This window comes from Solea senegalensis, linkage group LG10, assembly GCF_019176455.1.
Source record: "Solea senegalensis isolate Sse05_10M linkage group LG10, IFAPA_SoseM_1, whole genome shotgun sequence".
NCBI lineage: Eukaryota > Metazoa > Chordata > Actinopteri > Pleuronectiformes > Soleidae > Solea > Solea senegalensis.
The window spans coordinates 1-72,089 of NC_058030.1; the positions used below are offsets into that span (position 1 = coordinate 1).

General features: G+C 43.9%; 2 protein-coding genes, 1 non-coding gene and 1 pseudogene across 3 annotated transcripts; 1 reads left to right on the top strand and 3 right to left on the bottom strand.

Moving 5' to 3' along the window:
* Positions 1-12,324: 12,324 nt before the first annotated feature.
* LOC122776519 lies at positions 12,325-18,788 on the bottom strand. Its single transcript, XM_044037117.1, has 2 exons — positions 17,838-18,788; positions 12,325-14,811 (listed from the first exon to the last, which is right to left on the bottom strand). The coding sequence occupies exon 2, from the start codon at positions 14,241-14,243 to the stop codon at positions 12,606-12,608; it is 1,638 nt and encodes a 545-aa protein (XP_043893052.1). The 5' UTR covers positions 14,244-14,811; positions 17,838-18,788; the 3' UTR covers positions 12,325-12,605.
* LOC122775835 lies at positions 14,530-27,928 on the bottom strand. Its single transcript, XM_044036033.1, has 5 exons — positions 27,583-27,928; positions 27,262-27,405; positions 18,791-19,728; positions 15,119-17,837; positions 14,530-14,897 (listed from the first exon to the last, which is right to left on the bottom strand). Exons 1-5 carry the CDS (start codon positions 27,926-27,928, stop codon positions 14,530-14,532), a joined length of 4,515 nt encoding a protein of 1,504 aa, XP_043891968.1.
* LOC122776555 lies at positions 21,967-22,130 on the bottom strand. The gene has a single exon (XR_006361237.1). It is a non-coding gene; the product is annotated as a U1 spliceosomal RNA (small nuclear RNA).
* On the top strand, positions 22,532-22,640 carry LOC122776548 (annotated as a pseudogene).
* Positions 27,929-72,089: the final 44,161 nt, after the last annotated feature.

The following is a 72,089-nucleotide window of genomic DNA, read 5'->3' on the forward strand; positions in this document are numbered from 1 at the left end:
ATTTGTGGTTAAATATGCAATTGGTTAAAGTATTTGCTCAATGTCACCATCAGAAAAAAAAAAAAATAATTTTTTTTCTGATTTGGTTCTCCACAGTGCACTGAAAATTTTAGTCATTCCTAAATTTGTATACATACCAAATATACATAATGACACAACAATAATATATACAGAATACAGATGGTTGAGGCTGAGGGGTCCAGTATTCTTTGAGGTCCATATAACACACATACATTTATAATTTAATAATATTATTACACAGTAGTTTGTAGCTGCTGTTGATTGAAACAATGTATGAAATTGACTGAGAAGCACTACAATGGCCAATCAAATAAAAGGGATTAGGGTTTCTGTGAGCTTTGGTCATGCTTCCAAGAGACATTTTTTTAATTGAAATTATGTTCTCAGATGTGTTCAGGGAAGTTCCCTTGTCTTACATATCAAGTTTTGTGCAGATCGGACAATGTAAGACTTTACTTCCTGTTTCAAGCGTTCCAATTCCTATAGGGAGGTGACCTTTACGGACATGCTCAGGACAGGTCCCTGGTGTCATATATAAGGTTTTGTGCAGATCGGACAACGTACGGCAAAGTTAGAAGGCACTTCCTGTGTAAAATGTCCGACTTCCTGTTTGGTCAACGGCGTCTCCGTAAACATATTCAGGGAAGGTCCCGTAACTCACATATAAGGTTTTGTGCAAATCAGACAATGTACTGCAAAGTTAGAGAGGACTTTCTGTTTAAAATGGCCAACTTCCTGTTCATCTCCGGAAACATGTTCAGGGAAGGTCCCGTAACTCACATATCTAGTTTCGTGTCAATCGGACAATGTAAGAATTTACTTCCTGTTTCGGGCGTTCCACTTCCTGTAGGCAGGTGACCTTTTACGGACATGTTGAGGAAGGGTCTGGGGTCCCACATACTAAGTTTCAAGTGGATTCAACAATCCCTGTTGGAGCAGCATCAAAAACTATAAATGTAATTATGTCTGCTGTCACTAGGTGGCGCTGTATTTGAAATTGAATATTTTCATATAGACGTGTTCAGGGCCGGACTATCATCAATCCCAGCAACTTTGGTTCAGATCGGAGCAGGATTGGCAAAGTTGTAACAGTTTTTTTTTTTAGAATTTTCTACCACCACCAGGAGGCGCTGTTTTCAAAATGTATCGTTTCAGCAACACAGTCGTCTTCAGGAACTAACCATCATCAACTATAGCAAGTTTGGTTGGGATCAGACCTTCCATCGCAAAGTTATAAGAGTTTCATTGTCTGTTGTGAAAAATTATTATTATCTCCAATTTTGGCGCCCCCAACTCGTACGCCATACAATATTTTAAAAAGCTTTTGATAACTTTTGATGCTCAATTCGTCTTTTGATGCTCAAGCCTCACGCTCTCACCCGTTCATTCACCGCGCGCGGTACTAGATATTTTCAGTACTAGTTATTTTCATTACTAGTTATTTTCAGCGGCGTCCCCGCACATGTCGATCCAAATTTCGGGGGGGATCGGCAACGTATGGCAAAGTTATAGGGAACTTCCTGTTTAAAATGGCCGACTTCCTGTTCAGTCAAATGCGCGTCCGTAAACGTGTTCAGGGAAGTTCCCTTGTCTTACATATCAAGTTTTGTGCAGATCGGACAATGTAAGACTTTACTTCCTGTTACGGGCATTCCACTTCCTGTTGGGAGGTCGTCTTTTGCAGACATGCTCAGGACAGGTCCCTGGTGTGACATATAAGGTTTTGTGCAAATTGGACAACGTACTGCAAAGTTAGCGGGCACTTCCTGTTTAAAATGGCCAACTTCCTGTTCGGTCAACGGCGTCTCCGTAAACATGTTCAGGGAAGGTCCCGTAACTCACATATAAGGTTTCGTGCAAATTGGACAACGTACGGCAAAGTTAGAGGGCACTTCCTGTTTAAAATGGCCGACTTCCTGTTCGTCTCCGGAAACATGTTCAGGGAAGGTCCCTTAACTCACATATCTAGTTTTGTGTCAATCGGACAATGTAAGACTTTACTTCCTGTTTCCGGCGTTCCACTTCCTGTAGGGAGGTGACCTTTTACGGACATGTTGAGGAAGGGTCTGTGGTCCCACATACTTCAAGTGGATACAACAATCCTGTTGGAGCAGCATCAAAAACTATAAATGTAATTCTGTCTGCTGTCACCAGGGGGCGCTGTATTTGAAAATTAATATTTTCATATAGACATGTTCAGGACCGGACTGTCATCAATCCTTGCAAGTTTGGTTCAGATCGGACCAGGATTGGCAAAGTTGTAACAGTTTGTTTTTTTAGAATTTTCTACTACCACCAGGAGGTGCTGTTTTCAAAATGTACCGTTTCAGCAACACAGTCGTCTTCAGCAACTAACCATCATCAACTATAGCAAGTTTGGTTGGGATCAGATCTTCCATCGCGAAGTTATAAGAGTTTCATTGTCTGTTGTGAAAAATTATTATTATCTCCAATTTTGGCACCCCCTATCTCCTACGCCATACAATATTTTAAAAAGCTTTTGATAACTTTTGATGCTCAACTCGTCCACATTGATCTCACCAAGTTTGAAGGTGATCGCACAAAAGCTCTAGGAGGAGATAATTGAAATACCAGCTGTCATATTGTCTGCTGTCACCAGGGGGCGCTGTTTTCGAAATTGAATATTTTCATATAGACGTCTTTAGGGCCGGACTATCATCAATCCTAGCAAGTTTGGTTCAGATCGGACCAGGATTTGCGAAGTTGTAGCAGTTTGATTTTTTGTCCCAAAAATACGACTGTGCGTCGTTGCCATGGCAACACCGTTAAACAATTTGACGTCATATTGATCATGCATCATCTACCATGTGTTTTGACTGTTGTCACCAATTTTGAGTGCGGTACGATTATCTGTGTAAAAGTTATTCCTGAAATAATAAAAAAACTTTTTTTTGGTGTATTTTCTTTCACCACAAGGAGGCGCTGTTTTCAAACTTCACCGTTTTTTCATAGACGTCTTCAGCCATGGCCCATCATCAATGGTAGCAAGTTTGGTTTGGATCGGACCTTCCATCGCAAAGTTATAAGAGTTTTGTTTTTCTGATGCGAAAACATCAGAATCATCGCCCCCTATCTCGTGCGCCATGCGACATTTGAAAAAACTTTTGATACTGTAAGCTCCTCAACTGGTCCACAGGGACCTCACCAAGTTTGAAGGTGATCGCACGAAAAGTCTAGGAGGAGTTAGTTCAAATACCATTGCTGCGAATTCGCCAAAATCGCCAAAAAATGGCCAATCAACCCAAGATGGCGGACTTCCTGTTGGGTTTGGATCATGGTCATAATGTAATTTTTTCTTCATCCCGACCTTCTACACATGTGTACCGATTTTCGTGCATGTGCGATAATTGTGTTGTTCATGGTGAATTTTGACAGGTCGCTTCGCACGTTTTGGCCCCTCCCACATTAAATTTTTGACGCACATTCCCCAAACCTTTTTCTGTGAGTTTTGGGGTATGGGAAAGGCCTCAAAAAGGCAATTCATTTGGGGGAATAATAAGAATAATAATAATAATCTTTCCAGTTTCAAGAGGGTTCTTGCAACCTTGTTGCTCGAACCCTAATAATGATAATCGAAATGTTTTTTTTGTGTTTAGTTATGTTTGTTTGGTGCGCATTGGGTGTTTTTTTTAATGTGTTTAGTGGGTTTTTCGTCAAGTTTTGTCGAGGTGCCATAAAGACGCGTCAATTAAGTGCTTGTTAAGTGTCATGCTCTGTTCATGCGCTGTTCATGTGATGGCCAGGGAACACGCAGATAGTAACTGGTGATACCTTAATAATAACAATAATAATAATAAACTAATACAAATAATAATAATAATAATAATAATAATAATAATAATTATAATAATAAAAATGTAATAAAAAAAAATAATTAAACAATGATGATAGTAATAATAATAATTTAAACACTCGAAATGTGTTTATTGTGTTTAGTTATGTTTGTTTGGTGTGCATTGGGTGTTTTTTTAATGTGTTTAGTGGGTTTTTCATCGAGTTTTGTCGAGGTGCCATAAAGACGCGTCAATTAAGTGCATGTTTTTTTTTCTTTTTCATCCTTTACTTTTTCAGATGACAAAGCCTAAGAAGCAGGGCGAGTGCCCTATTTGTGGGAAGGTTGATCCCCCCACCCCCCCTCCTCCTTCCTCCCTTCTACCAATTCACTTTTGCAATTACTTCACAAAAAAGGTAGATGACATTCGCTCTTCTTTCTCAACCCCACCTCCTGATCTCACCACTCTACCAACCACACATTCAGCTCCTTCTCTATCCTCTTTCTCCCCTCTATCTCAGGATCAAGTTCTTTCCCTAATAACCTCTGCCCGCCCCACCTCCTGCCCCCTTGACCCTATACCCTCTCACCTTCTTCAGTCAATTGCTTCTGATCTTCTTCCTTTCCTCACCCACCTCATTAACACATCTCTGTCATCTGGTTGCTTTCCGGACTCTCTTAAAGAGGCCAGAGTGACCCCCCTCCTTAAAAAACCCACCCTTGACCCGTCTGAAGTAAATAACTACAGACCTGTCTCTCTTCTTCCTTTTCTCTCCAAAACTCTGGAGTGCGCTATCTTTAATCAACTCTCCTCCTACCTTCACCGGAACAACCTTCTTGATCCTCTTCAGTCTGGTTTTAAAGCAGGTCACTCGACCGAAACTGCACTTCTTGCTGTCACTGAGCAACTCCCCACTGCCAGGGCTGCCTCTCTCTCCTCTGTGCTCATCCTCTTGGACCTTTCTGCAGCGTTTGACACAGTTAACCACCAGATCCTGACTTCCTCCCTTCAAGAACTAGGTGTCTCAGGCTCTGCACTTACCCTACTCTCGTCCTATCTTCAAAACCGAACATACAGAGTAACCTGGAGAGGATCCGTGTCGGAACCCTGTCCTCTAGCTACTGGGGTCCCTCAGGGTTCTGTCTTGGGCCCTCTCCTCTTCTCTCTATACCCCAACTCTCTTGGTTCGGTTATTCGCTCTCATGGTTTTTCCTATCACAGCTACGCCGATGACACCCAACTCATTCTCTCTTTTCCCAGCTCCGACACACAGGTAGCAGAACGGATCACCGCTTGTCTGACTGACATCTCTCAGTGGATGTCTGACCATCACCTGAAACTCAATCTCGCCAAGACTGAATTTCTTTTTCTCCCAGGAAAGGGCTCTCCCACCACAGATCTAACCATCACCCTCGACAACTCTGTGGTAACTCCTTCTCACACCGCAAGGAACCTGGGTGTGACACGACCATCTCTACCTCACTGCCAACATTGCTGCAACAGCTAGATCTTGCAGATACATGTTGCACAACATCCGAAGGACACTCCCACACTACACCGCTCCACCGCTCCCTTCACTGGCTTCCTGTAGCTGCTCGCATCCGCTTCAAGACTCTAGTGCTTGCGTTCCATGCTACAAATGGATCCGGTCCAGCCTACATCCAGGACATGATCAAAACCTACACCCCAGCCCGCCCACTCCGCTCTGCATCGACAAACCGGCTTGCTGCCCCCTCACTGAGAGGATCGCAGAGGCACTCGCAGAACTCGAGACTGTTCACTGTCCTCGCTCCCAAATGGTGGAACGATCTCCCCATCGACATCCGGACAGCTGAAAGCCTCCACATCTTCCGACGCCGACTAAAAACACATTTCTTCCGACTCTACCTCGACTAAGACGACAAAAAAAAAACTTGTACATCGCACTTATGACTAGCACTTCATAGTTTGTTCTACTTGAAGCGCTTACTTACTTCTAGCTCTTATATGTACCCAAATGTTTAAATGCACTTTTGTAAGTCGCTTTGGATAAAAGCGTCTGCTAAATGACATGTAATGTAATGTAAAAAGGTTCTCGTGTCGGTGGCCAAGCACCTACGGCTCAGCCACAATTTGGTTAACCCAAAGGAGAGGGCCATCATTAACAACCTGGCAACAGGGAGGACCCGAGTGCCACCGGGGCCCTGCCCTGTCCCTCTGTGTGCGCCTTACATGTTGAATCTGGAAAAGCACATCAGGGCCCACAAGGACCTAACTGCTGGCCGGATTCAGGCGGAACTTCAGTCGATTAAGCGGAGCACGGCCCTTAAATTGCTGGCCGATTTGAGGGCCAGTAATCCCAGACCTCCGATGGTGTCCTTACTGGACATCTCGGATGCAGAAGAGGACCCAGAGGAGGGGGTGTCTGGCCTTTGCAGGAATCGAACGTGCATGAATGCAAGGGCAAGGAGGCTGGACGAGGCGACACGTCTCAATGCTGACCTCACTGTGAGTGAATGAAAAAAACATAGCAATTATAGATTCTATCCATGTTTAATTTCTTTGAATAATGCAATCATTGCGTTGTCAATAATTGTGGTCCTGTTTTCTTTTGCTGTTTGTTTTTCCCTCTTCAGAGACAGCTGAGAGCATTCCAAAAAGCAGCTCCGCGTCGCCAGCGCCCCAGCCTTCAGCAGCTGCTTGCGCAGCCCCCTGCCCAGCCAGCAGTTAGCTCCTCCTCCTCATCTGGGAGTGAGGAGGAGGAAGAGGAGGAGCAGCAACCACCGCAGCAGCAGCGGCGGCGGTCCTCTGCCCTGCTCCAAACGCAGACAGACTCCTCCTCTGGGACTGAGGAGGAGGAGGAAGAGGAGGAGGAGGAGGAAGATGAGCCGCCGCCGCAGCCACCGCCGCCGCCGAAGAAGAAGAGGGCGGCAAAGCAGCGACACCTTTCCTCTCCCCCTCAGGTGAGAAGATAATAGTGTAGTGTAATTCATTGTCATTATCATTTTGCCCAAGTCCAAAGTACTTACCTTTCTTCAACTCCTGTCAGAAGAAGAAGAGGGAGGAGGAGGAAGAGGAAGAGGAGGCGGACACAGCCAATGAGGAGGTTAGTGTAGAATCATTGAGCACATGTGGTCATGTGGTAGAGGTGTTATTGATGTTTTGTTTTGCTTTTCCAGCAGTCACGTTGGACACGTGACCAACGTAAACTCTTCCGTGCTGTGCGGCCCTACTTCTCTGGCCGAAGCAGGGGCTCGTTTATTCGGGCCATTGAGTTTGGCACCTCCATGAGTAAGACTTAACACATTGTGTATGTGTGCAGGTGTGTGTTGAGTGTTTTCTCGCTACATTCATCGTCATGTGTGTTTCATCTTTTCAGATGCATACATGGAGGAATATGCCGAGTATACCTACTGTCCCGAGGGAACTACAAAAATGAAAGAGAATGCACAGACGAAGGTCAGCCGGGCCAAGGTCTTCATAAAGTATCTTTGCCTCGGCTGCCCTTCTCTGGCACTCTGGGACTGGACATTTTTGTTCAACATCCCCCTCCTGAAGTTGTAAGTAGTGAATGCACGGAGGATAAGCATGTTCCTTCTTTGCAAGTCTTTTGCTTAGGTTTTGATGATGATGATGATGAAGTATTGGAAAGATGTGACTGAAACTAAATCCAGACTGGTCTTCTTTCTACAGTTACCCTGCTCTCCTGCGCAATGTTGGCCTGGCCCCAACGACAGTTGCGCTGTATGTGGGCCAGGCCATCTCGTTCCTGGAACACCTGAGGGACACGCCGCCCAAGCACTGCCGCCTTAAAACCTCCCAGGTCAATGTCCTCGTGAGGGAATTGAGAAAGGTGTACAGAGACCTTGGGAGGAAACTCCTTGGACACCAGTCGCTTGTTAAACAGGACAAGCAGCAGCGGCTGGTGTCCAAGGAGGACCTGGCCCAGTGACCTGGCCCATTTTCGCCCTGGCCCAGTGCCAGGGCGAAAATGCCTGAATTGCTTGGTGAGTCTGTATTGCCTCTCTCTCTCTTTCTCTCTCACACACTTTTTGTCAGAGCCTAAAACCTTTAAGTGTGCATGTCTAAGGGTTCTCTTCTGTCTCTTACTCTAATTACAGAGGACATGAGAAAGGCGCCAGCCAGAGACCCCAGGACCCGCTACAGGTTCTTCGGGTACCTGGCGGCCTACCTCTCCTGTATATATGGCCACAGGTCAGGCGTCCTGACTAAAATGAAGGTCAAAGAGGTAAAGGACGCCGTGGGAGATGAGAAGGCGGGCTACCTGGTCAATGTAAGTATCAGTTTAATCTCATTCCCAAACTTTTCCCAACACTTAGACGTCAATTTTTGTTCATGCACCACACTTACAAATTGGCGGTGTCATACTTTGTCTCCTGCAGGTAATGGAGCACAAGACCGTTCGCAAATTTGGTGTGGCGCAGATTTACCTGACAAGCGAAGAGTATGGGTGGTGCAGCGAGTGGCTCCGCCTCCGACAGCGGGCGGTCCCCACCAACCCCTACTTTTTCTCCGCCCTTGGCCGCGGCAAGGCCAAGGATCTGGTTAAATATTTCCGGAAGGCCTGGAAAGAGATGGGCTTGAGGGGATCGCCCACGCTCATGGACGTCAGGTCGGCGGTGGCGACCTATGTAGGTGTCAAAAAAACATGATGAGGATTTGCTCAATTTGTGGCCTGTCAGTTGTGTTCGTCACACTGAAACTTGTTCATTAATGCCTCATTTTCTTTTCTCTAGAATTTTGAGTCCAATGATTCAGAAGTGCGGCAGCATGTGGCGACCTTCATGTGCCATGACGTTCGGACGCAGGAGCGTTTCTACTCCCTTCACAACACCTTGACACGAGCGAAGCAGATGAGGGAGCTCTTTGTCTGCATGTCACTCAGAAGAGGAACACATGCTCCCTCATCTGCTTCCGCTCTGTCCTCCACCTCTGCGCCCTCCACCTCCACGCACGACACTGCTGAGGAGGAGAGGGATCCAAAGGTAAGTTAAAATAAAACCTTGCAATTGCTATCACACCACAGTCCAAGTTCACTAAGCTCATGTGTACCTTTTCTTTGTTTTGAAGCTTACCCCACGGAAGTATGGGCCCTCTCCCTCACAGCTGCTGGTTAAAAAGATAAAAGTGAGGGTTGGCTTCAGCCCGAAAAAAAAGTTTCCGTCCAGGGCCAGGAGGACATGAGTGTCTGTCTGTCTATGTGTGTGAGAGTGTGTTCAAAAAAACAAAAACAAAAAAAAACAAACAAACAAAAAACAAAAAACAAAAAAAAAAGGTTCTGTGTGTCTATTTTTTATTTTTGTTGTATTTTTCTTGTTTCTGTTCTAGTTTTTATTTTGTTGTATTTTTTGGCTTTGTTTCTTGTATTTATTTTTGTTGTATTTTTCTTGTTTCTGTTCTAGTTTTTATTTTGTTTTATTTTTTTGTTTGGTTTCTTGTTTTTATTTTTGTTGTATTTTAATTGTTTCTGTTCTAGTTTTTATTTTGTTTTATTTTGGTTCCATTTTTTATTTTATTTTATTTTTTTTACCTCCACATGGGCACTGCCGTGACGTGGCGTGGAGGCTTACAGCCTGTGTGATATCACAGCCTCTGGATTTTCTCAGAGGCTCTAAGATCACACAGGCTAACCAAAATGCCCTGAAAACACAACTTCCCTCATTTCCTTGTTTCCAGGTGTATGTGCACATTATTTGATAACCAAAGCGTCAGACGACAAGTCTTCATCTGAAAAGGTTGGTAAGACCCACCAAGACCACCCCCAGTGCCCGCATAACCTCACCCTGAGGAGCTTAGTATCACTTGTGTAAATCCTTGAGATTCGGGGGCCTTGGGTCAATTTATGATGCCCAGAGTAGTCGGTGACACTTGGGTAAATCCTTGAGATTAGGGGGTCTTGGGTCAATTCATGATGCCCAGTGTGGGTGGTGACACTTGGGTAAATCCTTGAGATTCGGGGGCCTTGGGTCAATTTATGATGAAACTCTCAGGCATTCTCCTAAGTGCCTCGGGCTTGGCATCCCCAGTTTACCCAAGGCTCTCGAAATTCCTTCATCCCCTGAGTGCCTCGGGCTTGATATCCCCGGTGTGCCCAAGGCCCCCAAACTCTCAGGCATTCTCCAGAGTGCCTCGGGCTTGATATCCCCAGTTTAACCAAGGCCCCCAAACTCTCAGGCATTCTCTTGAGTGCCTCTGGCTTGATATCCCCAATGTGCCCAAGGCCCCCGGATCTCCAGGAATTCACCAGAGTGCCTGTGGCATGACTAAGAACGATACTAAGCACCTCAGGGTGAGGTTGCCTCGCCTACTGCACTCTGGTAAGTGCTGGAGATTCGGGGGCAATTGGGTCAATTTATGATGCCCAGAGTAGTCGGTGACACTTTGGTAAATCTTTGAGATTGGGGGGTCTTGGGTCAATTCATGATGCCCAGAGTAGTCAGTGACAATTGGGTAAATCCTTGAGATTCGGGAGCCTTGGGTCAATTTAGGATGGCCAAAGTATTTGGTTGCACTTGGGCAAATCCTTGAGATTCGGGGTCCTTGGGCAGACTCTGGATACCTCCCCCGCGGCACTCTGGCGATTGCCTGAAATTCGGGGGCCTTGGGCACACCGGGGATATCAGACCCGGGGCACTCTGGCAGATGAAGGAAGTTCGGGGGCCTTGGGCACACCGGGGATATCAAGCCCGGGGCACTCTGGGCGACGAATGAAGTTCGGGGGGCTTGGGCACACCGGGGATATCAAGCCCGGGGCACTCTGGGGGACGAATGAAGTTCGGGGGGCTTGGGCACACGGGGGATATCAAGCCACTGATATCCCCGGTGTGAGAAATGGGGTGCCCGGGTCGATCGGGGATAGCCTCCCCCCAGCACTCTCTCCCCGTCCTTTGCCACCTGCTGGCCGGCCCGGGTGCGGCACCCCGAATCGACCGGAGCGGCAGCTTTCCCTATCTGTCCTGATGCCAGGAGCAACTCACCATTTCAGAAGCCCGGATGAGGTGGGAAATGGCCCGGCAGTTTGTACTGCTCAGTGTGACACGGAGCTGCTTTGCTCATGCACTCACGTCTACCACTAAATGTTGGAGGTGTGCCAGTGAGCGAGGAATGTGCCACAGCCTCAGCGACTGATAGAAAACTGCAGCACACAACCGACAGTAGGAAAGCGCTTCCAAACATGCAGTCAAATCTGGGCGGTTTATTGGCCGACTAAGCAAAAACGTTGAAGGAAGTGAAGACAGTATTTTCCCTCTGATATGACTTACATATTAATTGAAGACAGTATTTTTTCCTCTGACATGACTTACATATTATGTTTACCAGATGTACCAGTCTCATATCTTGTTTTCACTCCCTTAAACGACTTTAACTACACTTTAGCTGCACTACACTGGTGCCACAAGATTTGCATAACACCACATGATTAACTACCACATCAGCCCTAACAGACAAACGACTCCTCATAAGGACATGACTCACATGACTCAGACGACCCCCTACCACAGCTATAAGATACACGGAATTCCACACTGGACCCAGACTCCAGCTGCGACTCTCGGGTTACACTTTGTACTTTGTGCCATTTTGTAACTCAAGAATAAACAAGAACTGCTTTGCTCAAACTCAACATTGCCTCCTCCATTCTTTCCAACCGAGGATCCAAACGAACCTGAGGAAGGAACATCCTTCAATTTGGCGTCACGAACAGGATCCTCTAGGAAAGACGTTTGAAGAATTGGCAAAGACTGGTGGTTTGGGTGGAACGCCTTGCGGGGCCCTAACCTGAAATAAGGTAAGAAGGAATTTTACCTTCACGCTTGGTGTTCTATTCCGAACCTCAGTCGTCTAAAAGCGATGTTGTTTTTGAAGTGAGCTGTTGCTGTGAAATCCGGATAATAAAGTAAAGGTTTTGTGGGGATAGATTAAATAGTGGGAAAAGATTAGCCTTGTATTCCCAATAGGGGTTGTCCTGTGGTGACGTAAACGACATGGTTATGGTATAAAAGTTGAAATATTAGCCTTGTATTTGTTGTGGGAACTTTTGTGAGTGAGATGAAGCACGAGAACTGAGTCGGATGAATACAAGCAAGTTGATTTAATCTGAGTTGCAACCAGAGGAGCACAGTTTACAGAGTCGAAGAGTCTGCAAAGTGAACAACACTGAGCAGAGAGAAACAAGGCGTATATAAACATGTCTTCAGCAGTATGTGTACGTGATACAGAAGAACAGAAGGTTCATTGGATAGAGTAGTTGTCTGATATGATGCCAATAAGCTGTTGTGAGAAACTAGCAGATATCAGTAGAGAGCAGGGAGTTTCTTGGGAGGACAGGGACCTTGAGATGAAATGGGAAACTTAGAATTGCCCTCTACACCTCGTGTGACCCAAGAAACAACTAACCACTGAACCTTGTGTGACCTAAAGAAACATCTGTGTGCATGCAATATGCCATTACATTTCCCCCCTTTTTATCCTTAAGGATAAACGAGGAAGAGAAAAACAACCAATAAAACACAATCAACAATAGAATCAACAAAATATGCACACACAATATAACACAACAAATCCCAGATGACAATCAAATAGGAGAAAAGAACAGTATTCAAAACTTCAGACTGAGCATTCCAACTGGTTTACGATCAGTCGTCACACAGAATACAATTCAACGGAAAACCTTAAGGTAAAAGTTGCAAGCTGTTTTTGTGGATGAAAGCATCCTGAGTAGAGCATAGCAAAGAGAGAACTGGGTTACTGTCAAACAAAATCCTTTATACACATGCATCAGAGTCAGCATCAGTGTGTGAGTCGTCTGTGCTCGCGTCTATGGTCAGTACATAAGTGGCAGCTATGTCGTCCAAAGCCACCTGGGGAGCAGAAGCAGTGACAGAAAGCAGGTGATAGCGTGTCATCTGCAACGAGAACAAGGAGCCCACAATTTTCTTGACCATAGGAATAATACAGCTGGAAAAACAGCACAGTAAAAAAAACACAGAACAGCCCAAGCTTCATCAACCACGCCTTCCATCCCCCGGACGTAAGCCAAGACCACCAGTCCCAACCAGAAGAGGGGGAAGGGCTGTCACGGCTGAGCTGTGTGCGAAGGAGGTCATTAAGGTGTACGATCGTGTCTGTCACATTGTCCGTATTGTCGGGAATATATGTGCAACATTCTGAACCAATAATATGACACACCCCACCCTGAGAGGCTAACAAAAGATCCAGGGCCATTCTGTTCTGCAAGGCCACATCGCGGAGAGCTTGGATTTCCGGGGATAGGGCCTCAAAACCTTGAGTGGTCAATGTAGTCAAATTCTCTAGATCTACGGCAAGTGTGTCAATATGGTGACTTAAATGCACCGTACCCCATTGAGGCAAGATTGCGGCCAGGAACTTACTGCCAGCAGAGACACGTACATCACGTTTAGCCAAATGGCCAGCATGGTAGTGCGTATATTGTGAGATGAAGTAAGTAAGGTTATTGGTCAGTCTGTAATTAGGAATCAATTTAGCCAGATAGCAAAGACCACACCAACGTGGAGGGAGGAAAAGATAAACATACTTTCCACAAACCCACACATGCGATTTCAGAGTACTGGCACCGAGTGTTGGATTGGGAAGTCTAACATAAGGATTGGTAACTGAAGAATTGGTTTTAGTAGGGATCCCAGTAAGATTAGCTCTACCAATGAATGGGACGCCGTCAGCGTTTGGACATGGGTCACCGCAAGAACGAACCCCACAGCCAGCATTTACAACTTGCTCACAATGGGCAGAAGTTCCAACTGGAACATTAGGTGCACATCCAGTCCCAGGGGAAATGCAATTTCGTCGGAAACAGACCTTTGGTTTCCAGGGTGCCAATTGTGTATGAAAAACTGGTGCGGAGAGGCGAGTTTGTCTACTACCAAGTGGCAAAGAAGAAGGATTAAAACGCCACTTCAAACCCGTATAGTCTACTAAGGTTTCATTAATCATTGCCAGTCGCCTAGTCATGTTAACTGTTATCCACGAATCGTCAACAGTGTCAGTGGCAGTTGTTGTCATGGCTACCAACACAGAAAGAGTCTCAGTCGCATTGAGGGGTCTAGGAACAACAGGGAGTGAACCAGTGGTAGTGCGAGGTATCAAGGAACAAACATAACAAGGGGAACTGGTCTGTTGTTTAGCAAAGAAAAACATGGTTTGGTACCAGACATTCTGCGTATGGTCATGGAGACTGTCATTTGTCAGGAGCGTGCGTTTAAGACGGTGAACCAGCTGGTTGGTATCACTCGTGTTAGCGTCAAGTGAGTGGTGAATGAGCTGTGGTCTCAGAAAAAACAGAATCGGAAGGACAATGATCAAGGTTAAAAACAGGAAACAACACATAGTGCCTCGTATACCACACAGGCCTGGGTGTCTGAACGGATGCCAGGGTCTGTTACGGTCCATGGCCTATGTATCAAGGAGGTAAGGGAGTAGTGCGAACAACAACGTAACAAATATAACAATTACAGAAACTAGATAAAAACCGCACATAAAAATATACAGACTTGTATGGGGAGAGTCACTGTGTGAAAAATAAAGACAGTGAAATGGTGTAACACGTGTAGGGTGTGGTGTGGTGTAGGTCTTCTTGCGCCCACGAAGGTGACACAGAAACTACGTCTGCACGCCACTTGTTGTCTTCTTTCTTCGGACCCTTGGTCGCCTGCGTGCCTGTTACGAACGCAAAGTCTTACTTAGCAGCCTCTGGAGTTTGTAGTTTTCCAGGAGAACCAGCAGGGGGTGCTGGAACCTTTCTGCAGTGGCTGGCGTGGATCCAGGTAGCCCGCTCAGCGACCTTCACAGCAGTGTGGGTTGTCAGCAGGATCTGGAACGGACCTTGCCACCTCCTGTTCCTCCACGACTTCCTCCTGAAGTCTTTTATGACCACAAAGTCACCTGGTTCGAGCTGGTGCAGGGGACCACTGGCTGGAACAGGGAGGGCTGCGATCACCTGTTTCTTTACATCAGAGAGCTGTTTGGATAGATTGGTACAGTAGGTTAGTGTGTTGTGATCACAAAGAGCTGTTGATGGGGGTGGAGATCGGGGAGCTTCCACACCTACAGAAGGAGGAGTTGCAAAAAGAATCTCAAAGGGGCTTAAGTTAGTTCTGTTTCGTTTTCGCATTCTCATATACATAAGCACTAGAGGAAGTGCTTTTGTCCATGGAAGACCTGTGTCTTCACAACACTTGGCCAGCTTGTTCTTTAGTGTTCCATTCTCCCTCTCTACTGCACCTCCACTAGCCTATACTTAGGCATTAACCTGAGAACACACTAACAGTGTGTTCTCAGGTTAATGCCTAAGTATAGGCTCAGTTCAGTGATAGCTGAATTAACCAAATGGCTGCCATTATCACTGGAGATTTTAGCTGGAATTCCCCATCTGGGAATGATTTCAGTAAGAAGGGCTTTAGCTACTACTGAGGCAGATTGTTTTGAGGCTGGGAACACTTCAACCCATTTGCTCCACATGTCTACCATCACTAAACAATGAGACTTTCCTTCTGATGGAGTTAGTTCTACAAAATCCATCATGACATGCTCAAAAGGTCGAGTTGGTTGAGGATGAGCAGCTTGTTGGGAAGGTTGGATTGCCCTGCCTACATTGTGAGTAGCACAGATAACACAGGCTTGGCAGTGTTTTTGAGCATAGGCAGAAAACCCTTTTGTGAACCAAAATGTGTTAATCATTTGCTGCATCCCTCCTTTTGATGCATGGTCAGACCCATGCGTCAATTTAGCATAGTGAGGGAAGAAATGGGAAGGCAAACACGGGTTGTTGTCGGGGCCTATCCAGATGCCATCATGACATGAAGCACCTGCGTTTCTCCAAAGTTGCTTATCTTTTGGAGATGCAAAAGATTGAACAGCACTGAGGGAAGATGGCACGTCAGAAGAAACTGAAACCAAAGTATGTGATACAGAAGAGTTAGACAAAGGGAGAAGAGAAGCTGCCTTTGCAGCTGCATCCGCTCGAGCGTTACCTGTAGAAATTGGGTCAGAGGCATTAGTGTGAGCAGCACATTTACACACAGAAATGGCAGAAGGAAGAAGGATGGCATCTAAGAGATCTGCAATGAGTGTGTGATGCAAAACAGGCTTGCCATCAGATTTCAGAAAACCTCTATGTTTCCAAAGTGCACCAAAGTCATGAACAACACCAAAAGCATATCTGGAATCAGTGTAGATATTTACAGATCTACCCTTAGCTAATTGGCAGGCAGTCGTTAAGGCCACAAGTTCTGCAGCTTGAGCTGAGAAGTGAGGTGGAAGAGATGATGACATCATCACGTCATAGTCAGAACAAACAGCAAAGCCAACATGGCAGAGACCTGTAACTGGGTCTCTTGAAGCAGAGCCATCTACATAGAGGACAAGGTCAGGATTTGTCAAGGGCGTTTCTGTCAGATCAGGTCTTGGAGAACAAGATGCTGAAAGTTCAGCCATGCAATCATGAGGCTCACCATCCTGTGGAAGAGGGAGCAGAGTAGCAGGGTTAAGAACAGTACACCTCTTAAGAGTGACATTAGGCATGTCAAGAAGACACGTGTGATACCTAAGGTGTCTAGCAGCCGAAAGGTGTGATGTTTTCTGCTCAGAAAGGATCAAAGAGACCGCATGTGGCACAAGAAGAGTCAAAGGAGCGTAGCCAACTATATCTCTTGAGGCCAAAAGGGCTTTTTCAGCAGCTGCTACAGCTCTGAGACATTTTGGCATGCCTGCTGCAACAGGATCGAGTTTACCCGAGAAATATGCCACAGGACGGAGCCTATCTCCATGAGGTTGTAGGAGGACAGAAGTCATGCAACCCGAACGTTCATCCACAGTCTGAGTGAATGGTTTGGTTGGGTCAGGAAGACCAAGTGTGGGAGGAGACTGAAGTTGAAGTTTCAAGTTCAGGAATGCAGTGTCTGCTTCCGGTGTCCACTCAAGTTGTGAGCGAGAGGTCATGCCTGATTGGTGACACAAGGTCCTGAGGGGTCTTTCAACCTCAGAAAAATTAGGGACAAAAGCGCGACAGTAGGAACACATCCCCAGGAAAGATAGCATTTGTTTTTGGGTAATTGGTTTTGGAATCTTTTGGATAGCTTCAATATGTTTTGGAGACATAGTTTTGCCTTCACCAGAAATTATGTGACCCAGGAAGGTCACAGCTTGTCTGACAAATTGTAGCTTGTTTAAGCTGGCTTTGTGTCCTTCTTCTGCCAGATGTTTGAGCAGTTTGATAGTGTCAGTTATGCATTGTTTTTCAGTTGGAGCGCAGATCAGAAGATCGTCTACATATTGTAGTAAGGCAGTGCCATCAGAGAGCGCTAGAGGCGACAATGATTCGCATAAAGCCTGATTGTAAATTGTTGGTGATTCAGTGAAACCCTGACATAAACGGGTGAAAGTATAACCTTTCCCGTTGAACTGGAATGCAAACCAGTACTGAGAATCCTTGTGAACAGGAACACTGAAAAATGCATTTGATAGATCAACAACTGAAAACCACTTAGCAGAGGATGGAACTTGTGAAAGCAAAGTGTAGGGGTTAGGAACACTTGGTGTTCTGGCATGAACAGCTGCATTAACTGCTTTTAAGTCTTGAACAAATCGCCACTCGGGTAGAGATGGTGGTTCTCTAGCTTTTTGAACTGGAAAAATAGGAGTGCAGACAGGTGAGTCATCGCATGGGATAATAACACCGGCTTCCAATAAGGATTTAAAAACAGGTTTAATGCCGTCGACGGCTTCCGGACGCAGAGGGTACTGAACTCGTTTTGGTCTGTAGTCAGACTTAGGAGCGACTATTACAGGTTCACAATTTTTTATGAGACCTACATCATATTTGCCTTGTGCCCACAATTTGGGTGGGACTTGTGCAAGGGCTGGATGGATCTGTTCTGCGGAGAGCATTTGGTGTATGTGTTCGGTTTTATCAAGATTGTGGTCTAGCAAGTAGACAGATTTCAGAGTAGCCACAGTTAATTTGCATGCAGTTTTGAAAACACCCACCTTTGGCGAGTACGACACATGTGGGTCAGATGTAGATTGCCAATCTTTGAGCTCAATGCATGATTTTGTCCATGGACCTAAATCTCTCCATTGATCAGTTTGTCCTTTGGAAAGCGAAATATGTGGATGTGAATTGTTAATCAGAAAAAATCGTTGTTGTTCAGCTGTTAAGCTGACAGAAAGTGCACATCGCAGGTCTGTCCAGTAGAGAGAGTCAGTCAGTAGAGTATCTTTGATGTCAGTCCACCATTTAGTTTCATAGTCTCTGTCAAGGTCAGTTGTCACGTGTGACGTGCAATGGAGTGCCTCAGGCTGCATGAAAGCTGCAGTTGGGCTAACCAGTGCATGTGCACGTTCAGTTAGAGATGGAGCCAAAACACTCTCAACTTTCCATTGGTATATGTAGAGCAGCGAGGAGATTAAATCAGGTTGATACTTAGCCATTATATAGGCTTCAGGATTGGGTGGAGTTGTTCGTCTCACAGCTTTAACTCCTTCTGGTGTCGAAATCAGGTCGATGCCAAAAGCCATCATCAAGTCTCGTCCTAACAAGTTGAATGGACAGACTTGGGAAAGCAAAAATGAGTGCTTTACTTTAGTAAATGGTTCAGGATGAGAACACGTAATTGGAGATGTATAGTTCTCTTTCACTGTTGTGCCACATGCACCAATGGAATACATGAAATTGCCACTGAGTTTGGCCTCAGGTATTTCAGAGTATTTTAACACTGTGCGTGTTGCACCCGAGTCAACCATAAATGTAACATCTTTTCCTGCAACATTCAAAATCATAGTGGGCAGTTTCTGCACCATTGAGTCATCATACATGGTGTATGTTCCTATAGGTTTAAACTCAGTTTTTCTCTGTAAAACTTCAATAGTATCTGTGAGTAGTTGGTGTTGTTGCTGCGGTGTAAGCGTGTGAGTGGTGTGTGTGTGTGTGTCATTCTCACTCCCCTTTTCTGAAGGTTCAGGGTAGGCTGTCTGGGTGACGCACGCATCTGGTCCTCCCCTCCCTCGTCTCTCAGATCAGTCAGATGATTGTTGCCAACGGTCATTTCTGCCTCTAGGTGGAGCACCTCTTCCTCTGCCTCGGCCTCGGAATTGTGTGCAATCCTTTGCCCAATGTCCTTTAGTGCCACACAGGAAGCACACATCGTAACCTGGTGGTGGTCCCATTCTTGGACCTGATCTCTCTCCTTGCCATGGCCTGCGTCCCCTCTGCATGCCTCTTCCTTCTGACAGCAGGCATTCACTTTAACAAGGTCACAGTGAGCAGGGGAAACCTCAACCAATTTCAGTCCTAATTGTGTGACAAAGTCCTGATACTGTCGGTCTGCTAGATCAGCATTGTCATTAGTGTCCCAATTCACCGTTTGTGGTCTGAAGTCGCCATCTCTTGGGAAAATGTCTTTCACCTTGGAGAAATCAGATGGTTTCATGTATTTCATCATGACTCTCTGGATTTCGCCTGAGGTTGGTGTGAAATCTTTGATGAACTGAACATAGGCTCGTGCCATGGCAGCGCCACCTTGTGCAGGCTTTGGGAGGTGTGATGCTGCATCAATCAGGTCCTGAGTTGTCCATGGGCGGTAGACAAAACCTGGATTTCCATCCGGACCCATAACTTGCACCATTGGCATCGTAAGAGCTGAATCTGATTGTTGTCTGGTGCGTGCTGCAATTGGAGGGGAGAGGGAGGAGGAGGTGAGGACACTGGAGCCTGGTGAGGGAGTGTTCATGAAAGAGGATGTGGATGACATCGGTGATGACGTGGCAGATGAGGCGTTGTATGGAGGAGGAACCGAAGGCGGAGCCATTGCATCTGGAGGGGGTCGTCTTCGAGGGAGGGACCAGGAAGCGTCATCAACCAGAGAGCTCTGACCGCACCCTGTCAGTTTAGGATAGAGAGAATTCTTTTTACTCTTAGGTTCAAAATCACTTCCTTTGTCTTTCTTATCAACTTTCATACATGTTATCATTTTGCACACTTGTCTCCTTTCTCTCGTTTCACATTCAACTTCCCACTTTTTCAGACATCCTTCATTCTTTTCAATCTCTCTCATTTTATCACTTTTCACTCTCTTTTTGCTCATAATTGTCTGTCTTTCTTTCTCAAGACTTTCACGTAATTTTTTCAGTTGAGTTTTGCTCAACGATCCCCCTTCTGGGAATCCATGATTTGTTACCCAGTAATTTAAACATTCAACACTTTGATCCCCATATTTTTGTTTCATGGCCAGAATAATTGGACTGTCTGGATAATTTTTCGCTCGTTTACTTCCTTGGGTACCCATGTTTCCTTTTTACCAAGAGTCCCTGACTCTTTTGATTATTTACCTCGTATAGACCCTGTCTACCGGTAAGTCCCTGACTTCTAGTAAATAATCCTAGGTGTAGGTCTTTGACGCCTATAACCCACACCTAACTTCAGTGAGAATGGAACGTTCTCACCTACCTCAGTGAGAGTGGAAAGTTCTCACCTACTTCAGTATCAGACCATAAAGATCTGTACCTACAACTCAGTATCAGATTATAAAAATCTGTACCTACAAACTCAGTATCAGGTTATAAAAACCTATACCTACAAACTCAGTATCAGGTTATAAAAACCTATACCTACAAACTCAGTTTCAATTTCAAGGAAGTAAACCCCTTCAATCAAAACCTACAACATGACAGTTCCGTGTCAATGTTCCAAAACAAAAAGGAAGTAAACGATGGAAAATGATGACCAGCAGTAATGCAAGTATCCACAGACTCAGAAAATACATAAAAAACTTTTCTCTATTGATTACAGAATCATTGTCATTATTCATGAATCATTGGTAGATTTGGAATTTGGAAAGTCAACATCTCACCGTCTCAATCGGACGTTATCTTTATCTTGGATCGTCGTGGAGCCAGTCAGTCAATCAATTGGATCGCCGGTCCCCTCTCTCTGAATACTTGGTTGGAGGTAGAGGAAGATCTCCTGGATTCCAGGTGCGCGCTGCCGACGTCCTTTTGATCCCGACGGACTCTCAGACGATCCCACTTCTGACACCAAATTGTTGTGGGAACTTTTGTGAGTGAGATGAAGCACGAGAACTGAGTCGGATGAATACAAGCAAGTTGATTTAATCTGAGTTGCAACCAGAGGAGCACAGTTTACAGAGTCGAAGAGTCTGCAAAGTGAACAACACTGAGCAGAGAGAAACAAGGCGTATATAAACATGTCTTCAGCAGTATGTGTACGTGATATAGAAGAACAGAAGGTTCATTGGATAGAGTAGTTGTCTGATATGATGCCAATAAACTGTTGTGAGAAACTAGCAGATATCAGTAGAGAGCAGGGAGTTTCTTGGGAGGACAGGGACCTTGAGATGAAATGGGAAACTTATAATTGCCCTCTACACCTCGTGTGACCCAAGAAACAACTAACCACTGAACTTTGTGTGACCTAAAGAAACATCTGTGTGCATGCAATATGCCATTACACAACGTAGCCCCTGTCCTGGAGAGCAGCCGAGGAGTCTATCCGCCGGAGTCACCACAGTCTCGGTCGGCCGGCCGGCCGGCCACCTTGGGACGGCCTTCCTTCAACGTTTTTGCTTAGTCGGCCAATAAACCGCCCAGATTTGACTGCATGTTTGGAAGCGCTTTCCTACTGTCGGTTGTGTGCTGCAGTTTTCTATCAGTCGCTGAGGCTGTGGCACATTCCTCGCTCACTGGCACACCTCCAACATTTAGTGGTAGACGTGAGTGCATGAGCAAAGCAGCTCCGTGTCACACTGAGCAGTACAAACTGCCGGGCCATTTCCCACCTCATCCGGGCTTCTGAAATGGTGAGTTGCTCCTGGCATCACTTCAACATCAGGTCACTGCATGGAGTGAACAGAGCAAGCGCCAAAGTATTAACCCTTGGCATGATGGCCATGGATCCATCTCCAACAATCGAGTTCTTCTACAAAGAGTTGGGAAAGGGAGCGTGACATTTGCTTTGAGCTAAAAGACAACACCCACAACCATCACGTTCCCAGCAACTTGGAAAGACTGGGGATGTTGCTCCGCAAGGACGTGAGAAGTTTGGAGATGGGCACACAACGTTGAACTTCGGGCGGCTGACCTTTGCTTACAACGACATCATCGGGGGAAAGCGCGGACGCAGCACCCCACTAGCAAAAATTATGCAGTCAAGACTCCCACGTTTGGGGAATTTGCAGGGGTCAACACAACCGGAGGGCAATGGCTGAGCCTCGCCCTCGGTGAACCGCCTTCTTGATCACGGTATCTCCCCTGCCAGGTAAGTATGAGGTGTACTCGCCAAACACTGGGTGGCTGTTGCCAGACACAGCTCTGGCTGATGGTGCAGGAAATGAATAATCCCAGAGGCCAATGCCTTGACTCAGTTGCTCGTTAATGCTGTGCTATGTTCAACTTCAACCTCCAGCACACATTGGAGAGGAAACACTCGACCTTTTTTACTGGCATACCTGGCTGTCGTTTCCTATAGATTCAGCAACAACTGGACATGACGGCACCAACAGCAGCTTGCCCATCTCGGTGTCGCTTCCCAATACTGGAATAGAGTGTAGCATGTGGTGGAGATAAAGGCTGAAGTGCAGTGTGTCCGAAAGGCTGACTTTTGAGCCCCTCCACGAGCAGGGGGCCTTGCCCAGTCCATAAAAGCAGTCTGTGTCCCCAGCTCGCCGGCTTACGGCCATACCACCCTGAGCACGCCTGATCTCGGAAGCTAAGCAGGGTCGGGCGTGGTTTGTACTTGGATGGGAGACCGCCTGGGAATACCAGATGCTGTAAAGTTTTACACCACTGCTGCTTCCTTACAGCCATACCCAGCCAACATGCTCAGGGTGGTACATTTTTTATGTGGGGCCCATGTGGATACAAATTGGGCTGAATAATGGGCCCCATATGGGTATGTCAGATTGCACCCATATGGGTTTGTCCATGGGTTCCATGTTGGCCCCAATCCAATTTCCCAGGTGAATTTAAGGCAGGATTACACTAGATCTTAGGTGGGCCCCATCTGGGTAAAACAGACAACACCCATCTTGGTCCCAGCTTTAAGTCCTATGTGGGTCCTACAAGGGGACAGTATGGGCTGATATATGGGTTACAAGTGGGATTGTCCATGGGTTCCATGTTGGCCCCAATCCAATTGCCCATGTGAATTTAAGGCAGAATCACACTAGAGCTTAAGTAGACCCCAGCTGGGTAAAACAGACAAGACCCATCTTGGTCCCAGCTTTAAATCCTATGTGGGTCCTACGAGGGGACAGTATTGGGCTGATATATGGGTTACAAGTGGGATTGTCCATGGGTTTCATGTTGGCCCCATGCTAACAGACCATGTTGGTTTAATGCAGGATTACACTAGGTTTTAAGTGGGCCCCAACTGGGGTAAATACACAAGACCCATCCTGGTCCCAGCTCTGAGAACCTATTCTACCACACTGACCAGATGAAAGGACTTAAAAAATGTTCAAATAAAATGATACCTACCTTCCTCATTCACAAACCTCTATGTTAACATGGAACACGGCAATTTTACACATTTACACACAAAACCCCAGGCAGATGAGCTGCTTTAGACAATTTACAGGATAATACCGCAATACATGAACTGATGTGTGCCATCAAATGATAATCTGTTGGATAATATACATTAGGATTATAACTAAGGTATTGATATATAAGAGTGGATTGAATTTAAAAAATGGCCACATTCTCTGATTTCAACTTTTTATTCCGGAATATTGTAAGTCAACAGATTTATTGGTCAAAAAAACAATGTCTCAGCACTCACTCATTCCACGACTGCTCAGTACGCTTTATTTTGGCACTGGCTGTCTGGCTGCTCTTCGTCCTCCTCTGTCTCTTGCCCCAGAAAACCATTTGGACAGTGCCTTCTCTGCTTCCTGCTGGTTCACCTTTGCTGTCAAAGAATTCTTATTAAGAGCCTCTGTAAAACAAATTTGGTTGACAGTATAAGCCAACATTAAAAACATATTCTCTTTAAACACCATTTAGAATTAGGCAATGGCCAACTTCAGGGCCATATTGGCAAAAGTATGAAGGATATGATGGATAATCGTCATGGATTTTTAGCACAAGAAAATATTTCAGAAGTACTTGAATTCAAAACATTTTATTATAATAGTACTACTGCTATGGCCATTCCTGTCACGTGCAACAAACTGCTTCCTGTTTTGAGGGTCTCTCTTCCAGGAATAACTTGTAGGGCTCCTGAGAGGCTCTGCAGCTGTTGTTAATCACTGCGTGCCAGTTGGATCTCTCACTTGCAATTGCCTCCCAGTTGTCCAGGTTGATGGAAAGATGTGTAAGATCCCTCTTAATGACGTCATTAAAAACGAAGGTGGGGGCATCTGTATTTGCGTAGGGCATTGGCTAATAAGATTTTTGGGAGGCGGGTGTCATCCATTCGATGAACTAGTACAGTGCCCGTCCAAAATCAGTTTTGATGTGTGTTTTTTGTAATTGTTGGTTTGGTGTGTTTGAATGCTCATTGTTACTATTGCACAGCAAACGTTCAGTGACATTTTTATTTGTGTATGGTAGAAAGCAAATAGTGATACTGTCACAATGTCATACAATAAATGTGGAAAATTGAACTACATGTTTGCATAACAGTTGGTTGGTTTTCACCGGGATGCAGCGATAGAGTTCAGTGGGGTGACAGCTGCAGGAAAGAAGCTTCCTCTTAACCTGCTGGTTCAGGTGCGGAGAGACCTGTAACACCTCCCAGAAGGAAGTGGGGTGAACAGTCTCTGGTTGGGTGCACTGCGTTAGTCATCTGCCTCAGCTTGATGGCGTGTTGTTTGTTGGCGTGTGCAGCCTGCTTATCCTCTGCATTTGTCGGCTGACTCAGCTTGACAGCGCCTTGTCTCACTCATAGTGCTGTGCGAGTGAGAGGGGTAGTGGCTAAAAGTAGAGTGGCGAAAGCCAACATGTGCTTCATTTAGCAATATATTTAAAGATATCTTTGCATTACTTATCCAAACAACGTCAAACTTGCCACTGCACTAACTCGTGCTCGTAGCAAGTTTGAAGTCTCGGTTTGAGAGATATTAGATTAAGACACAGACAGACAATTTATAGATAGATGTGCCCAGACCATCTGAGATGGTATTGGCGGAGGATGGTGTACAGGTCACTGGAGCCTGTTTTCTCCAGTATGATTGAGTTCACTCATAATCATAATTAATATATAATAGCTTTGTGAGGTGTGTACAAATAATCATAAAATAAAATGATGCACATTGTTTCACATTAAAAGGCCTGTTGAGCCGCATTTTGTAATAACGGTGCATTTTGTAATAAACGTCCAAAATGTAATAACTTTTTCATTTCATTTTGTAATAAAGCCGCATTTTGTAATAAACTGCCGCATTTTGTAATAAACTGCCCCAACGCATTTTGTAATACATTTTGCCGCAATATGTAATAAGTTATTACATTTTGAGAAGATTATTACAAAATGCACTTGCAACTTTTTTATTCTCTAGGAAATGTAATAACATGATGCATTACGTAATAACAATTTCTAAAGCATTGTTTATTTGTTTGTTAATTGTATTTTATTTTACTTTAAAGTATTTGTAAAAGTTAGGCCTATTATTAGTATCACTGTATTAGCCTAGTAGCAGTACTTAACAATTACTATCAGTACACTATTCAAAGGTTGCATTAACAGAGAATATTCTGTAAATTCCAGATTTTTTTTTATTGGATAAAACCACATCAAGAATAGTTATAAACATCCAACAAACCTTATTATGCTTCTTATAATACAGAACAAAACTCTGGGTATCAAAATTTAATCCATTCGTAAACATTAACATATGCACATACAAAATAGAAACGCTGATGAATAGGTAAAGAACAGCTTTATTTATGCATTTATAGAACCTTTCAACAACAATAAATGCAACCAACACATGCAGGCTTGTGGCCAATTTAAAATAATAATGAACCAATGAATATAAGTTCTACCTTAAACAACGTAAGTGTCTTCTGCTTGTTTAGAGAGCTGCTATGACCAGCAAATTTCTCCACTAAGATTAACTTGAAACAAATATGAAATTGCCTCAAAAGGCTAAACAAACAACAAAATTTCTATTTCCAAAATATATCCGTAATTTCAAATTGTCCATGTCTAATATGTCTAATTACCAGCCAAGCCATAAACCACTTGGAATGTTTCCCAAACAGCTTCTTGAGTTTTAATGCCACACCACCAAAGCGCCCTGCTGCTTTGTACAACCTTTCTTATCTTATGTTATAGCTCTAGTTTTTTGCACATGCACAGTTTTCCTTCAAATGTGTTATTACTTGTCGGTCATTAAAAGTTATTAACTTTTAATATGTACTTAGAGGCATAGATTTCAGTTTTACTTTACAAACTGTTTTTAATGCAGTGAGCATAACTTGGACAATGCAGGTTTAAATTCAGTCATATAATTTCTAAAGAGCAAAACATCTACATAACTTTAGATCAACTGCAAAATGTCTTTATACTTCCATATATTCAATTACACAGATAATATTTGACACAGTTTTTTCATACCTGGCATCATGTTGAACTCTGTTGGCTGTCTCAATTAAGCATGCAAGCAGTGCATGATCTTTGTAGAACTGATGCAGCAGCCAATCAGATTACAGCCCGCCCTCCCCTCCCTGGCTGAGTGACAGACCATGTGGAGCTTTGAATTTGGCCACAAGTTATTGGCCTATATAATTCAAAACATGTTCTGTCATACATAGATTTATTGGGCTACATAGCTCTAAGGGAAATTGCATAAAAAACAACAAATAGTCACTCTTGTATAAATTCATTGTTTAACAAACAACAATAATAGGTATTATTACATAATGCACCATGTTATTACATTTCCTAGAGAATAAAAAAGTTGCAAGTGCATTTTGTAATAATCTTCTCAAAATGTAATAACTTATTACATAATGCGGCAAAATGTATTACAAAATGTGTTGGGGCAGTTTATTACAAAATGCGGCAGTTTATTACAAAATGCGGCTTTATTACAAAATGAAATGAAAAAGTAATTACATTTTGGACGTTTATTACAAAATGCACCGTTATTACAAAATGCGGCTCAACAAGGCCCAATACCACTAAAAGTAATAACTGATGCACATTACTGAAGGCCTCCATGGTACAATGTAGGCTTCAGATTTGAAATGACATTCCTTGCATTTTCATCTTGTGAGACATTTTTCCTCCAATTTACTTAAATTTGAAAATGCCATTGTGCTTAATCACTTACTGGTGCGTCGTCAAAAATGCAAGTCCATAAATTGAAGGGAGGACCGCACACAGAGATGGAATTTTCTTCAAAACATTATTTCTATTTGTTATTTCTAACTTCTCTAATTTACTTACCATACACAACGTTGAAAAGACGCAAGTCCTTAAACTTCTTTTTCTCGTGACGGCCAAACATGTTATAGTCCAATGCCAGCTGGTTTGACAGAACATATTTCATCATTCTCCTTGTTGCATCATCCACACTTGTGCCCCCTATACCTGCAACCATGGCAACCTAGAGATGAGGGCCAAAAGCAGAAAAAAAGGCTTACATTAACTGCCAAGGCCATGAAGTCAACTAAACATTTAAAGTTGTAGCCTTTATGTAATTATGTACTGTAATGTAATACATATTTTTATTTTGTAGGCTAATACAAATCAATTAGGAAAACTTACAACAGCAGACATTAGACTGCGCTCCCCTAGTTTCTCCTCGAGAGCCTGCTTGAGTTTGCAGCGGGAAGACCACTCCATCAGGAACCTCCATGACTGATGCATCTTCCTTCTTCAGGACATTTAGCATCTTACCATGAACCTTCTGGGTCTCCTTAATTTCTTCTACAATTGTAAGAAATTTAAAGAACATGGCTTCACAACTGGGGCTTCCAACCCTGTGGGCAATGGTTCTGGCGAACTGCTGGACAGTGCAACTGGCAACTCGCTGGGCAGTGGGGCTGGCGACCTGCTGGACTTTGGAACTGGCAACTAACTGGGCAGTGGGGCTGGTGATCCGGCTAGTCATTTTATTTGCTGCTAGCTTAAGGAGTTTTTCTGGGGGAGTGGGTGGAATTTCATCCTCTGTATCAGAATCCTCACTTGATTCTAGTTGTTTGCTCTGACTCTGGAGTTTTGCCCTTGCCCTAGAGAGGTTAATATGAAGATATATAAGGTAAACCATACCTACAGCCTCCATGGAAATTACCATTAACCTGTATCCCCCCAAACACTTACTTTCTCTTTATCAAGCCATCTTCGGTGTCTGTCAGGTCTGATGTATACTCGGCTTGATGTAACTTTACCCTGGCCTCTGCATAAGTAGCTGTAAAATACAATGAGACCACTGTTATTACTTTTGCATTTTGTTTAATGCTCTTCCCGGCACTTTTGGGAACTCCGGCGGCAGGCACACTCAGCGGACCCATTGTTTACACCAGGGATCAGCTGTTGGTGTTGCGCTCTCTCTCTCAACGCGGGATGGACGATTCCAACGGTTTTAAAGAGGAAGAGACGGGGCTGCAGAGCGGGTCGGAGGAAACAGGAAAGGAAATGTAGGTTCCGTCCTTTTATCCCATCTATCATCATGGGAAACGTCCGCTCCCTCGTGAACAAAACGGACGAGCTCGCAACGCTGACCCGGCACCAGAGGGACTTCAGGGAGAGCAGCCTGCTGTGCTTCACGGAGACCTGGCTGACAGAGATGACACCGGACTCGGTCGTTTCCCTGGAGGGGTTTAAGACGGTATGTGCGGACCGGAATGTGGCTGGGAAGAGGAGAGGTGGAGGAGTGGCGGTGTTTATTAACGAGAGATGGTGCGACCCCGCACACGTCTGCATCAAAGAGCAAGTCTGCACAAAGGACATTGAGTTTGTTGCGGTGGGCATCCGCCCATATTACATCCCGAGGGAGTTCTCACATGTGATTGTGTATACAGTCTACATCCCTCCCTCAGCCGATGCAGCCGCAGCATGTGAGAGGCTGCACAGCTCAGTGTCGGCACTGCAAACTAAACACCCAAACTCTCTCCTGCTCATAAATGGTGATTTCAACCATGCCTCGTTTTCCCCCTTTTTACCCACGTTCACACAGTACGTGAAGTGCCACACCCGGGAGAACAAGACGCTGGACCTTTTATATGCAAATATAAAGGATGCGTACACCTCCGCCCCCCTCCCCCCACTCGGCTGCTCTGATCATAACCTGATACGTCTGCGACCTGAATACACACCCGTGGTGAGGAGGCAGCCCGCACAGAAAAGAACTGTAATGATGTGGAATGAAGAAGCCAAGGAGAGGTTGAGAGACTGCTTCGAGACAACAATCTGGGAGACTTTCTCTGATGGTGATAACATCGATGGCTTCAATAACTGTTTCACAGATTACATGAAATTCTGTGAGGAAAATGTCGCACCAACCCGCAGGGTGCGGTGCTTTGCCAACACCAAGCCATGGGTGACCCCTCAACTTCAATTCATGCTGAACAAGAAGAAGAGGGTGTTTGCTTCAGGGAGCAAAGAGGAGCTGAAAGAAGTCCAGTGGGAGCTCAAGAAGGCGATCAGAAAGGCTAAGAGGAAGCTGGAGGAGCAGATGGGGCAGAGCAGGACGAGGGATGTGTGGAGAGGCCTGAAGAACATCACAGGTCATGGACAGAGTGGAGCCAGAGTCACAGCAGGGGGGACCAGGACAACTGAGCTGAATCAATACTTCAACCAATTCGATCAGGGCCCCCCTCACCTCTCCACCTCTGCCCCCCACTCCTCACACGCCTGCTCTCCAGCGGCTACAGCCACCATCCACCAACCGTCCTCACCTCCAAAACACCTCACTCCAACACCCCACCCCCCACAGCCCCAGCTGCCCACCCCCCCTCACTCCCCCCTCTCTGTGACAACTGAGCAGGTGAGGAGAGAACTGAGGCAACTGAAGATCAGGAAAGCTGTGGGACCAGATGGGATCAGCCCCAGACTGCTCAGGGTGTGCTGTCTGGGTGTGCTGTGCTGACCAACTCTGTGAGGTGGTCGCGCACATCTTAAACCTGAGCCTCAGACTGGAGAAGGTCCCGGTCCTGTGGAAGACCTCCTGTGTGGTTCCGGTTCCTAAGACAGCGCACGCAAGGGAGCCGAGCCACTTCAGACCCGTCGCCCTGACCTCTCATCTGATGAAGACCATGGAGAGGCTGGTCCTCAGACATCTGCGCATGGTGGTGAGCTCCGTGATGGACCCGCTGCAGTTCGCCTACAGGCCGAAGATCGGGGTTGATGACGCCGTTATCTACCTGCAGCACCGGGTGCTGACTCACCTGGAGGTCGCCGGGAGCGCTGTGAAAGTCATGTTCTTTGACTTCTCCAGCGCTTTCAACACCATCCGACCGGCACTGCTGCAGAGGAAGATGGAGGAAGTAGGAGTGGGGATGCAGCTGGCCGCATGGACCACCGACTACCTCACAAACAGGCCACAGTATGTGAGGCTGCAGGACTGCAAGTCTGAGGTGGCCATCTGCAGCATCGGGGCTCCTCAGGGGACGGTGCTCTCACCGTTACTCTTCTCCCTCTACACCTCAGACTGCACCTACAACTCAAGCAGCTGTCACCTCCAGAAGTTCTCTGATGACTCAGCCATTGTTGGCTGCGTGTCTGAGGGGGACGAGCTGGAGTACAGGTCAGTCATCATGGACTTCGTGGACTGGTGTGAGAGCAACTTCCTGCGCTTGAACACCGGAAAGACGAGGGAGATGGTGATCGACTTCCAGAAAAAGACCCCACCACACCCACCGGTGAGCATCCAGGGCTCGGACATTGAGCTGGTGGATAACTTTAAGTACTTGGGTGTTCACCTCAGTAATAAACTGAACTGGACCACTCACATCGACGCCCTCTACAGAAAGGGTCAAAGTCGCCTCCACCTCTTGCGGAGACTGAGGTCCTTCGGAGTGTGCAGACCTCTACTCCGGACTTTCTATGACTCTGTGGTGGCCTCTGCCATCCACTATGCGGTGGTTTGCTGGGGAGCGAGCAGCACGGACCGGGACAGAAAGAAACTGAACAGGCTGGTCAGGAGGGCCAGCTCTGTCCTGGGCTGCTCGCTGGAATCGGGGGAGGAGGTGGGACAGAGGAGGACGTTATCCAGACTGTCCTCCATCATGGAAAACACACTCCATCCACTGCACCTGACTGTGAAGGGGCTTGGCAGCTCCTTCAGCGGCAGGCTCCGGCACCCACAGTGTAGGAAGGAGCGCTACCGGAAGTCCTTCATCCCCACTGCTGTTAGGATATTTAACTCCTCGTAAATGTCCATTCACTTTTGTACTTAACCCTGATAACTACTCTATATTAGAGTGTAATTTCTTATCTGTGTAACTTTTTATTTTTTGAAATGTTTCTCACTATTGCACTGTATTGTTCTTTTTTAATCTTATTTTATTATATATTTTTTTTTATTCTTATTCTTATTTTTATTCTATTCTCTTTTTTTCACAACTGAGCTGTGGTGAATGTGTGTTTCCCCCCTGGGGGAGGAATAAAGTCAGTTCAATTCAATTCAATATTGCTTGTTTGGAATGACGATCTGCGGCTACACCATCCCCTGACTAATTAGCTCAGAGAACCATAGAAAAAATCAACACAAAAAATTAGTTGAGCATCACAGCGGTTTAAAGTGGACATATTATACCCTATTTCCCCCATTAAAATAGTTCCCTGGTGTCCTAATGAACATGTCAGTGACATGCTTTTGTCAAAATACCATAAGGATGAAGAATCATAGTAGTTCAATAACCCTGCTAAACCCGCCCCTTTCAGAACGCTCGGTTTTCGTGCATGGTCCCTTTATATGCAAATGAGACACAGGCAAACACACACCCACTTCTTCCAGGGGGTTTCTGATTTGTCCTCTTTACAGTGCTCAGCTCCTGTTCCCTCCGCTCCATTCGTCTCCCCCTCCCTCCACTAGTTCTCTGATAATATCAACATGGCAGCGTGAGCAGAAAACAGCGAGAGTGCCGTCACAGGAAGAGACGTCCTACATAAGGATCGAACCGAACACTGTCCAACTGTAAATCAGTTAAAAACACTTAGGGACAGCACTGCTGATCGCCAGCAGCATGCAGCGAGCTGAATAAACAGCTGCTGTATGTGACTGTATGAGACTGAGTCTGTGCTTCGGTCATGGAGGACGTACTGAACAAATATGTTTAATTAGGACGTGTCAGAATGGTCAGTTATGAGCTCTATGTGACCTTTTCTTAACAATGTGTGTGTTTGTACATCGGTGACTAAATACACCGACCGCTGGCCGCAGTCTGATGTGAAGTGGTGCGAACACACGAACACACGTTTGCTGACTTTATCCGGCACATTAGCTTCATATATAAAATCCTCTGCAAAACACTGTGCTCCACTGTGCAGCCACCAACAGCACACTTGTCCCTCCGCGTTGACATAATACCGCTCTTCCTCCCTTGCCTGCACTCTGGCAGGGACTAGGTGGAGCTAAGGTGGAGCTCGCGAAGTAAACTTACTGGTGGGGCGGTAACATTTGCGGTGAAATGCGCATGCTGCCGTCATAAGCGCAGGGAATTGAGCGTTTTATCGCCTATACTTACACTAAGCGGAACCACGAAAACATGACTGAGTATTCTTTTTCCACACTTTGGCGACTGGTAGGGCCTCCAGAGTCCCAAATATCAGTATTAAAATGGTTAAAAAGTTGATTTTGCATAATATGTCCCCTTTAAAGTAAGTAAAGGAAATAGAGCAGTAATTAATGAGGAAAATCAAAGTTACCTGCATTTCCCATCACACTCATATTACACAGAATCCAGTTTTGAGCTGGTGGTGTGCCCTCTTTCACAGCCTTGGTCACATTGAGCAATGTGGCTGGTGGCCACCAGCATAATTTTCTGTCAGCACCCTGGAACCACTCTGATTGAATGATGTCCACCTTCTTGTAGCCACCAGGGTCAATTTCGTCCACAAACTCCACCACACTGAATGAGGACATCCTAGTTCATCATGTTATGTGCTGTGTAGCTGAGGCAAAGCCACAAACTTTTCCCGAAGAGGAAATGACAGCAGTGGTTTTGTGAAGTCGGTTACTGGAGTACTGGCAAGTTGACCAGACAGTTTTGATAGTAAACAAACTCCAAGACACGTCGAATCAATGGGGTAGTTGAAAAAAAAAAAGTCTTTCTCAAAAAGTTCATACACTACATGTGTTTCTGCATTGGAATGCACAATGTTCCTCACAATTGCAACTCTGCCCCCCTATTCAAAACAATTGGAACCACTGGAGTTTGAGATTATTGTGTCTTTGAGTTTATACATCTTATATTGAACACCCTGATGCATGGGAAAATCTGTTGGCAGTGGTCCAGATGCATGGGGCTGTTTCAGTTCAACACCATCAGGCATGTCTTTCGACATGTGAGGAAATAATTGCCTTTCATAGACACGTCTGACAATTTGTTGCACAGGACCCTGTGGTCTTCTCACCATTTTTTTCAACTGTCCCAAATAATTCTCAAAAGGAAAACATGAAACTGAATCCAGGGGGCCATATTTTTCAGCATCATCTGCTAAATGTATAAGATTGTGTATATTGTTAACCAGAAATGTAGTCCCATACTTCTTAGCAAAGTTGGTAACAAAGAATCTTAACAATTTTCTGGCAAAACCACAGAATTCCCTACACAGAGGAGACAGAAGTATTCTCATAGCACGTGACAAAACCAGGAAGCTTCTGTAATGTTGATTAGGCAATCTTTGAAAAAGCACAACTGGTCCTGTATATAATAAGAACTGCCCGAATTCTGTATCCTTCCACTGGCTGTACTCGGACAAAGATCTTGGCTTTCTGGAGAAGCTACGGGTTAAGCTTTGTCTACACAGTTTCAAGTGATCAGAGATGGCAGAAAGGACAGGAGATGGAACCCGACATTGCAATGGCCCCTTAAACCACAGAGCGATCAATTTACGCACAATGCCCAAACAAACTAAATGCATGTAGTCCAGAGGAAAGGCAGAAACCATACCAATGCCTAGCCCCTGCAGAGGTGATTTAGAGCGATGGTGGTCTTCATCAGACATTTGTTCAAACTGAGTGTCTGTCGTTGAAGTATCTGATGTAGATGAACACATTAACACAGCTACATTCTGTCTCCAATAAGTTAGAGATGTGTATTCCATTGCAGTTGAAAAGTAACCAGGAAATTCCTCATGGGGGTCACAAGTATGACCCAGGACATATTTTATGACATATTTATGGGCCAATTCTGGGCCCGTCCTAGAAAAGGCTTTTTTGAAGAAACGCAGATACTCACTCTATAATAAGGGGTCCCGAGGTCAAATTTGTTGTTGATTCTCTAATATTTACGATATGTTTACATTGAAGAGTAGATGTATGTTCTGAGCAGCTGTCCTCCTATGTACGGAGACTGGTACCTAAAGACAAAAGGGCACCACTGTTTGCCTTCTCTGTCCATTACTAGGAGGGGGGCTTCCGGACTGAAGATAGAATACCTAAAATGGACCAATGTGAAGTATAGGATGATGATGTCAGAGAAACCCTTAAAAGTATTGACCTGCTCCTATGCAGGCAGAATTGTTCAGAGATTCGGCAAGAACACATTCTCCCAAGCTGCTGCAGCGCTCGGTCTGATGCTTGACTTAACCAAATAAAATTCCTTTTGTTCGGTACAAGTCTTGTGTCTGAGGGGTTCTTTCTACACCATCAACTCATCACCTATTGTTCATAAGAAGAAGGAAGCCTGACGAAAATGACATCCTCAAGCTGGAATCCATGTCTGGAAACACAACTCTACTGTCAACATAAATGCCATACTGTGTGCAACGCTCACAAGAACTATAGCCACCATGACCTTTGATACATTTTAAGAAAGCTCTTGCTGGAGTGTCACAAATAAAAGGATCTGGAAGTGCGATATTGTACTGTTTCCCACTTAACATTACACCAGTTGTAGTGATGGCTTTTAAATCTTCAATAAAATCATGTATGTAGTTGTTCACAGATTCAGGTTTACAGGGACCTGCATATACACCTATGATAAACACTTTTGCTTTTGGTAGTTCAACTATTTGACCTAAAATAGGCCACAGCTGGATATTAGAGCTCCTTGAAAGAGGCAGCCCATCAACATTCACACAAATAGTCAATGTGTCTGTTGTCAGATCATGCTCATTTGTCATTTTCAGTTCTGACAGTATTGCACTTGCAAGCCTAAAGTGGTAGTAACTTCCCTGTCCCATCTCTTTGACCTCACAATTTTTCACTGTACCGAGGAGAGTTCTGGGATCCTTGGGTACATCCAGACCTAGCTCCAAGAGTATTGCTAGTAACTCTGACAATGCAGAATGAGACACCTGGCAGTTAGCTGCCCACTCAGCTAGTTTCCTCTTCGCATCAGAATGGGGTTCCTCTTCAGTAAAATCACAGGCAGGATCTTCATCACAGTCACTACACATGTACAACTCATCAACATCAAGGTCAAAGTCCAACTGCAGATTTACAGCCTCATCAGCATTGTTCTCCATATATTCTTCAACGTGCACTTCTGGATCCACTGCCTGCATTTCTTGGTCCACCGCCTGCACTACTTGATCCACTGGCTGCACTGCCTGGTCCACCACCTGATCTGCCTGTTCCACAGCCTGATCTGCCTGGTCCACAGCCTCCATGGCAAGGGTCATTAAATGCTGCTGCACTCTAGCTTTGATTCTCCTCCTCCTTGTCCTTGAATTGCCATGGAAATAATCCATTTCACTAAAATACACATAAAATACTACATTATCATTTTGTTCCATTAGTGTGAGGTAACTGGTAGACCTCCCATGTAAATAAAGCCCTCTAAACAAAAATAGACTGAAAACTGTAGGTGTAATCTAAAATCAAATTCAACTCTTTGAGGTGGTTCAATTTAAGCGGGAAATTTAAAAGAAAACTACCCACTACTCAGTCCCTAAAATATTTTCTGTTTTTAAAATGAAGTCTTTCCTTCCTCATCGTACACACTCGGGCTTTCAGTTTCCCTCTGTAATCTCATTAGAATTCCATTCTTTATTATTTTTAATATTCAAATTGTATTAGAATTTTCAATTAAAATGTTAATACATTTTTATTTAATATGTGGTTGTTATACATTCTGTCCACTGTGCCATGCATGGGACACTGGCAGACTGCAAGTGACTCGCGACGGACCCCTGCGAGATGTTGATTGGTATCATGTCTCTGTAAATAAAGCGTACCAATTTGTCCGTAATAGCATTCTGACGAGCAGCTGTAAACCTTTTGATGTGGAGTGAGGCTAAAAAGACTCTTGCCTGCTCGGAATTAAAAATCTGATCTCCGTGGGTGTTTTATTGCCATCAGGAATTTCTGACTGAACGTGAGATTGTTGCGATTTAGAAAACTTTCAGAAAAGTGTTCTGCAAGGGTCGTAACTTGAGCAAAGAATTTTGTTTTTCACACGGAAAGAGGCAGAGGACCGGAGGGCCGGGCTTCCGTCACCACATTTTACCATATGTATTAAAAAAATACACATTTGGATAGTAATTACAGCATTTGATTATGATTATGATTATTCAAATTATATTCAACTACCAAAATTGGTTCCAACAGCCCGAACACACACGTTTACAGAATGAATGAAACTGAGCAGAGGGAGGCAGCAACTGTATACAATCATGCACTAAGTGAAGTGCAATAATATCAGAACTGACAACAGACTGTTCAAATGGTAAACTATTACATTCAAATTACTTACGTGGCAAACAAGAAGTTTCCGGCAGTGAAGAACTGTGATCTGGACAAATCTAAATGTGACAGGAAGACAATGGTTGAGAGAAGTCAACCAGGAGGCAATTTTTTATAATTTATGTTTTTGCACAGGTGTGTGGTTAACATTCACCCACCAAAAATAAAACTTCAGGTGAAATTCACAATTTTAATGCACTTGTAGATGAAAACTATATCGCCAGCCTAGAAATATAATTTTTAAACACATTTATAATGATTAAATAAAATAAAATCAGATAAAATAAATGCATTTTACTAGCCTATAATATATGTATGTACATATATATATATATATATATATATATATATATATATATATATATATATATATATATATATATATATATGATACATACAATTACCAGAACAATACGAACATTAAGAGCATAATTTTCTTAAAACTCTCGGGAAAAACAAATACCGTAAAGCCTAGAATCAGATGAAACAGATATAGCTTGAAGAATTAATTTAATGTAACAATAGCTTCATCACTGCTTACATAGCTTGTTTTGAACAATTACCAAATGTCTTTTAACTCATTCACACAAAATTAAAAGAAAAAAAAGCAGCAGCAGCAACAAAACAAACTCACCAAACGTGGCTGCTGAGCTAATTCAGCTTGCATTTTTTATATGAAATTGTTCATAATGCCTCGAAGTTTCACTCAAATCTTTACTATTCACTTTAAAATTTACATTAAATATACATATGAAAATGTATACATTAAGGTTATACATCAAGGTTATAACAGCAACACCATCAGCAATATATAAAGTAATAAGTAACATATAAAGCATCATTATTATTATTATTATTATAACAACAGTAATAATAATAACTGCAGACTGCAAAGAGGAAGACAAATAATTATGCACATGAATAAGTTATGAAGGAAGTAACATGATCTAAACAAACAAACACACACAGCAGACTATTTTTCACACACTCAAAAACTACCTTAAATGCCTTATTGTCCTAAACAAAATATTTTCACTAAACTGTACTGTATACTATGCAGAACTGTATTACTGGACAGTGTGCAATACTAAATTGTATGTGCATTCTCAGCAGCTGCAGGAGGCTTTACAAAAGTGCAAAACGACATTTCCTGGCAGCAAAATAGTTCCACTCAAACCTTTGCCATTTTAAAATTCACATTTAACATACATATACATATGAAACTGTATATATTAAGTAATTTAATATAAAGTTCTCTTTGACCACATATTCTCAAAAACGTCGCTATGGATTCGTGCTTTGGCGCACTTTGCATGACTTTTGTCCTCGCCTCAGTAATGCGGAGGTCAGGTGAGCTCGCACCTGTTATGAGATGCGAGCTGGGTGACGTTGCAACGCGCCTTTTGTGTAAACCTTTGCCCAAGAATTGCGGCGAGTGCGCGAGCTGGGCTGCGGCTGCTGCATAACCTGCGCGCTGAGCTTCGTTCAGCCGTGCGACGTGCACCAGGTACCCTACGCGCTCTGAGTACTCTGCGTATAGGAGCGGTTTTGGCTAAGTTTTAGCTAATATTAGTCTAAGATTTGCTAAAGCTAGCTAAAACACTCACTAGAAAATTAGTTGAGTTCAAACAAGCATTTTTGCAAATTCCCCAGTGTCTTAGCACACAATACTTCGATAGTAATGATGGGTTAATACAAGATTTTTTATAATAGAGAGACAGGTATGCTACTCACCAGTGTCGAACGTGTGCTGCTCTTTGCTGCTGTCGGCGCTGTTCTTCCCGGTGCAGGAAGAAATTCAAAATAAAAGCGCGCAGTGTGACCGTTATTGCGCACTTAAACTCCTAATTTTTAGGAGGCCACAGCGACTGCCTTTTTAGAATCCATCACACCATTTGTCAAACACAATGTTCCTGCACATAAACTATGGAGCAATGAATATGCCAGCACATGTCAACAACACATGTCAACAACAGATGAATAATTCACAAAAAATTATATGCAGCTGATCTCGGATCAAGAAGTATGTTTTTAATAAACATAATTAAATTTAAACCACAACAAACTTGTGCCCTGAAATATAATATAATATAATATATATAATATAAATATAATGAAATATAATAAACTTGTGCCCCTGAAATACTAATTTTTATTTAAAAATTGATTATTAATATTGTTTTTATTTATTTATTTTTTATTATGTTTAATTAATTAATTCCATAGTGGTCATTTTGACAGTTCATAATTAATGTGGATATAATTTCAATAATCAAAGTACAATGTGAAAATAAATAGATGTGTAATGTGAATATAGTACATGAGGATGAAAAATGTGAATTCTACCAAGGGAGAAAATGTGTTAATTGATGGACAGAAATTTAATCCGCTCTTGAAATTAAAGATAAAAGCCTCTTTTATTTTATTATTTTTCATTTATAGCTCAATAGAAATTAATTATTTCTATCAAAGCATTTCACTGCTTTCTCTTCTCCAACGCTCCTGCACCCTAAAAAATGCTGGGTTATTTTAACAACCCAACTGCTGGGTTATGAAATGTTTAACCCATTATGGGTTAAACATTGACGCGGACAGAAGGTTCACACACCAAGAGCTCACACGAATCAGAACCTGACTCAGCATCATCGTCGTTGTGAGATACACAATTTGGATATTTGGATTCAGATAGGGACAATGACTTGTGTCACCGTTTCCTGGAGACTAGGGGGCACCACTGTCTCCTAAATGTCCCAAAATGAGCAAATGTCCCTATATGACTTTTGAGTCTTTTTGCCACCCACTACTGACCCACATCCCCCAACCCAAAATGTCCCGAACTGAGTCAGATGTCCGGTGTCGATGTCCACGAGCTATGTGGTGCTCCGTGGCTCACGACACAGACGAAAATCACGCCCCTCGCTCGAGGCCTTCAAGAGTTATTGCAAAGGAGTGCAGTCGAACCCTTGACCTTAGACATTTCCCACGACCCCCATATTCGGAACGTAGGACGCCCTGGAGGCAGTGAATAAGAATATGGGGGAAAAAGTCGAAAAGTCGAAATTTTCCTTCGGTCACAGGAGTCTGACGCGACCTTTGACCCCACGACCACCATATGAACAAGAATCTGGAAATTTTCCTTTCCATTTCTAAAAGTCGCAGGAGTCTGAATTTTTGATATGTGGTTCAGGGTCCCAAGATGAGCGGACAGGCATCAACCTGGTGCCGCTCGCATGCGTACTTTTCGAATGGCAGGGCTTTGAATACTTGCGTTTTCCTCCCTTTTCCTGCTCGCCATTGCCACACAAATGGACCAGACTGTCTGGAAATTGGCCTGCCGCCCTAAGCTGAGGCCCTAATCAGGTTTCCAGAGCCCCGAGTCAGTAGACCCTCAGCAAAGCAAAGTAGCTCTGTGGGGGTCCGGCTGCGAGAGTTATTGCAAAAAAGCATAGCCGACCCTTGACCTCTGACCCTTCCTACGGTCGCACGGGTCCGAAACTCACATCGCAGGATCGACCAGTCTCCTCGATAGACACTGAAAATTCAGACCCCTACCTCATTTCCTTCATCATTTTTTAAGAGAAAATGTGTGTGATCAAAGGTCAACACCAGTCAGCGCGACCTCTGACCCCACGACCCCCATATTTGTAACAGAGGACGCCCCAAAACGATCTTCTGAATTAAAGTTTTAATTCTCTTCTTGGAAGTGACTTATGGGTTTTGCACATATCCACATATTAAAAAAAAATATATATATCATTGTCTTTACATTTAAATAAAAAAAGGGGATTGTCCCCTTCCAATACAAGGAAATGAGGTAGGGGCCTGGTTTTTCAGTAGACTGTGATGTATGTGTTTATACATATATATATGTATATATATATATATATATATATATATATACACACACACATACACATATACATACACACGTTCATCAATGTGAATATAAAAATGATTAATCAAATGTGCTCTTTATTCAGAAAACCCTCATGTCACATCTACATTTCAGGATCTGGTTATTATAGACACAGATCAACTGTTAAATATGAATATTTCAATATTTATAATCACAGTAACAACACTCAGCATTAGAAAGATACATATGTTGGTTTGGTGCTTACTTATATCCTAAACATAAGGAGTAAACATTTATAATCATCACTTTAAAAGTTACATGTTTTTGGTGCCTATTTGTTTCCCAGATATATTAGTGTGTGTGAATGGGTGAATAAGAGGCATTAAATTAAAGCACTTTGTAGAAAGGCGCTTTATGAAGTTCAGTCCATTCACTTTTATTAGTTTACGGGCAGATATTCCACATCCAATTTGGCAGCGACGTGGACATACGATTCAGTGCTCACTGCGATGTCTACTACACGTCAATGCTCCCACAACATGCCGTTAAAGGGGCGCCCCGTGAATGCACATGTCTGGACGGACCGTCGGACTGACGCGGCCTAGGAGTTTACGTGCATAAAGTGCACCTTGGCCACAATAACTCCAGCGGATACATTAACCATTGGCTGCCAGCCATTTTCAACGCAGTGAAACACGCACACACACATGAAGCCAGCGAAGAAAAAAAAAAGAACACATCAAGTCCATGGACTGTACGACTTTAAGATAAACTCGGATTAAAACTCCACAACACACACATTAAACTGAAAAGCAGCTACTTCCCACACAATATTACAACAATTTCAAATGAACCGGCCACATTAAGAGCATTTCTCTCACACGCACACACACGAAGCCAGTGAACCCCGCGAAGAAAAACAAAACAAACCAAAAAACACTGCAGTACATCGACTCTAACACGACTTTAAGATAAACTTGGATTAAAACTCCACAACACACACATTAAACTGAAAAGCAGCTACTTCACACACAATTTCAAATAAAACGGCCACATTAATAGAACATTTCTCTCTCACACACGCACACGCACACAAAACCAAATTACTTATTGAATAAGATAACTCATCAGTTGTTAAGATGAAGAAACTCGTGAAGAGATCCGGTAATGTCCTCAAACGATGTAGATTTGATGAAATGATCCAAAAAGGTATTCCAAAGTCTCCAAACAAAGTTATCCAACAAATCCAATGCCTTTCACAGAAACTGCTAGAAGCAAAGGGGGTGATGGCAGCGGGTCCAGGTTATTAATAGTAGGGAGGCGGGAGCTTCAAGCATTAACCAATCACAGTGTGACACGAAGGCGGTGTGATGATTGAGCACCACACCCACTGCCACACACATACAGAGAGAGTGAAGATTGAACGCCACACCCTCTGCCAAGCACACACACACACACACCTCTGCCTAACTTTCACAGAAACTGCTAGAAGCTTCAAGCATTGACCAATCACAGTGTGACACTGTGGTGTTGTGATGATTTGAACACCACACTCTCTGCCACACACATACAGAGAGACAACACACACCTGCAGTTCTCCCAAACCTCTGAGAAGCAGAGAAAACAGCATGTTTTAAAGTTGCCATATTTTAAAAATGGTTGATGATAGAGATAAAAATGTTGGTTTGTGAGCGTCAGGAGGCTTTCAGCATCTCCCACAATTTGTGACAAATGGGTGTGAAATGACAGAGAAATCACAGTTTTAAAATCACCCTCAGGTTGATTTTTCCAAAACTCCAAAGCAGACATTTTAACATGGGAGTGGATGGGAGCTGTGACCAGAACTCGCTGCGCTTTGAGGTGATTTTAAGAAAAACTACATGTCATATGAACATGAAAACACACACAGGGTTAGAAGACAACCATGGCAACGTTTTGATGTAAAAATTGTCCGTGTAGGTTGGAAATTGTGGGCAGGAGTATGTTTAGAGATTTTTCTGATTATTTTGCTGGATCTCTTAGAGTGTGTCACTCTAGCTCCCGCCCACGCACGCAATACACACCCATTATAAAATCTAAAAACACGTCGAAAAAAAGTACAAAACGTAAACTGTGATTGTTTAAAAACCGTAACATGTATCAAAACTTTGATTCAGGTCAGAAAAGTCCCAAGTCTTGTGACTCGTTTAAAGTAACAATCACATTTCTGCATTAAAGTATGACGACACTGTGATGCTCCAAAGCGGGCTTGGTTTTTTTCGGTTTCCCATCCACTTCAATGTTAATTTTTGGGCTGTTTTTTGCGATTTTTGTCACCATGCTTACGCGAAAGTCTTAGCAAGGTCATAGCTCATGATTCCCGGTCAAGGCGCACGTTTTGATATGACATGTGTTGGGGTTTTCTCAAAGCTGCGGGAGGAGTAGCGCGGCAAAAAACGGGAGGATGAGGAATATATAAGAAGAATAAACGCGCAGAATATCAAGAGATGCTTGCAGCGCAATGCATTCTAGTGAGAACTCTAGGGAGTTCTGACTAGTATGCCTTGCGGCTGCAGGGACCTGATAAGGTCAGTGAATTTTGCCAGTGGCGTGACAGGAATTGCAAGGGTTTAACTTACTCTTGTTTGGCCCTCGGACTCCTCCACTGATTTGGAGGGGTCGGCGGAAGCAGATGAGAGCGCTGGTTCGCCTCGTCTCAGTGAGAGACTGACAAACAGCTCTCTCATCTGCATCGTCCTCTTTAGTGTGTTATGGAGGGCATAGAATCGTTCTTGGGTCTTTATACTGTGGCACATGAACGTGGCGACTTGGTCCCGCACCTCGGCGTCATTGGATTCAAAGTTCTATGAAGTAGAAAAAGAGGCATCAATAAACAAGTATTGGTAAGACAAACATAAGTAAAACGCCCCAAATTGAGCAATTCCTCACCATGTGTTTTTGATACCCACATAGGTGGACACCGCCGACCTGATGTCCATCAAGGTGGGCGCTCCCTTGAGGCCCATCTCAGCCCTTGCCGCCCTGAAGTAATTCACCAAATCTTTTGCCTCCCCCCGGCCAAGGGACAAGAAGAAGTAGCCATTTGTGGGTACTGCTCTCTTATGGAGACGGAGCCACTCTGTACACCAAGTGTGCTCCTCGGGCTCCAGATAAATCTGCGCCACCCCGAACTTCCTGACAGTCTTGTGGTCCAAGACCTGCAGAAGACAAAGTATGACATCAAGGATTTGCAAGTGTGGAACAGAAACAAAAATTGACGTGTGAATGTTTAAGAAGTTTTGGGAAAGAGATTAAAATGATACTTACATTAATGAGGTACCCGGTTTTTGGGTCCCCGACGGCCTCCCTGACCTCCTTGGCCCTCATTTTTGTGAGAACACCTGACCGGTGTCCATATATGGAGGACAGGTAGGCCGCTAGTGTAATGGCATATTGCATGCACACAGACGTTTCTTTAGGTCACACAAGGTTCAGTGGTTAGTTGTTTCTTGGGTCACACGAGGTGTAGAGGGCAATTATAAGTTTCCCGTTTCATCTCAAGGTCCCTGTCCTCCCAAGAAACTCCCTGTTCTCTACTGATATCTGCTAGTTTTTCACAACAGCTTATTGGCATCATATCAGACAACTACTCTATCTAACGAACCTTCTGTTCTTCTATATCACGTACACATACTGCTGAAGACATGTTTATATACGCCCTGTTTCTCTCTGCTCAGTGTTGTTCACTTTGCAGACTCTTCGACTCTTAAATCAACTTGTTTGTATTCATCCGACTCAGTTCTCGTGCTTCATCTCACTCACAAAAGTTCCCACAACACTAGTTAACCAAAGAAGCGGTACCTCGTTTTGGGGTCCCGGGGTGGCGCATTTGCAATGTCCTCTGTAATAAGAGTTAAAGAGAGAAGAGAACAATAACACTTAAAGCTTTTAGGCACTGAAAGAGAGAGAGGCAGTACAGACTCACCGAGGAGTTCGGCCATCCTCGACTTGGCCAGGGACTGGCAGGACGTGAGGTCTTCCTTGGACACCAGCCGCTGCTGTTTAGTCTGCTTGACCAGCAGCTGGTGTCCAAGTATGTTTCGCCCCACATCCCTATGAAGCTTGTGGAGTTCCCTGACCAGCAGGGTCTGCTCGCCGCCTTTCACCCTCGAGTGTTTTGGAGGGGTATCACGGAAATACTCAATAAAGGAGATGGCCTGGCCCAAATACAGTAATAGAAATACAATATAGAAAGACCAGTCTGGCTTTAGTCTCAGTCATCATCATCATCATCGTCATCATTACCATTGTGGTAACTAAGCAATAGACTTGACAGGAAAAGAACATTCTTAACATCCATAAATTCACTACTTACAACTTGAGCAGGGGCAGATTAAATAGGAACCTCCAGTCCCAGAGCTGCAGTGATGGGCAGCCGAGGCAAAGAAATTTTACAAGAACCTTTGCCCGGCTGCTCTTAGTCACTGCATTTTCCTGCATTTTCTGTGTGCCTTGAGGGCAGAAAGTGTAGGCGCTGTACTCCTCCATGTAGCTGTCTGTAGAGATGCAACACACATGATGATGAATGTAGCGTGAAAACACTCCACACACCTGCACAAGCACATAATGTGTTAATTCTTACTAATGGAGGTTCCAAATTCTTTCTCAGTTGGGAGCCCCTGCTTGCGCTGTGCCGCCGTCCAGCTGCCTCGCTCTTTTTCCTAGAAAAACAAAACAAAACATTAAACACCTCTACTACATGACCAAATGTGCGCATTGGTTCACTTGGTAGAGACTTGTAAAGTTATTGGTGAACACATCCATCTCACTCACACGTTCCCCCTCCTCCTTCTCCTCCTCCCTCTTCGGCGGCTGAGGCACCACCTCCTCCTCCTCCTCCTTCTTCTTCTTAGGCGGCTGCATAAACAATAAGAAGACATGAATAGGTCTGAATGTAAAGTGCCTTGAGATTGAGACAATGAATTACACCAATAATCTATTATCTTCTCACTTCAAGGGGAGAGGAAAAGACCCTCTTGAGCTGCAGTCGCAGCTGCGGCGGCTGCTGCTCCTCCTCCTGCTCACTGGAGGAACTAGTTGGGAGCACCACAAGCTGATCATTCGCTCGTTTGAGGTCCGCCAAATCCCCCTCAAGTTGGCGGACCCTCTGCCTCGCATGCATGCAGGCAGGAAGCTGGCAAAGGCCAGACACCCCCTCCTCCGGGTTTCCATTTTCTTCCAGGTCCAGCCTGGAGATCATCGGAGGAGTCGGGTTACTGGCCCTGAGGTCTGCCAGCAACCTGTGGGCAGTTGACCGCTTCAGAGCCCGGATCACCCCGTCCTGCCGGGCCACCCCCATGTCAACGTGTGTGCGGACGTGTTTTTCAATATACATGATGTACGGATGGCACATGAACATCGGGCATGGCCCAGGGGGCACCACCGTCCGCCCGGTGGCCATGTTGTTCAATATTGCCCTCTCCTTCGTATTCATAATTTTGTGTGTAACCCGGAGGTGCCGGGACACAAACACTAATACTTTACCACAAATTGGGCATTCCAGCGGAACCTTTGGCTTTGTCATCTGTGAAAGTGAGGAAATAAAAAATAAAAAAATGCATTGAAGTGGATGGGACGCGGTCGAAAGAAGGAGAAAACCAAGCCCTGTGTGTGTGTGTGTGTGCGTGTGTGTGTGTTGGCATATGTGGTTTAGGTAACCAGATTTCAGGCTTACATACCAGCATTACCATACATACCAATTGGTTTAAGGGACCAATTTTGATTGGTCGTAATTCCAGAAATATAAATTGATATAATTATTGATTAATAATACTTAAAAACAATATTAATACATAAATGATATATACACAAGTGGTATTATGAATAAATATCAATATCTGACGATTATAAACATCCCTGCACTTTTTATGACCTTTTCAAACAGTGGTCTTATAAACAATGATGTGTATCCGTGTGTGTCGACCAGTGGCCTCTAGAGCAGAGATTTGTTACTGCATGGTTATACACAAGGCGCCAAATTACACACAAGTTAGCGCCATATTATACACAACCTCGTGCCATATATACGTCATATCCGGGATGGAAGCTACAAGCCAGAATAACGTGAAGGCTACTACCGTTCGACAGGTAAGTGCTTTTCGTATGTAAGTTTGTATAAATGTAATGTATATATGAACATAAATAATTATGAATATGTGTATGTATATAAACGCATTGACATTGTTATTGGCGGACTTCAGAGACATTACATTTACATTTATTGAATTGTGTGTAAGAGCTGGGTGTTGTGGTGACAGAGCCTTGCTGCATTACACCGGACCTACGTTACCGACGTTCGCGAGCTAACGTTAGCATCGTAGCGCCAGTTTACCGGTTAGGCTCCGGTGCTAACCGGTTAGCCTTGGGTTCGCTTCCGGTGCTAAGCACTGCAGCTTGCTTTGGGTGACGCTTCGCGTACTGCTGCATCGGCAGATAAGACAACCGCCCGGGAGCTTTGATAATTTTGGCTTGCGTGGAAGTAAATTACTTGTGAATATTAATTCTGCATATCTATGGACACTGATAACATGGCATTTACTTCGTAGACATGCTAAGAGAAAGGAGAACAAGGGGATTTAAACCACTTCAGGACGCTGAACAGCGCATCAGACGAAAGGAGGACAAGGACGTTCTAACATGGAGATTTATTAATGAGACTAAAGGTAGGATTTTTCTGACTTTTCCCAATTAAGTTTTAATATTTTAAAGTGCGCAAATGTATACGGAATACCACAATCCAGACTTTACTATTGCTGATAACAATAGTAATGTAACCACACATTAATAACCAGTGTTAGCAACTTGCTGACTTTATTGCTGTATTGAGTGACTTGTAGGACCCCCTGCGACTTTTTCCTGGCTGCAGAGTTTAAAGTATTCCAGCAGTCTGATTGTTGATAGAGACAGTGCTCCTATTGCGCTGTCTTATTGTAAACTGTTCAACTAATGATATATATGTAAATATATATACAGTATATATCTATATGATTTAAAATCAAAATAACCAGCAGTGTATCATACAATAGTGCTTACTAGTCTTGTTTTAATTGTAAAATAGCACTTATCTGTGTCGTAGCTGAGCATTGCTTCCACATATACATTTGCTTGACCCCAATTAATGTAAGCACAGGACCACACACATCATATTCGGCCAGGGACTCCCCCTACCTGTCCATATGTCTGTGCACCATCTCATTCATCCTGGTCCAAGATATGCAAATGTGGTGATTCAACCATGTTCGAAGTGTTTGGTGTAGTGGTGTTTCGATCAATCAGATTTTTTTTGTTTAACAGGTCGGGGTGTGTTTGCCAAAGGGCAAAACGAAAAGGGTTCGTTTATTGTGGAATACAGAGGGACCCTGACAAGGGAAAACCATTCAAATGAATACACTTACACCTTCAAACATCAAGGAAGTTATTATTGGTAAGTCACCTGTACCATATATTTCAATCCCGTTCTGATGTTGCGATAGCCCTTGCTTATTCAATTCAATTCAATTCAATTCAATTTTATTTGTATAGCGCCAAATCATAACATACATTATCTCAAGGCACTGTACATAGATAACATCAAAGAGAGCAGAGAACCCCAACAGTTTACACAATGAGCAAGCACTAGGCATCAGTGGAGAGAAAAAACTCCCTCTTAACAGGAAGAAATCTCTGACAGAACCAGGCTCAGAGATGTGCGGTCATCTGCCTCGACCGGTTGGGGTGAAAGGAAAAATGGGGGACAGTGGAGAGGTGGGGGACAGAAAATGGGGGGAGAGAAAGGACAAGAGGGAGATGAGGGAGAGACAGAAGAGAGAGAGGGAGACCAGCAGCAGATACACAACAACTGTATCAGGTTACAAGTTTATACAGTTACTGATATCGACTTTTTAATTACAAAATAATAATAATGGTGACGATGAGCGTAGCCTCGGAAACTGGATCTTGATCCTGCAACCTGCATGATGAGAATACAGAGAGAGAGAGAGGGAAGGAAGGAAAGACACAAACTAGGGAGAGAAAGAGACAAGGTTAATGACATATAAAAAGTCATAATCAAATCCTGAGTGTGAGAGAGTGAATGTGCGTGTACCACAGGAAAATCCCCCAGCAGTTTAGTTCTATAGCAGCATAACTAAGAGATGGTCCAGGTTTCCCTGAACCAGCTCTAACTATAAGCTTTATCAAAAAGGAAAGTTTTTGACGACCATCTCTCCCTCACTGCCAACATTGCTGCAACAGCTAGATCTTGCAGATACATGTTGCACAACATCCGAAGGATTCGGCCTCTTCTAACCCAGAAGGCGGCACAGGTTCTGGTCCAGGCTCTTGTCATCTCACGCTTGGATTACTGCAACTCCCTCCTGGCTGGTCTTCCTGCATGCGCCATACGACCTCTGCAACTCATCCAGAATGCAGCAGCTCGACTGGTCTTCAACTTACCAAAATTCTCCCACACTACACCCTCCTCCGCTCCCTTCACTGGCTTCCTGTAGCTGCTCGCATCCGCTTCAAGACTCTAGTGCTTGCGTTCCATGCTACAAACGGATCCGGTCCAGCCTACATCCAGGACATGATCAAAACCTACACCCCAGCCCGCCTACTCCGCTCTGCATCGACAAACCGGCTCACTGCCCCCTCACTGAGAGGATCGCAGAGGCACTCGCAGAACTCGAGACTGTTCACTGTCCTCGCTCCCAAATGGTGGAACGACCTCCCCATCGACATCCGGACAGCTGAAAGCCTCCACATCTTCCGACGCCGACTAAAAACACATTTCTTCCGACTCTACCTCGACTAAGACGACAAAAAAAACAAAAAAAAAACAAACAAAAAAAAACAAACAAACTTGTACATCGCACTTATGATTAGCACTTAATTGTTTGTTCTACTTGAAGCTCTTACTTACTTCTAGCTCTTATATGTACCCAAATGTTTAAATGCACTTTTGTAAGTCGCTTTGGATAAAAGCATCTGCTAAATGACATGTAATGTAATGTAATGTTTTAAGTTTAACTTTAAATACAGAGAGAGTGTCCGCCTCCCGAACTATCATTGGAAGCTGGTTCCACAGGAGAGGAGGAGCCTGGTAACTAAAGGCTCTGCCTCCCATTCTACTCTTACAGACTCTGGGAACCACAAGTAAACCTGTATTTTGTGACCTGAGTGGTCTATTAGGGTGATAGGGTAAGACTAGGTCTTTCAGGTATGAAGGGGCCTGACCATTAAGTGCTTTGTACGTGAGGAGGAGGATTTTAAATTTAATTCTAAACTGTATGGGGAGCCAGTGTAGAGAAGCTAACACTGGAGTTATGTGGTCTCTCTTTCTAGTTCCTGTCAGAACTCGTGCTGCAGCATTTTGAATTAACTGAAGGGTTCTAACAGACTTGTTAGAACATCCTGATAATAAGGAGTTACAGTAATCTAATCTAGATTAACAAAAGCATGAACTCGTTTTTCAGCATCCTGTAAAGACAGAATGTTTCTAATTTTCATAATGTTCCGCAGGTGGAAGAAGGCTGTTCTGGAAATGAGTTTTATGTGTGAATCAAAAGACATTTCCTGGTCAAAAGTAATTCCAAGGTTCCTCACAGTGGAACTGGAAGCCAGGGTGATGTCATCTAAAGTGACAATGTGATCAGAAAGTTTTTCTCTGAGGTGTTTAGGGCCGAGTATAAAGTTTAAAAGTAGAAAGTTACAGGTCATCGAGGACTTAATGTCTCTGAGACATTCCTGGAGTTGAACAACCTGATTTATTTCATCCGGCCTCATCGATAGATATAGCTGTGTGTCATCTGCATAACAATGAAAGTGTATGTTATGCTTTCTAATAATGTTCCGTAGAGGAAGCATATATAAGGTAAAAAGTATAGGCCCAAGCACTGAGCCTTGTGGAACTCCACAATTAACTTTTGTTTGTAGTGAGGCTTTATCATTAACGTGAACAAACTGGAATCTATCAGATAAGTATGATTTAAACCAGCAGAAGGCAGCACCTGTGATACCAAGAGTCAGCTCCAATCTCTGCAGTAGAATATCATGATCAATGGTGTCAAAACCAAGTTGCTCGAACCCTAATAATCCTTCCAGTTTCAAGAGGGTTCTTGCAACCTTGTTGCTCGAACCCTAATTACTACTTTCTGTGACTTCTGACCTTCTAAATGTGAATATTTTCTACTTTCTGTGATTTCTGAGCTTCTATATGTGAATATTTTCTACTTTCTATGATTTTTCAGCTTCTAAATGTGAATTTTTCTACTTTCTGTGATTGCTGACCTTCTATATGTGAATATGTTCTACTTTCTGTGATTTCGGACCTTCTAAATGTGAATATTTTCTACTTTCTGTCATTTCTGACCTTCTAAATGTGAACATGTTCTACTTTCTGTCATTTTTCAACGTGGGGGAAAAAAGTCATTTCAGCTTCTTCAGTGTCAACGTGTTCTACTCTCTGTGATTTCTCACCTTCTAAATGTGAATCTTTTCTACTTTCTGTCATTTTTCATCGTATTAAACGGGAATATGTTCTACTTTCTGTGATTTCTCACCCTCTACATGTGAACATTTCCTACTGTCTGTCTTTTCTGAGCTCCTCAATACCAGGGGCGCGAGGGCGTCTTGGTGACCAGGGGCACGGAAGCATTTCAACGTGGGGGAAAAAAGTCATTTCAGCTTCTTCAGTGTCAACGTGTTCTACTCTCTGTCATTTGTCAACTTCTAAATGTGAATATTTTCTACTTTCTGTGATTTCTGACCTTCTAAATATGAATATTTTCTACTTTCTGTCATTTGTCAGCTTCTAAATGTGAACATGTTCTACTTTCTGTCATTTGTCAGCTTCTAAATGTGAATATTTTCTACTTTCTGTGATTTCTCACCTTCTAAATGGGAATATTCTCTACTTTCTGTGATTTCTCACCTTCTAAATGTGAATCTTTTCTACTTTCTGTGATTTCTGACCTTCTCAATACCAGGGGCGCGAGGGCGTCTTGGTGACCAGGGGCACGGAAGCATTTCAAGCCGGGCGGAAGGGTCAAACAAGTGCGGAGCTAAGCCCACTGGCGTGGGCTTAATTGTGCATTGACTGTGCGTTTTGGCAAAAGTGCTGGGTCCCAGAGCCCTGTGACAGGGGCCCGGGGTGAGGAGCTCAGGCTGGGGGGGGGTCAGAGAGCCGGCGCGCTCCGCCCTGGGTGAGAAGCTCCGCCCTGGGTGAGAAGGAAGCAGAGAGCCAGAGAAGCATGGGGCCCTGGGAGCAGTGGCCGTGGCCCAGAGCGGGAGCTCAGGCCGGGGCAAAATACTGACAAAGTCCCACTTGGTGAGCAGGGGCACGGAGGAGGAGGAGGAGGAGGAGGAGGAGGAGGAGCAGAACACAGACTTTGTTTTTATTCAAAAAGGTGAACAAAATGACCGAGGCACAGTCCGTCGAAATGGGCCCCCTGACTCGCACGAACACAGGCGCTCGTCCTGGGGCAGAGAGTCAGCGCTGCCCCCTGGCTGCTGCTGAGAACCAGAGTCCCACTTGGTGACCCGGGGGCCACGGGGGCCGGGGAACGGGGGGGAAAAAAGTCATTTCAGCTTCTTCAGTGTCAACGTGTTCTACTCTCTGTCATTTGTCAGCTTCTAAATGTGAACATGTTCTACTTTCTGTCATTTTTCAACGTATTAAATGGGAATATTTCTACTTTCTGTGATTTCTCACCTTCTAAATGTGAATATTTTCTACTTTCTGTGATTTCTCACCTTCTAAATGTGAATATTTTCTACTTTCTGTGATTTCTCACCTTCTAAATGTGAATATTGTCTACTTTCTGTGATTTCTCACCTTCTAAATGTGAATATTTTCTACTTTCTGTCATTTTTCATCGTATTAAATGGGAATATTCTCTACTTTCTGTGATTTCTCACCTTCTAAATGTGAATATTTTCTACTTTTTGTTTTCTACTTTCTTTGATTTCTGACCTTCTATATGTGAATATTTTCTACTTTCTGTGATTTCTCACCTTCTAAATGGGAATATTTTCTACTTTCTGTGATTTCTCACCTTCTAAATGTGAATATTTTCTACTTTTTGTGATTTATCACCTTCTAAATGTGAATGTTTTCTACTTTCTTTGATTTCTGACCTTCTATATGTGAATATTTTCTACTTTCTATGATTTTTCAGCTTCTAAATGTGAATATTGTCTACTTTCTGTGATTTCTCACCTTCTAAATGTGAATATTTTCTACTTTCTGTGATTTCTCACCTTCTAAATGTGAATATTTTATACTTTCTGTGATTTCTCACCTTCTAAATGTGAATATTTTCTACTTTCTGTGTGAATATTCTCTACTTTCTTGATTTCTCAAATGTGAATATTTTCTACTTTCTAATGGTGAATATTTTCTACTTTCTGTGATTTCTCACCTTCTAAATGTGAATATTTTCTACTTTCTGTGATTTCTCACCTTCTAAATGGGAATATTTTCTACTTTCTGTGATTTCTCACCTTCTAAATGTGAATATTTTCTACTTTTTGTGATATATCACCTTCTAAATGTGAATGTTTTCTACTTTCTTTGATTTCTGACCTTCTATATGTGAATATTTTCTACTTTCTGTGATTTCTCACCTTCTAAATGGGAATATTTTCTACTTTCTGTGATTTCTCACCTTCTCAATACCAGGGGCGCGAGGGCGTCTTGGTGACCAGGGGCACGGAAGCATTTCAAGCCGGGCGGAAGGGTCAAACAAGTGCGGAGCTAAGCCCACTGGCGTGGGCTTAATTGTGCATTGACTGTGCGTTTTGGCAAAAGTGCTGGGTCCCAGAGCCCTGTGACAGGGGCCCGGGGTGAGGAGCTCAGGCTGGGGGGGGGTCAGAGAGCCGGCGCGCTCCGCCCTGGGTGAGAAGCTCCGCCCTGGGTGAGAAGGAAGCAGAGAGCCAGAGAAGCATGGGGCCCTGGGAGCAGTGGCCGTGGCCCAGAGCGGGAGCTCAGGCCGGGGCAAAATACTGACAAAGTCCCACTTGGTGAGCAGGGGCACGGAGGAGGAGGAGGAGGAGGAGGAGGAGGAGGAGCAGAACACAGACTTTGTTTTTATTCAAAAAGGTGAACAAAATGACCGAGGCACAGTCCGTCGAAATGGGCCCCCTGACTCGCACGAAAACAGGCGCTCGTCCTGGGGCAGAGAGTCAGCGCTGCCCCCTGGCTGCTGCTGAGAACCAGAGTCCCACTTGGTGACCCGGGGGCCACGGGGGCCGGGGAACGTGGGGGAAAAAAGTCATTTCAGATTCTTCAGTGTCAACGTGTTCTACTCTCTGTCATTTGTCAGCTTCTAAATGTGAACATGTTCTACTTTCTGTCATTTTTCAACGTATTAAATGGGAATATTTTCTACTTTCTGTGATTTCTCACCTTCTAAATGTGAATATTTTCTACTTTCTGTGATTTCTCACCTTCTAAATGTGAATATTTTCTACTTTCTGTGATTTCTCACCTTCTAAATGTGAATATGCTCTACTTTCTGTGATTTCTGACCTTCTCAATGTGAATATTTTCTACTTTCTATCATTTTTCATCGTATTAAATGGGAATATTCTCTACTTTCTGTGATTTCTCACCTTCTAAATGTGAATATTTTCTACTTTCTGTGATTTCTCACCTTCTAAATGTGAATATTTTCTACTTTCTGTGATTTCTCACCTTCTAAATGTGAATATTTTCTACTTTCTGTGATTTCTTACCTTCTAAATGTGAATATTTTCTACTTTCTGTGATTTCTCACCTTCTAAATGTGAATCTCTTCTACTTTCTGTGATTTCTCACCTTCTAAATGTGAATATTTTCTACTTTCTGTGATTTCTCACCTTCTAAATGTGAATATTTTCTACTTTCTGTGATTTCTCACCTTCTAAATGTGAATATTTTCTACTTTCTGTGATTTCTTACCTTCTAAATGTGTCAGATATTTGTGACAAAAAACCAAACTGCTACAACTTTGCGAAACTGAGTCTAATCTGAACCAAACTTGCTAGGATTGATGATAGTCCTGCCCCGAAGACACCTATATGAAAATATTCACTTACAAAAACAGCGCCCCCTTGTGACAGCAGCCACTATGACACCTGATATTTGAATGAACTTGTCCTAGAGTTTTTGTGCGATCACCTTGAAAATTGGTGAGGTCACTGTGAACAAGTTGCCGAGCATAAGTTACTGAAAGCTTTTTAAAATGTCGCTCGGTGTACGAGATAGGGGGCGCCAAAGTTGGTGTTCATTCATATTTTTCACAACAAAAGGCAAAACTCTTACAACCCGTAAAACTTGTCCTCCTGAGGAGCCCGTTGAATGTACATGCACGAAACTTGGTACTCACGCGTTCGTTAGGTCCAGACGGTCAAAAAAGTCAGCGTAGCCGAACCTCTAAAACGAACAGGAAAGCCGCCATTTTGGATTGAAAGTACATTTTTTGCAGATTTTGGCCATTTCGCACCAATGGTATGTGAACGCACTTGTCATAGAGCTTTAAAGGGATCACCTTCAAACTGGGTGAGGTCACTGTGAATAAGTTGAGGATCTAAAGTTATTAAAAGTTTTTTAAAATGTCACATGGTTTTTGAGATAGGGGGCGCCAAAGTTGGCGTTCATTCATATTTTCACAACAAAAGGCGAAACTCTTACAACCCGTAAAACTTGTCCTCCTGAGGAGCACGTTTAATGTACATGCACTAAACTTGGTACTCACGCGTTCCTTAGGTCAGGACGGTCAAAAAATTCAAAGCAGCCTATGCTCTAAAACGAACGGGAAAGCCGCCATCTTGGATTGAAAGTACATTTTTGCAGATTTTGGCCATTTCGCACCAATGGTATGTGAACGCACTTGTCATAGAGCTTTCATGGGATCACCTTGAAACTTTGTGAGGTCACTGTGAACAAGTTGAGGATCCAAAGGTATCAAAATCTTTTCATTAAGTATCACGGCGAACAAGAAGAAGGTCAGGAAAGTTGGCGAAAATCACGATTCCTCGCAACACACAACAATCTCTTATAACTTTGCGATAGAAGGTCCGATATTAACCAAACAAGTGACAATCGATGATGGGCCCTTGCTAAAGATGTCTATGCAAAAACTGTAAATTTTGAAAACATCGCCTCCTGGTGGTGGCAAACACTAGGAAGTCTGGTATTTCGCAACACACAACAAACTCTTATAACTTTGCGATTGAAGGTCAGATCTTAACCAAACTTGTGATGATCAATGATGGGCCTTTGCTGAAGATGCCTATGCAAAAACTGTAAATTTTGGAAACAGCGCCACCTGGTGGTAACAGAAAGTACAAGTTCACAATTTCCCTTATAACTTTAACAAATTTCCTTGTATCAAACTCAAAATTTGTGAAAACATTCAAAACACATGGTAGATGATGCGTGCCTAATATGATAACAAATTGTTCAACAGTGTTGCCATGACAAAACTGCAAAGTCAGATATTTGCGACAAAAAACAAACAGCTACCACTTTGCGAATACTATTCAAATCTGAATCAAACTTGCTAGGATTGATGATATTTAATTCCTGAAGATGCCTATATGAAAATATTCACTTTCAAAAACAGTGCCCCCTGTTGACGGCAGACAATATGACGTCTGGTATTTCGCTACAACAACAAACTCTTATAACTGTGCGATGGAAGGTCAGATCTTAACCAAACTTGTGACGATCGATGATGGGATCTTGCTGAAGATGCTTATGCAAAAACTGTACATTTTGAAAACCGCGCCTTCTGGTGGTAACAGAAAATACAATTTCACAATTTCCCTTATAACTTTAACAAATTTCATTGTATCATACTCAAAATGAATGAAAACATGTAAAACACATGGTAGATGATGCTTGCTGAATATGATAACAAATGGTTCAACGGCGTTGACATAAGAACACTGCACAGGATCTACTCTACTGAGTGGTTCGTCAGTGCAGTAACCTTTGTTCGCCACATGATGGAGGCATTTGCCTACAAATCTATCAAATCTAACATTTACAGTTTCTCATGCTGCTCTAATTGGGATTGTTGTATCCACTTGAAACTTCATACGTGAGACCTCAGACCCGTCCGGAACATGTCTGTAAAGCAGTAATGCCAAAGTCAAATACACGGGGGGCCAAAATAAAAAAAATGGTACAGGTGGAGGATTAAATATTTATTAAAACTTGCAATTACTGCACATATTGAACCAATACCAATACCACAGCCTATATTGCACTCAATCATTAAATTAAATTAAATTAAATTAAATTAAATTAAATTAAATTAAATTAAGCAAAATATAAATAAAATCAGTTGCAATATTTTCTCAATGCTCTTTCAGTAACAAATTGAAAACGTTTTTCCGTCTTCTTTTTAACAGGTAAACAGCAAAATGTTATTTTCCTTCAAAGCTCAATGGCAAGATAAATGCAAAAATGAAACAGCATGTTACAAAACAAATCAGTGTGCTGCTCTGATCCTCACCAATGTCTGTCTTTTATAATAAAATTAGAAGTTAGTGCAAACTTGAAAATTGCAAAACAGTTGCATGTTTCATAGTGCCTTCTTAAGTTATATTCTTTCATAACGACACACTGTCTCCACACACAAGACACACAGGCTTTCCTTTTACATCGGTGAACATTATTCTGCCTCCCACCTGTCTTGAAAACCCTGTTTTCACCGTCTACTTTTCTATTTGTCTATTTGGGGAGAGGGAGATGAAAAATGACAGCAATGTTTAGTTTTCCACTGTGACTGTGATGCTGTTCATGAAGGATGACACGGGATCGCACTCACAGTGCATCTTGGGATGTGTAGTATTATGGTGCTGAGGGCACATAATAGTGCAAGCCGGTTTAATAGTAATTAAAAATCATCCCGTGGGCCAGACATAACTCATTCACGGGCCTTAATTCTGACATATGTGCTGTAAAGGATAACCTCCCTACAGGAAGTAGAACTCCCGAAACAGGAAGTCAAGTCTAACATTTTCCAATCTTCACAAAACTTGATATGTGAGGAACGTCCCTGAACACGTTTACGGACACACCTTTCACCAAACAGGAAGTCGGCCATTTTAAACAGGAAGTGCCATCTAACTTAGCACATGGACGCTGAAAATAGTCTAAGCTGAAAATTACTACTGCCGCAAGCGGTGAAGGAACGGAAGATGAGCTAGACGTCTCGCACGGCGAGGTGGGCGCAGGGAGACCCGCGAGCCGTCAAGCTCGAACCCGTTGATTACCGCTTGCGGTACTAGTTCTTCTTATTCTTATTATTATTATTCCTCCAAATGAATCGCGTTTTTGAGGCCTTTCCCATGCCCCAAAACTCACCAAATTTTGCAACCCCATCAGACCTGGTGTAAAATTACGTATATCAATGTTTCCAGGAATGTGCGTCAAAAAATGGAAGAGGGCGGGGCTAAAAACTGACGCAAAAAACTTCTATTAGGTCATCTGCTCTCTGGTTTAACGCACATGAACGAAACTTGGCACACATGTTCATGAGGTGGGGACGGTCAAAAAAGTCGATGACAACTTCCCTGTGAATCCTACAGGAAGGACGCCATCTTGGATTGCACGCCAAAACAGAGGCGATTTTGGCCATTTCGCACCATCGGTATTTTAACGAACTTGTCCCAGAGCTTACATGGAATCACGTTCAAACTTGGTGAGGTCACTGTGGACAAGTTGAGGATCTAAAGTTCCTGAAAACTTTTTAATAAGTATCATGGAGTACGAGAAAGGGGGCGTCAAAGTTGGTGAAATTTAAGATTTTCGCCACAGGCAACACAACTCTTATAACTTTGCGATGGAAGGTCCGATCTTAACCAAACTTGTGGCGATTGATGATGGGCCCTTGCTGAAGAGGCCTATGCAAAAACTGTCAAGTTTGTAAACATCGCCTCCTGGTGGTGGCAGAAAATTAAAAAAAAAAGTTACTTTTACAATTTCGGGAATAACTTTTACAGAGATTATCGTATCAAACTCAAAATTGGTAAAAATCACCCAAAACACAAGGTAGATGATGCATGCTCAATATGATGGCGTAGAGTTACATGATGTTGCCATGGTAATGATGCAAAGTCGGATTTTTGCGACAAAAAAACAAACTGCTACAACTTTGCGAATCCTAGTCCAATCTGAACCAAACTTGCTAGGATTGATGATAGTCCAGCCCTGAAGACGTCTATATGAAAATATTCACTTTCAAAAACAGCACCCCCTGGTGACGGAGACAATATGACCTCTGGTATTTGAAGGAATTAATCCTAGAGTTCTTGTGCGATCACCTTTAAACTCGGTGAGGTCACTGTGAACCAGTTGAGGAGCTTAAGTTATCAAAAGTTTTTTAAAATGTCTCATGGTGTACGAGATAGGGGGCGCCAAAGTGGGTGTAAATTCCTATTTTTCACAACAAAAAGCAAAACTCTTATAACTTTGCGATGGAAGATCCAATCCCAACCAAACTTCCTATGATTGATAATGGGTAGTTGCTGAAGGCGACTATATTGCCGAAAACAATACATTTTGAAAACAGCGCCTCCTGGTGGTGGTAGAAAATACTACAAAAAAAAAACTGTTACAACTTTGCCAATCCTGGTCCAATCTGAACCAAACTTGCTAGGATTGTTGATAGTCTGGCCCTGAACAAACCTATGTGAAAATATTTCATGTCAAAATCAGCGCCCCTGGTGAAAGTGGACGGGCCAAAAAACTGCTCCACCCCCTAAAACTGGTGGTCCTGAGGAGCACGTTTAATGTACATGCACAAAACTTGGTACACGCGTTCCTTAGGTCGGGCCGGTCAAAAAAGTCAGCGTAGCCTATGCTCTAAAACGAACAGGAAAGCCGCCATCTTGGATTGAAAATAAATGCTTTGCTGATTTTGGCCATTTCGCACCAATGATATTTGAACAGATTTGTCCTAGAACTTTCATGGGATCACCTTCAAACTTGGTGAGGTCACTTTGGACAAGTTGAGGATCCAAAGGTATCAAAATCTTTTCAATAGGTATTATGGCGTAAGAGTAAGGGGCCGGCAAAGTTGGTGAAAATTTTAATGTTTCGCCACAGGCAACAAAACTCTTATAACTTTGCGATAGAAGGTCACATCCCAACCAAATTACCTAGGGTTGATGATGGACCTTTGCTGAAGAAGTCTGTGGAAAAACTGTACATTTTTAGCACAGCGCCTCCTTGTGGTAACAGAAAATCCAAAAATAAACATTTCGGTAATAACTTTTACAGAGTTAATCGTATCAAACTCAAAAATTGGGAAAACATTCAAAACACATGGTCGATGATGCGTGCTTATATGATAACAAATCGTTCAACGGTGTTGCCACAGCAACACTGCAAAGTCAGATATTTGTGACAAAAAACAAACTGCTACAACTTTACGAATCCGAGTCCGATCTGAACCAAACTTGCTCTGATTGATGATAATCTGGCCCTGAAGACGCCTATATGAAAATATTCACTTTCAAAAACAGCGCCCCCTGGTGACAGCAGACACTATGACACCTGATATTTGAATGAACTAATCCTAGAGTTTTTATGCAATCACCTTGAAAGTTGGTGAGGTCACTGTGAACAAGTTGCCGAGCATAAGTTCCTGAAAGCTTTTTAAAATATCGCTCGGTGTACGAGATAGGGGGCGCCAAAGTTGGTGTTCATTCATATTTTTCACAACAAAAGGTGAAACTCTTACAACCCGTAAAACTTGTCCTCCTGAGGAGCACGTTGAATGTACATGCACGGAACTTGGTACTCACGCGTTCCTTAGGTCCAGACGGTCAAAAAAGTCAGCGTAGCCGAAGCTCTAAAACGAACAGGAAAGCCGCCATCTTGGATTGAAAGTACATTTTTTGCAGATTTTGGCCATTTCACACCAATGGTATGTGAACGCACTTGTCATAGAGCTTTCATGGGATCACCTTCAAACTTGCTGAGGTCACTGTGAACAAGTTGAGGATCCAAAGGTATCAAAATCTTTTCATCAAGTATCACGGCGAACAAGAAGAAGGGCGGCAAAGTTGGCGAAAATCACGATTCCTCGCAACACACAACAATCTCTCATAACTTTGCCATGGAAGGTCAGATATTAACCAAACAAGTGACAATCGATGATGGGCCCTTGCTAAAGATGTCTATGCAAAAACTGTAAATTTTGAAAACATCGCCTCCTGGTGGTGGCAAACGCTATGAAGTCTGGTATTTCGCAACACACAACAAACTCTTATAACTTTGCGATTGAAGGTCAGATCTTAACCAAACTTGTGATGATAGATGATGGGCTTTTGCTAAAGATGCCTAAGCAAAAACTGTAAATTTTGGAAACAGCGCCACCTGGTGGTAACAGAAAGTACAAGTTCACAATTTCCCTTATAACTTTAACAAATTTCCTTGTATCAAACTCAAAATTTGGGAAAACATTCAAAACACATGGTAGATGATGCGTGCCTAATATGATAACAAATTGTTCAACAGTGTTGCAATGACAACACTGCAAAGTCAGATATTTGCGACAAAAACAAACTGCTACCACTTTGCGAATGCTATTCCAATCTGAACCAAACTTGCTAGGATTGATGATAGTCAATCCCTGAAGATGCCTATATGAAAATATTCACTTTCAAAAACAGTGCCCCTGTTGACGGCAGACAATATGACGTCTGGTATTTCGCTACAACAACAAACTCTTATAACTTTGCGATGGAAGGTCAGATCTTAACCAAACTCGTGACGATCGATGATGGGATCTTGCTGAAGATGCTTATGCAAAAACTGTACATTTTGAAAACAGCGCCTTCTGGTGGTAACATAAAATACAAGTTCACAATTTCCCTTATAACTTTAACAAATTTCATTGTATCATACTCAAAATGAATGAAAACATGTAAAACACATGGTAGATGATGCTTGCTGAATATGATAACAAATCGTTCAACGGTGTTGACATAAGAACACTGCACAGGATCTACTCTACTGAGTGGTTCGTCAGTGCAGTAACCTTTGTTCGCCACATGATGGAGGCATTTGCCTACAAATCTATCAAATCTAACATTTACAGTTTCTCATGCTGCTCTGAAAGGGAAAGATGGGGCAAAAGGTACTGCAAGAGGGGCCAAGGAAAAAAAAACAGGGAAAATGGGAAGAGCGAAAAAGTAACAGAGGGAAAAAAGAGAAAATGCACCCTAAATTCTTATACCATCAGATGTTCTATCACAAAAATAACTAGTTATTTCTAAAATTCAGCTTCAATTCTGATACCATCAGTTGTTTTTCACAAAAATAACAACTTATAGACAAAATCACACTGTTGGACCTCAGACCTCAGACCGGCCCTGAACATGTCTGTAAAGGATGACCTCCTTACAGGAAGTACAACTCCCGAAACAGGAAGTAATGTCTGACATTCTCCGATCCACACGAAACTTATTATGTAAGTCAAGGTACCTTCCCTAAACACGTTTACGGACACGCCTTTCACCCAACAGGAAGACGGCCATTTTAAACGGACACGCCTGACATTGCGCGGGGATGCAGCTGAAAATAACCAGTACCACAAGCGGTGAATGAACGGAAGATGAGGAAGAGGACTCGCGCTGCGACGTGGACGCACGGGGACTCGCGAGCCGTCAAGCTCGAACCCGTTGATTACCGCTTGCGGTACTAGTTGTTGTTGTGCTGTTATCTTTAAAATGGCGTACAGCTCCTTTAAATGTCATACTGTAGTAAAGTACAATTCATTGAGGAAAAGTGCGTTTGCACCCGTTGGGCCTCACATGCTCTAGGTTTGATGATTTGATGATTTGGCTGGATTGACCCTTTAAAGCAACACACAGGTTTAGACGACAACCACAGCAAAGTGTTTATGTCAAAAGTGTCTGTGGGCGGGGGAAGAGTTGGTTTGAGATTTTTGCAATACACAATCATTCTGTATGTGTATAAAATCTGAAAACGTCCCAAAAACACAACAAAAAACAAAACATGTATCAAAACTTTGATTGATGTGAGAAAAGTCCAGAGTCTTGTGACCCGTTTAAAGTTTCAACCACGTCTCTACGTTAAAGTACGACGACACTGTGACGCTCCAAAATGGGCGGGGCTGAAACTGTTTTATCTGACAAACAGGTCTCACGTCGTTGCCATGGAAATATTGTTGACGTTGTTTCTTTTAGCATTTTCTTTGAAGATCAGTTTCCTGTAGAAAGAGAAATATGTTGAACGACCATAACTGTTGAATGAGGACCTCTGTGAAGACCGAGCCTGAGATTCAGGACGACAGGACCCAAAAAAGTGATGTCACAGAAAAACTTGGCATGCACGATATTTATCGGACCAATAAGATATCGGCCGATTTGGGGAAAAATTACGCCATTTTTTTATCGATTCGATAAAAAAGATCCGATAAATGAATGAAATTGTTTTGACGCGCTGGTTACGTCATCTATCGCGCCTTACTAGCAGGACCCAAGCCTGACCCGTCACTGCCTGTTTAATAATGTCTTCACCAGTGTGGTCATTTTCCTCCGTGTCAGAAGATAATAACAGCATTGTTGTTTGCAAAAGCTGTTCAGTGAAACCAATTTACGAGAAAACTGAAATATCTTCGTTTTCGACCATAAATGAAATAAAACGCTGTTTTTTCGTTTTTGTTGTCAAAATCAAAATTCAAATAAATGGCCCGATTTTGTTTTTTTTGACTATTTATTTTGCCATCATTTTTTTCATCTGAGGAACGAAGTGAAGGACAGGAAGTCAGGTGACCCAAAAGTAAAAGCAAATACTTCAAAATAAAAGCCAAGAGGATAGTAGAGAAACAAATAATAGCCAGAAAGACAGACAGACAGACAGATAGATGATTAGTGATGTAGGAAAGAGGACGTGTTGATGTGTAGCAATACATTTCAAACTATTGACATAGATAAAGAGACATTTGGTGTCTTTTTAACAAACACCCTTCAGTCGACCTGGCTTCACTTACCACATAGTTTTTCATCACTGTACCATCATCATCATCATTCACCCTCAGCTCAGATTTAAACCTGCATGTCCTTCTGGCCTAACGCTGCTGTCATCTTCTAAGCATCACAAAATGACAATGTGTTATTTATTTTGATTTACTGACCGTTTCACACCTGTAGATATTTACGTTCAAATACAGTGCGACACCTGCTGGTCATATTGAGTCATATTTCAATTGATGTCTATGTATGCTGTCCATAGAGTGAAGGGAGCAAATATGTGTATTCTTACTCATATTTCTTTTCTCACCCACCATGACTCCTTGTAAGTGCTCACACCGAGGTGTAAATAGACACTTCGTCTTTAGTTTTGAAGATTAAAAAAACATATGACTGTGATGGTAGCCGAGGGTGCGCTGTCGAGTGGGTGTGGGTTTGGCCAGGAAAGATCAGAGGCAGAGTGAAAATATGGACATAAAGTTTTATTCAGGCTTGAGGGAGGAAAAAAAATCAAGCATTAAGTGTCCATGGGTAAATTCAAATAAATCAATAAAATTAAAAAGGAACAAAAGTAAATCAAAATTTGGCACAAACTCAAAGGTCGGCAAAAACGATAACAAAATTCCCAATCTGCTCATAATCCAATACAGAGTCACAGTGCTCACATGCAACAGGGTCAAGACAAAACAAAAAACATAGACTGGACGCACAAACATATAGCAGGTGGCCAGCACCATTTTACATTTAAGGGGGAACATATAACCAATAATTAATACATAAATAACAAGACAGACTCTAAACCAAAGTACATGTTCTTAGTGGTCAAACAGAGACAGATTTACAAAATAAAAAACAAACAGTCCACTCTCTTGCCCATGGAACAGGATACATCACAGAGGGGGTTTGATCAAGACCCACCTCTGTCATCCCCATGGTCATACTGACTGTGGACTGGGCCAATTAGGCCCGGAACCAAATAAATGTTCTCGTTTCTGGCCGGCTCCTTTTCGCTGCCGGACAGACGCGGTCAGACTGCGGACCACAACAACGCCTCCAGCGCAACCGGTAATCCATGTCCGTGTCCGGCTGCTCCGCACTCGCCCCGCGGCAAACGCTGCATGAACGAGCGCGGCTGCTAATGTCCATTTATAAGAAGGTGTGTGTGTGTGTGTTTCATCAGCCTGGAGGGCTTCTCTGTGCGGTCGCTCCGTGACCGTCACACCCCCCCCACCTCTGGTCTCACGCCGGCAGGCGGGAGAGGTAGTCAGCAGTGGCATTGCTCCGCCCAGGGATGTGCCGGATTGTGAACCGATACGGCTGCATTGACAGGTACCAGTGGGTAATGCGGGCGTTGGAGTCCCGCATGCGGTTTATCCATTGCAGAGGCCGATGATCTGTCTCCAGAAGGAACTCGCGGCCCAGGAGGTAGTTTTGGAAGGCATCAAGTGCCCATTTCACTGCCAGACACTCCTTCTCGACCGTAGAGTATCGCGTCTCCCTTGGAAACAGTTTGCGGCTGATGTACGCCACTGGATGCCTCTGGTCTGATTCACCCTGGAGAAGCACTGCACCTATACCTGTGTCAGAGGCGTCTGTCTGTAGCACAAATGGCTCTCCAAAATTGGGACAGTATAGTAGAGGCTCATTACACAGCCAACACCTGATCCATTAGCCTCTGAAATGTTGCGGGGGCTCCATGCAGCCCAAACGGCATCTTGCAGAAATGGAAGAGACCCCAGGGCGTCCGAAACGCCGTCAGCTCCCTGGCAGCATCACTAAGGGGAACCTGCCAATAACCTTTTGCAAGGTCCAAGGTGGTTACCCACTTCGCAGGTCCCAGAGAGTCAATGAGGTCATCGATTCGGGGGGTTGGATAAGAGTCAAATTTAGAGACAGAATTGAGATATCGGAAGTCAATGCAGAACCGGAGGGTCCCATCTTTCTTGGGCACCAACACGACAGGGCTGCACCATTCACTCTTAGATCGTTCAACGATGTCCATGGCCAGCATCTGGTTGACCTCCTTCCTCAACCCGTCAAGAAGCCGCTCGGGGATGCGGTAGCTCATGCGTCGGGGTGCTGCACCTTCACACAGGGTGATATGATGGTTTACCAGCTTGGTGTGCCCTGGCTGCGCCTGAAACAAGGCTGGATCACAGAGATGTTTAATGTCCATTTGCTGAGCAGGGGAAAGATGGCTGAGGTCAAGGGTGCCCTCTGTTGGTAAAGGTAGGTACTGCTCCTCCACCTCATCCTCCTCTGGCACGCGTCGGATCATGAGCACCTCAGCACCGGTACTCCTTCAGGAGGTTGATGTGTAAGACCCTTCTTGAGTGCCTCTGCCCCAGTTTTGCGACCTCATAAGTTGTAGATCCCAGCTTACGAGTAACCTCAAAAGGGCCTTGCCATTTTGCCAACAGTTTACTGGAATCACTTGGCAGCATCACCAGCACCTTGTCACCTTCAGCAAAACTCCGAGAACGGGCTCTCTGGTCGTAATAGGACTTTTGACGCTGCTGGGCTTGTTCGAGGTTCTGTTGCGCCAGTTCCGACATACTCTTCAGCCTCTCTCTCATCTGCAGAACATATGAGAGGATATTCTGTGGCTGCGGTAAGTCCTCATCGGGCATCCAGGTCTCCTTTAATAGTGCCAGGGGTCCGCGCACTTCACGGCTGTACAGCAGTTCGAAGGGTGAAAATCCAGTAGAAGCTTGCGGTACCTCCCGGTACGCAAAGAGAAGATAGGGGAGCCAGTTGTCCCAGTCTGCACCAGTTTCACTCACAAACTTGCGTAACATTTGCTTGAGAGTCTGGTTGAACCGCTCAGTCAGTCCATCGGTCTGTGGATGATAGGGGGTAGTCCGTATGCCCTTTATCCCCAACAGCTTGTAGGCTTGCTTAAGGAGCTTGGACATAAAGTTGGACCCCTGATCAGTGATTATAGCTCTGGGAAAACCCACCCTCGAAAACAGCTGCACAAGACATGTGGCTACAGTTCTAGCCTTCACTGCTTTCAGAGCAAAGACCTCAGGGTACCTAGTGGCATAATCTGTGATGACCAACATAAACCGGTTCCCAGCTTTACTGCGCTCAAGAGGCCCTACCACATCCATCCCTAACTGCTCAAAAGGGGTCCCTACTACAGGAAGTGGCTCTAAGGGGACCTTTGGGGGACATCTGCTGGCTGTTTTCTGGCATTCTGGACACGTTTGGCAAAACTCTGCAATGTCTTTGGCCATATTTGGCCAGTAAAAATAGCGGTTGATTCGGGAGATGGTCTTCTGTCTGCCTAAATGGCCTGCCCATGGGATCGAATGGCCTAGGTCAAGGACTACCCCTCTAACCTTCTGAGGAACTACGATCCTCGCCTCTGCCCCTCCACCTTTATACAGCACACCATTCTTAATGGCAAACCCCTGTCTTGAAGATTCTTCCCCATCACCACTGAGCTGCTCTGCCTGGGTCTGCAGGTATAAGGGGCCAGTGCCTGGGTCTTGCTGCTGCAGTAAGCTCATATTTTGGGGGATCTCTAAAGGAACCTCCAACTGCTCTGGACAAACATCCTCCCGACCCTGAGCCACCCCAAACTGAAACTTCTCCCGTCTTTTCTGTCCTTTGGTTTTTCTGGTCTTCCCAGGCTGGGCTTCAATGTCTGCATTGTGGAAGGGCAGTACAAAAAGTGGTGATTCTACCTCACTCCTCTTAGCCATGGCCCTTGTCACTGTCATATTACACTCCCCTCCCACAGACACTAAATCCAGCAAAAGGGGAAAATCTTGGCCCAAAATTAACTGATATGGCAAATTATCCACCACACCAACCTCCAGTAAGTAAGTCTGTCCAAAAACCTGTACATACACACTTGCAGTTGGATACACCCTTTTCTCCCCATGAACACACTTCAATTGGGTCATCACAGAGTAGTTCCTGAGCTGTATGGGGACCAAGGCAGATGACACTAAGGACTGCATGCTGCCTGTATCTACCAGTGCCCCAACCTCCCGCCCATTCAAGACTACAGCAGGGAACTAGACCTAGGTACTGTGCATATGTTAGATTGGTTGGCTGGGTTATTGGGGCATTTTGGTTTTATATGACCTTCCTGTCCACACTGGTAACACACTGGTACTTTGGGGCCACACACTTTTAGTGCAGGGTTTTGTTTAAACGGAGCCCCCCTATCAACCACTGATGTTCCCTCACTGCTGGTTTTCCTCAGAGGTGGAGTCTGTCAGGGGGGTCTATTTGAGTCTCTACCCCCTCTCCACTGAGCATACGTCCAGGCCTGGGTTTTCCGTCGGGCCGCCACAAAGACATCTGCCAGAGCAGCAGCATCCGCAGCAGTTGCCGGGTCGCGTTCCTTAATCCACACCTGGAGATCGGGAGAAACCAAACGCAGGAACTGTTCCAAAATAATCATCTCCCCAATGTCCTCTTTGGTGCGGTGTTGTGGTTGAACCCATCTCTGGTACAGATCGCACAGACGGACGTACAGCTCCTTCGGGGTCTCCTCCTCGCCCACCTCAGCTCCTCGAAACTGCAGACGGCAAGTTTCCTGGTTGATGTTATATTTCTCCAATATGGCCTCCTTCAGCAGTGTGTAAACGAGGGCGTCATCCTGGTCCATATTAACATAAGCAGCCCTAGCCTTGCCCGTCAGGAGGGGCGCTAATCTAACTGCCCAGTCAGTTGTCGGCCACTGACACGCCACTGCAATCCTCTCAAACATCACTAAATAGTGTTCGACATCATCAGTGTTACTCAAACATTGCAGTCTCGGTTCTCTCTCTATCTGAGCTCTACCTTGACTACTTGGCCGGTGGCTGCAGGCTGATGGGGATGGACGGCCACCCATGGCCAAGGTTCGCTCTGGTACCTCGGAGACCCCAGCGCCATAAGCAGCAGCCTCGGCAGGTACCCCCGGGTCTGGTGTGGTTCTGATATACACCTCCCGCTGCAGGAGGCCGAACTGATGTTGGATCGACTTCCACCGAGTCTCCTGACGTGCTGCTTCCATCTCCAGATGAGCATCTCGTGCCTGCTGCCGAGCCATAAGGGAACGAAACATATCCCTTAGCTCCTGCAGGGACGCATCTTCGGTAACCTGAGTTAATTCTGGTTCAGGACCATCCTCGATTTCGCCTCCAACGGCGCCGATCTCCAGGGGAACAGGTCTCCTCTCGGTGGGGGCACATTTCTTTGGCGCCATACCATCCACAGCAGAGGGCAATGCCGAAAAATCCGCTCAAAAAGGAAAAAATTACTCACTACTGTCCTCTACTGGCCATCCCACCACTGCCACCAGTTGTGATGGTAGCCGAGGGTGCGCTGTCGAGTGGGTGTGGGTTTGGCCAGGAAAGATCAGAGGCAGAGTGAAAATATGGACATAAAGTTTTATTCAGGCTTGAGGGAGGAAAAAAAATCAAGCATTAAGTGTCCATGGGTAAATTCAAATAAATCAATAAAATTAAAAAGGAACAAAAGTAAATCAAAATTCGGCACAAACTCAAAGGTCGGCAAAAACGATAACAAAATTCCCAATCTGCTCATAATCCAATACAGAGTCACAGTGCTCACATGCAACAGGGTCAAGACAAAACAAAAAACATAGACTGGACGCACAAACATATAGCAGGTGGCCAGCACCATTTTACATTTAAGGGGGAACATATAACCAATAATTAATACATAAATAACAAGACAGACTCTAAACCAAAGTACATGTTCTTAGTGGTCAAACAGAGACAGATTTACAAAATAAAAAACAAACAGTCCACTCTCTTGCCCATGGAACAGGATACATCACAGAGGGGGTTTGATCAAGACCCACCTTTGTCATCCCCATGGTCATACTGACTGTGGACTGGGCCAATTAGGCCCGGAACCAAATAAATGTTCTCGTTTCTGGCCGGCTCCTTTTCGCTGCCGGACAGACGCGGTCAGACTGCGGACCACAACAATGCCTCCAGCGCAACCGGTAATCCATGTCCGTGTCCGGCTGCTCCGCACTCGCCCCGTGGCAAACGCTGCATGAACGAGCGCGGCTGCTAACGTCCATTTATAAGAAGGTGTGTGTGTGTGTGTATGTGTGTGTGTTTCATCAGCCTGGAGGGCTTCTCTGTGCGGTCGCTCCGTGACCGTCACAATGACAAACTAAAATGTGTGGCCTTGTTTTTTTAAGGTTTGAGTCAATAAAATATGTAAAACACCTCATGACAACCATAGTTGAAGTATGCCATACATACAGCCATACAATGAAGTTATGGGAAAGAGTAGTGGAAACTAGACTGAGAGCAGAAGTCAGCATTTGTGGGCAATAGTATGGTTTCATGCCTAGAAAGAGTACTACAGATGCAGTATTTGCTTTAAGAATGCTGGTAGACAAATACAGAGAAGATCTTTGTAGGTGCAGATATGCTCTAGAAAGGAGAGGAATGAAGGTTAGTCACAGCAAGACAGAATATATGTGTGTGAATGAGAGGAACCCAAGTGGAACCATGAGGCTACCGGGAGTGGAGATAAAGAAGGTGGAGGATTTGAAGTATTTAGGGTCAACAGTCCAGAGCAGTGGAGATTGTGAAAAAGAGGTGAAGAAACGTGTTCAAGCTGGTTGGAATGGGTGGAGAAAAGTGTCAGGGTGATAAAAGTGTATCAGCCAGAATGAAAGGAAAGATATACAAGACAGTGGTGAGACCAGCGATGCTGTCAGTGGCACTGAGGAAAAGACAGGAAGCAGAGCTGGAGGTAGCAGAGATGAAGATGGTGAGGTTCTCTTTGGGAGTGACGAAGATGGATAGGATCAGGAATTAGTCAATCAAGTCAAATGTTAGATGTTTTGGAGATAAGGTCAGAGAGGCCAGAATGAGATAGTTTGGTCATGTACAGAGGAGGGATAGTGAGTATATTGGTAGAAGGATGCTGGGGTTGGAACTGCCAGGCAGGAGGTCCAGAGGAAGACCAAAGAGAAGGTTTATGGATGTAGTGAAAGAGGACATGAAGTTAGTTGGTGTGAGAGAGGGGGATACAGAGAACAGGGTGAGATGGAGTAGGTCGATTCACTGTAGCTGTAGCTCCCTGAAGGGAGCAGCCGAAAGGAAAAGAAGAAGAAGAAGAAGATCTCCACTGTAAGCCTAGCTCTTTTATCCAGCCTTTGCCTACTAAACTAGGGCCTGTTCCTGTCACTACTATAGGTATGTTTTTTTCTGGGGGTTGTTTTTACTCTGCACCTTGACCCTGGCTGCTCCCAAAACATTAACTGTGTGTACGTTCTAAGTCTGACTATGCATGGCTGTAGTAGGAGTATATACTTGCCAAGTACGGGAGTACGCAAGTACGCACAAGTACGCACAAGTATGGATATTGAGAAACGGCCTCAGTCATTCAGTCAAACAAACTTCGGAGAGAAGACCTCAAGTTCACTAATAGGTTCAGTCCAAAGATGCCAATGGTCGGTGAAACATTTTATTTACTGTCATGGTGTTTGCTTAAAATGTTGAGTTTAAGCAAACACACAAGTTTATGTTTAACTACTGTGTAGATTGCCTGAAAAACACATTGCAGCATTGACTGCATTGATTTATGTTAAATGTATTTGTGCTGAAACAATATTTCATTTTGAGTTAGGAAAATTAAAGGTCTAAAGATACAAGAGGATAGTAAGAAGTTAAATGTTAAAACTTTATTCAAAAATTTGGAAAATGGATGAAATTAGATTTTCTTTATTCTATTTAAGAGGCTTAAGAGTTTAATCCATTTAAAATGTTTAATCAATGTTTAAATTCATATAAAAAGCCTTAAAAAATGTTTAATTAAAATGTTTAATTAAAATTGTAACTTTTGTTTCTGGGGCCACACGGTGATGTAGTGGTTAGCACTCTCGCCTTGCAGCGAGAAGACCCGGGTTCGAGCCCCGGTTGGAACAAGAGCCTTTCTGCATGGAGTTTGCATGTTCTCCCCGTGTGTGCGTAGGTTCTCTCCGGGTACTCCGGCTTCCTCCCACAGTCCAAAAACATGCAATGTGGGGATTAGGTAAATTGGACACTCTAAATTGACCATAGGAGTGAGTGTGAGAGTGAATGGTTGTTTGTCTCTAGTTGTGTGTGGCCCTGCGATGGACTGGTGAACTGTCCAGGGTGTACCCCGCCTATCGCCCGATGTAGCTGAGATTGGCACAGCACCCCCCTGCGACCCTCTGGTGGAGGATAAAGCGGTTAGATGATGACTGACTGACTGACTTTTGTTTCTGTCTTTCAAGGTTTACAACCTAATTTACTGACCAGACCAATCAACTGACAAAGCCAAAAGGAAAATAAAAATGATTGAGTCGGAAATTTGAGTTGTCCTTGTGTCCTTTGGTTTATAGAACAAGAGGAGGATTTGACAGTTGTAACCCACGCAGAGAAGCCTGGCCCTGAGGATAAACGGCTTCAGATCCAATAAAAAGCTGCTGGCGCAGAAGAAGTCAAGATGGCAGAAGAGATCCTGGGGAAGTCGGTCCAGCAGCTCAAAAAGGAGAGGACCATTGCAAAAAGCAGCTTCACCAGACAGGCC

What these genes read in the sequence shown, in the direction of transcription:
- LOC122776519 (XM_044037117.1), bottom strand. Translation starts at nt 14,243, where the DNA reads ATGGACCGTAACAGACCCTGGCATCCGTTCAGACACCCAGGCCTGTGT.
- LOC122775835 (XM_044036033.1), bottom strand. Translation starts at nt 27,928, where the DNA reads ATGACTAGCCGGATCACCAGCCCCACTGCCCAGTTAGTTGCCAGTTCC. An exon ending in TCTTTTCAACGTTGTGTATG is followed by an intron (nt 19,729 to 27,261) that starts GTAAGTAAATTA and finishes CTAAACTGACAG; the next exon opens with GGTGCGGTCAGAGCTCTCTG. An exon ending in TGAACCTTCAGAAAAGGGGA is followed by an intron (nt 17,838 to 18,790) that starts GTGAGAATGACA and finishes TACTCGCCAAAG; the next exon opens with GTGGGTGTTTTCAAAACTGC.